The 60,468-nt window shown below is 48.2% G+C and overlaps 2 protein-coding genes across 2 annotated transcripts; both read left to right on the forward strand.

Moving 5' to 3' along the window:
• Positions 1 to 3,295: 3,295 nt before the first annotated feature.
• On the forward strand, positions 3,296 to 11,767 carry CA5A (carbonic anhydrase 5A; the record flags this gene model as incomplete). Its single annotated transcript, XM_079541486.1, is given in 9 exon segments — positions 3,296 to 3,318; positions 3,320 to 3,444; positions 3,961 to 3,993; positions 3,996 to 4,157; positions 7,798 to 7,916; positions 9,336 to 9,431; positions 9,586 to 9,648; positions 10,209 to 10,364; positions 11,588 to 11,767. Coding segments are annotated over 9 exon segments (957 nt in total).
• Positions 11,768 to 18,075: 6,308 nt separating this feature from the next.
• SLC7A5 (solute carrier family 7 member 5) lies at positions 18,076 to 48,418 on the forward strand (the record flags this gene model as incomplete). Its single annotated transcript, XM_079541521.1, has 10 exons — positions 18,076 to 18,670; positions 30,273 to 30,398; positions 41,082 to 41,187; positions 41,882 to 41,926; positions 43,216 to 43,339; positions 44,391 to 44,494; positions 45,047 to 45,143; positions 45,597 to 45,746; positions 46,548 to 46,725; positions 48,363 to 48,418. The coding sequence occupies 10 exons, from the start codon at positions 18,076 to 18,078 to the stop codon at positions 48,416 to 48,418; spliced, it is 1,581 nt and encodes a 526-aa protein (XP_079397647.1).
• Between the last annotated feature and the right edge of the window lie 12,050 nt (positions 48,419 to 60,468).

Here is a 60,468-nt window from a genome sequence, read left to right on the forward strand (position 1 = left end):
GTGAAGCTTGTTCAAAAGTCCCTTTGGAAACAAAGGGCTTTATTCAACAGGCCTTTTATTTTAATTTTTGAAGTTTAAAACATGCATCAATAATAAAGTCCACTGAAGCTGACACTTCCTTGCGGTTGGAGATGATGATCTTGAAGGTTTTATCCAACCTGAGCAATTCTATGATTCTGTGATTCCTCATTTTCACTTGACAACCTTCCAAACTAATTTTTGACCTCTTTCTTCTAATTTTCTATCCCTTATACAGCAACTTTTAGCCCCTCTGCTTCCCCCCCCCCCCCCCCCCTCCCTGGAATACTTAATACTTGAACTCTTTGAAAGGGTAGATAACAGCAGGACAAGGGGAAATGGTTTGAAGTTGGAGGAGGGAAGGTTTAGGTTGGACAGCAGGGGGAAATTCTTTGCTATGAGAGTGGTGAGGTGCTGGAACAGCTGCCCAGAGAGGCTGTGATGCCCCGTCCATCCCTGGAGGTGTTCAAGGCCAGGTTGGATGGGGCCCTGGGCAGCCTGGGCTGCTGTGAAATGGGGAGGTTGGTGGCCCTGCATGCAGGGGGGGTTGAAGCTTCGTGATCCTTGAGGTCCCTTCCAGCCCAAGCCATTGTATGATTCCATGATTAAAGGGATTTCAGGTAACTGTAAGCTATTCTACATTTGGTAAACAATGAAAAAAGTTTTGTCTCTTTAAATCAAGCTTACATTAGAGCAAACTGACAGTGAACCCTTTCATTTGACTGAATTGATTCTGGATTATGTTTTACCATACAGCTGTTGCTTTCAAGATGTTTTCTTGGAAACTGTTATAAATAACAAAAATCACATTAGTATAAGCAAGCTGTATTTGAGTTTGGATCTTTACTCACACCTTCAATCTTCTGATGATACATCCGTGCTAATTGAACTTTCTGACAATTAGTCCAAATGGATCTGTTGAAGCATCCATAGCTGCAATGAATGACAGAGAACAACTCGCAGCATGGAGCCGCGGTGCCATTCTATCCACCTCACCTGGGAAAAAAGAGCAGGGCCTCCAAGTGCTATGAAACTAAATGAAGCACTGCTGTGTGTGTCTGGAAGGTTTTAGAGAAAACAAATTGCTTCTAGTAGGTCTTTCTTCATGGGTAACTTGCAAGATGTCATCGCTGTCCTGTTACAGCATTTGACTGTTCTGACAGCACCATGGATCTGCCCATAACAAAGGAAAAAATAAACTAGACCCATCCTCAACGATCATAGATGAGGTCAGTGTGCAGACTGCACGGTAACTTAATTCTCATAGTAGCTCTTAATTGGCCCATTTGAAAACTGATCTGTTAAGTAAGGTTTTTATTTGCTTCCCAGGTCGGTTCTGTATCTCTTTCTGTTACCCCTTAGGCCAGTTGCCAGGTTCCTAGACAAGTTCTTAGTCAGAAAGCACAGTCACTTCAGGATCAACAGAGGATGTAACTGAGATCCTCTATATGGTCCAGAAAGGTCATGATATCAAAAAACATTGGAGCCAAGCTATTGCAGTTCTCATAGCTGTCATTCTCTCCAGCATGAGAGCTGTGCCTGTCTGCAGAAAAGCACCTCTAACTGGGACATGGGCATGGAGAAGTTCTGTTTCTGAAATGGTCCAGAAAGGAGTGATTTGGGCCATTCTTCTGAATGCTGGGAACAAGGTTTAGGGCTTATGTTTCTTTTTGCAGCTAGTTCTTGCGTTTTTCTGCAGTTTCCAAAGCAAAGAAAAGCAGCACCTTGAGAAGGAAAAGGTTTTTTGTAATGAAAGGCTCAAGCTTTACCGAGATGCGTGTTCAGTAAGAAATAGCATGTGCATGTAAGCTGGATGCATGTTCTGTGAATGACTCAGAAGGGAAACAAACGTGTTGTGGGGCAAAGTCATTTCCCTGCAGCTTTGCAGCCAGTTGTTTCCACAAACCTACGCTGTAAGAACTTCTCTCTGGTTGTGGTTCAGCCCACAAGAACTGACTCACTCTATTCAGTTTAGTAGCTCTATAATAGGCTTTTAGAGATCCTTGCAGGATGGAATCGCTAAAAGGCTTTGACAAAGTTTGGTCATCTTCATGCTTCTCAGTGTAAAGATGACTGAGTTGAGTTGGGAGGCTTATTTTTCACTTAGAGAAAAGTGGGCATGCAGGGCCACCAACCTCCCCATTTCACAGCAGCCCAGGCTGCCCAGGGCCCCATCCAACCTGGCCTTGAACACCTCCAGGGATGGACTGGGCATCACAGCCTCTCTGGGCAGCTGTTCCAGCACCTCACCACTCTCATAGCAAAGAATTTCCCCCTGCTGTCCAACCTAAACCTTCCCTCCTTCAACTTCACACCATTTCCCCTTGTCCTGCCGTTATCTACCCTTCCAAGAAGCAAGAATTCAAGGCAAGCATTCATTGCACTCACAGTTGAATCCTAGCACCAGAAGAAATGACTGCACTTAAAGGAAGGCGTATTGAGGGGAGGGGAAGTAAAAGGAGATTCCGGTGTAATGAATCCTGCCATCCATATGAGATCGCATGCTGTCTGCTGACCCATCCCATGGCTGTGCAGTCACTGGAAGCAAACAGCTCTGCAGATTTCAACTCAGGAGCCTTCATGCTTCAGATGGTGAAGGGCCTGGAGCATCTCTCCTATGAGGAAAGGCTGAGTGAACTGGGTCTGTTTAGCCTTGAGAAAAGAAGACTGAGAGGGGACCTGATCCAGGTCTGTAAGAATCTAAGGTGTGGGGGGCAGAATGGCGAGGCCGGACTCTTTTCAGTGGTGAGTGGAGACAGGACAAGGGGAAACGGCTGGAAACTGCAGCATAGGAAGTTCTGCACCAATGTGCACAAGAACTTCTTTACGGTGAGGTGACGGAGCACTGGAACAGGCTGCCAGGGAGGTGGTGGAGTCTCCTTCTCTGGAGATGTTCAAGACCTGCCTGGATGCCGACCTGTGCGACCTGCTGTAGGGAACCTGCTTTGGCAGGGTGTTGGACTCCATGATCTCTGGAGGTCCCTTCCAACCCCTACAGTTCTGTGATTCTGTGAAGCGATGATTGGAGATTCGTGATCCTTGAGGTCCCTTCCGATCCTTGCCGTTCCGTGATCGTGTGTGATTCTGCGATGAGACGCTGTGGGTGCAACGTTGTAAAGCGGAGCTGACCCCAGCTGGGTACGTGAGGTGACAGCAAGCGTGAATCAGCCTGACTGCTTGAAACGGACAAGAAATGCTTGCAGGGAGACGTCCCTTCAAGCAGGGAGGCGGTTGGGAAAGCAGCGCCGCCCTCAGCTCTCCCGCCCCTCGGGGCGCCATGGCGGCGGGCGGGGCCGTGCGGTGAGCGGCGGAGCTGCGCGATGCTCCCGCTGCTGCTCCTACGCCGGGCCGCGGCCGCTGCCTCGTGGCGGGGAAAGCGGCGCTGCAGCCTGGGCGCCTGCTGCTCGTATCGCCTGCGGAACGCCCGTGAGTGCCGCTGCGGGATGCGGGGCGGTGGGTTTGGAGATCTTTGTGGTGAGGGGAGGGACTTCCACGGAGAGCTTCTGCCCGGGGGGCTCAACCTGAGGCTGCTGGTATCGAGCAGAACCGTGCGGAGGAAGCTGCGGGGATGTGGGGAGGTGCTGGCAGAGCTACAAAGCGGAGCTGCCTTAAAATCCATTTAGAAAACAATCTTCTAACGATCAAGAGGGGCAGTTTCTTTGATGGGCGTTTTGCAAGTGCCTCTAGAGGAGCTTCCCCACAGCCGTGAGTCAGACTGCTGTGCTTCCCTGTGTAGCTGACTCACACAAGTGGAATTTTTTGGGTGCAGTCTTGTTTTTGTTTATTGTTGTGATGAACAATTTTACTTTCCTATGCACCTGCTAACTTCAATGATCCTTTGCAGGCAATATTTCAATTTGCCGTTCGTTGCCAGAAAGTGGTTAGTCTGTAATTAGTTCTGTAATTGTACATCAGAGCCAAACTTTCCCCTTTACCATCCAGTGCATCCGCTTTGGCAGAGCCCACTTACAATTCCCGGGGCAGTCGCCAGTCTCCTATCAACATCCAGTGGAGAGACAGCGTCTACGACCCCGTCCTGAAGCCTCTGAAGATCAGCTATGACCCAACAACTTGTCTTCACATCTGGAACAACGGGTATTCGTTCCTGGTGGAGTTTGATGATTCTGCTGATAAATCGAGTAAGCACAGCTGGGAATGTAAACAGCAAAGCTGTTTGTGAGGGTGGATGGTGATAGGACAAGGGAATGGTTTTAAACTGATACATGGGAGGTTTCGGTTGGGTATTAGGAGGAAGTTTTTCAGCCAGAGGGTGGTGAGGCACTGGAACAGGTTGCCCAAGGAGGCTGTGGATGCCCCATCCCTGCAGGCATTCAAGGCCAGGCTGGATGTGGCTCTGGGCAGCCTGGGCTGCTGGTTGGCGACCTGCACACAGCAGGGGGTTGGAACTGGATGAGCACTGTGGTTGTTTTCAACCCAGGCCATTATGTGTTTCTATGAAAGATCTACTTTGCATGCTGTGAAAAGCTCTTGTTGAATCACAGTGTAAATGTTGAAAAGGAGCATGTGGTGAATGCTTCATCTGAACACTGATTTTCAGTGGTGGGAATTGAAGTTACTAAAGTTATATCTGGGACTCACTGTTACCACTTCTGCCATTAACGCGACCATTGTACGCATATTCTCTGTTGTAGGGTGAGACTTCTTTTTGCTGCCAAAGCCTCAATGCCCTGCCTTTTCATTGGGTATCGTAATAGTACAGCTTTGCTTAAGTGGGTCAGTCTTCAGTCATATGTGCATGTATCTAATTACCTTTACATAAGGTTTTATCATTAAACTTTAATAACCTACTGCTTCTCTTTTGCAATGTAAACAGATATATTTAATGCATTTGAAGTAATCAGCGGCAAAGTTGCTTTCAGTTGGAAAGCATGCATACTGTGGTGGCAATGCTAAGTCACAACTTGAAGCAGTGATTGAGCACCTGGTAGGAAGGCAGGGCCAGCCTAGGGGAGCTCAGGTGCATGCAATGAACCTGAGTGATGGAAGGGCTGGAGCCAAGATCCAACCCTTCCCATTCCTCATTTAAGGGTTGGTAGTGGAGGTGAGGGTATCTCTCTAGAGATCTGTGCATGCCTGGGGCCTTCCAAGGCTAAGAAACTTCTTTCCTTTGTTTCTGCGTTTGTGGCTGTTGTGTTTGGGCTTATCCTCACCTGTTGCAGCCTAGGACTTTGCTACCTTGCTATTATTGCTGTGCTTCCCATGGTGTTATAGTGTTACATGTGCTTATCTCAATATGCTTTTAAAGAGTTAAATAATACTGAGCTGCTACTGCATGGAGCAGGTGTTTGTGTTCCTTTTGTTTTAGTCTAAGCAGGAGGCTGCATGCAGAATCCAATTAAGAATTCCAGCAGTTTGTTAGGATTGAGCACTCTGACCTGAGCAGCCAGGTTTTTTTTATGTGCTCAACAGAGTCAAGTGATTTAAAGTGATGAGACTGCTAACCAAATTACAGACTTCCTGTTGGTCATTCCTTCTGAAAATTCAGTTTACCAAAGTATATTGTTATTTGGAAAGGACATTTCATAAGGGTAGGTGAGCTGGTGGTGGTTGGGCAGGGATGTTGAGAAACATCTGATTCATGTCAGTTATTCAGCTTGTTCTGGAGAACACAAGAGGGACCCTGGGCAAATCTGAGCCTGGTGGATTCGAGGCATTAATCTTTGAGATGACTGCTTACTGTGAGAAATGCTGAAACTTCTTAAAGGATTTCACAGCATGCTTAGGGATTAAGCATTTCTGGTTGATATTTGGAAGGAGGCTGATAAACGGTGTGGGTTTTTTGTCTGGTTGTTTTTTACTGTTTACAGCTGTTCACCTAGGAAACGTTCTTGCCCTTGTTCATTTCAGGGCCTGTGGGTTGGTTTGTTTTTATTCTTTAGAGCTGTTCATCCAGGAAACATTTTTTTTCTTGTTCATTTCAGGGCTTTCCTATATGATAAATAAACCACCTGTTTTTACAGTACAGACTGCAATTTCATTAACGAGAAGAGAGCTTATGATGGAAACTCTCTAACAAGCTCATCAGTGATTTTAGCCTACTGATTTTAGCTGTGTTTTGCTTTTAATTTGTCTTTCGTTTACATAAAGGCAAGTATGAGATGGAAATAGTCAATTAAAGGGGTGCTGGCCTTTTTGAGGCTCAGTATTCACAGAGCATCACAGCTCTCAACGATCTCTTCTGTTTCATTTCCAAGACTGAAAGCTCGAGGTAGATCTTTGTGAGCTTTCTCACTGCCTTTCTGTGGATGACTGCCTTTTCGTCTTCATCATCTTGAATTAAAGTCAGTTAAAGGTGATGATGGCTATTGGAGGGTAGTATTTGGTGATGGAAGACCATAATGACCGACAAACAACATTCATGGGGTGTTGCTGTGTATGTGATCTGATTTCCAAGTGTCTGCATCTCTCACTTGACTTTCTATATACTGTTGTTGTTATTCATTTGTTTTCTTTCTGCCAGCTTATGTCTAACAGTAATAGTAGTCCAGAGAAGGAAGGTTTTGAGTAAATCTAGAAAACAACAACAAAAAAATTGAAATGGAACTTGCAGGCGTGCATCCAAGATAAGCAAAAAAAGCCCAACTCCTTGAGATGAGGCAAAAAAAAAAGCTTTGGCAAAAGATGAAGGCAGTGCTGCAGTGGGGTGTTTGCTTTTGAGCAGGGCAGGATGAAGTTTGTTTCCTGCCACTTTCTTCTGTCTGCTGGTTTTCTACACGTGTGCCTATTCCTAACTTGTGAGCAAACATCCAATCAAGAGTGATTATTCACATGAATGTAATTAGTTGTGGGTTTGCATCTTTGCATAGTCAGGAATGAATACAGAAGTGCTGCGTTGGCAGTGCAGGCCTTGCCTTCTTCCTTCTTCCCATCCCATTCCCCAGTTGTACTTCATCATGGTTTTCTTAATGATAGCCAGTTTGGTATTTATCCTAATTGCTCAGCAGCTGTGGATTAAGTTTAATGTCAATATGCATTGCTTGTTTTATCTCTTCTCTGCTTGTAATGAAAGAGCACTTAGTTAGAACTAAAAAACTGCTGATAAGCTTTCAGTCCCTCTCATTTCTTTTCTACTTGGCATTAAACTGATTAACTTCTTTCCTGAAGTAGTGTTGGGTTTTGTAGTTTATGTGGTGGCTTGCTGTGAAATCGAAGCATGCTGTACAGTAGAGAATGGGCAAAGAGGTTTCTACAGCAATGCATTTGTTATTAGCCCCCCTGGAAGTAATTATGAGCTCTAACTTTAAGCTGCCTTGATGTAATAACAAGCAGGAAGGCTTTGCAAGATATTCCTGGTTCAGTTAGTATGAAATGAATGAAAACCAGCGTACGCAGGAAACCAGGCCTCAAGTTTCCATTGATGTATTTACCAAATCAAGGATGGCTTTCTGATCTCAGGGCAGCAGGCTGAATGTTTACTCCTGCTTGAAAGTGCTTTGTGGCTCCCAGAAGCAGAGAGTTTCCCACAGGCAGTCTGCTTTTGCAGTCTGCTTTCGTGTGCTTGTGAAGCAGAAAGGAGTTGCATGAGGACTCTATTCAGCTTATCTTCAATTTGACACAGATTATTTGGACTGCAGGGGAAAAACTGTGATGTGTGAGGACAGTTTTGTCCTAACAGTGTGATTTGTAGAGGTAACCGAGGGATAAGGGGATGTTTCAGCAAGATACTTGATCCAAATGACTTTTCTTTGGGTGATTTTGTGCTGCTTGTCTGGACAATTCCAAACCATGCTTGTTAACGTCTTGCTTTGTTTTTTTCAGTCATTGTTGGAGGTCCCTTGGAAAACCAGTACAGATTGAAGCAGTTCCACTTCCACTGGGGAGCCATCAACGAATGGGGATCAGAACACACAGTTGACAGTAAATTCTACCCAGCAGAGGTATGAGGAAAAACCTGAACAGTGCAGATAACAGAGGCTGCATCTTGGGCTGTCTGTGTGAACTGTCAAGCTTCTGGAAAGAGCTGTATTTGTTTGTTTGTTTTTTTTTTTTTTAAAAAAGCAGCTTGTTTATGGGTAAGTTCATATTGACTGTATTTTCTGAAGGAGGATGTGGGATTGAAGTAAGCATTGGCCCCTGTCTGAAAGTTTTAGAGAGATTTTCTTCTCCCTGAATGCCCACAGAGGAAGCTGCAGACAAGCCAATGGTAGGCAGTGAAGAATCATTGCCATTCCAGCTCCGTCAGGAGGCAGTGGCACAAACCCCTTGCCTGTCCTCCTTTTAAAGGGGAAAAGGGATCATAAATAGGCTCTGTAACAGTCAGAGCAGGTGTCTGTAAAGGTAAAATACACAAACTCACTTCTGTTTGTCTTGAAAAAGTGCTGCACTCTTGAGCTGCAGTGACCTGAGTTCATGTGGGCTGTGGGATCTGTTGAGGGTGCAGTGGGTGCAGTACATCTCAGCTGCTGCTTAGTGCACCTCCAAATCTCCCAATCTTTAATGCTTTTAAAGCACCTTGTTTGTTATTACTACGCACTTAAAAACTGAATGTGTACCAAATATTGCTTTTTTTTCTCAATGTATAAAGAGAAACTGGAAGACTGTTTAGTTCTCTTGCATGTATCTGTGACTTGAGATCTGGCAGCACTCAGCTTGTATGCAGGAACTCACATGTGCGTGTGAGCCTGCAGTCCTGCCTAATGTTGCAAAGTTATTTCCAATTACTAACCTAAAGAAGCTTGTATGTTTCTTATTTCTGTGGAAGTGTAATGGTTATCGTGATTGCTTTATTTTCTGTTTTTAACTCTTATGAAATCACTAAAGTGGCAAAATTCCCCTGATTAGTTAAGTACTGAGGCAGCAAGTGAGTCAATAAGGAGGATGGGGCCAAGGGGGCGAAACAGATGAAGTTGCTCAGGGTGGGTGGTATAACAGCAGTAAACATAATTATATACCAGAAATGGAGTACTTCAAAGGGGATTTTTTTTTTTCCCCTAAGAAAACTTCTCTCCTACTACTGTGTTCATAATGATGTCAGTCAGCTTTGTGAGATGCTTGTTAGCAGCAAGGCTGTGACTGGGTGCTCAGACTGGGTAGGCTGGCTGTTATACACAAAACCCTTCAGGAGGATGCAAGTATTAGGCTGTAAGCAGCACTAAGGCAGCTTGTATTACATGCAGGATTAAGTTCCTTATCAGAATAACATCTTCCAACTGTGCTTTGGTTTTGTGGCCTCTGATTTCCATGGTAGTTCACTGCAGCATTGCAAATTGCAAAGAACCAAACGCAGTGAAGATGAGAAGTGAAGCTTCTTGCTGTCGTTGCTGTGTGTGTTGATGTCTCATTGATTCATGTTTCAGCTGCATTTAGTACATTGGAATGCTGTGGTGTACCCAACTTTTGAAGAAGCTGTGATGGAAGGTGATGGCTTGGCTGTAATTGGAGTCTTTTTAAAGGTACTTTGGTATAACAAGCTCTAATGGTTTAGTTTTATTTTGTAAAGCTCTTTTAGTGCAAAATATCTCTAGGTGGCTTTTTGTTTGTCTGAAAGCTGATAAGGTAGGTAGGTGGGATGTTGGCTTAATGTTTTCTCTTGGTCATCTTTTACAGCTAGGAGCACATCATGAAGGGCTGCAGACGTTGGTGGATGCCTTGCCAGCAATTAAACACAAGGTGAGTGTTTTTACATATCCCACCAGTTATCATTCAGCACAGCCAGCAGTCGTTCAACAGAAATAATGCTTTGGGCATGGGGAAGTTCTAATAAATGTTATGTGTCAGTCTGATGGGCACATAGAGTAAATTATTGACTACTGCAGATAAGATGCTGTATTTCAAGGAGGAGATTGTACACACTTCAAGCTTTCCAAATGATGAGGAAAAAGAAATGATGTTCTGGAGATTGTATCCCCTTGAAAGAGGGTAAAATACCTGTGCAGAAAATGAGTTTTTCATAATGACTGCTGTCTCACTTGCTGCAGTGTGTTGTTCCTTTCCATGCTCTTCTTGTGTCTGCTCAATAGCTGCTTCTGCCTCAAACCCACCTTAACGATCTTGGACAAGTTTGAGGTTTTCAATTACTACTTTATGTAGATTCCTACTAATACAGCACAATTTTACACCTGCAGTGTTTAATCTCATTGTGAAGATCTCTTTAAACATTGTCTTTTTTTTTTTTTTTTTTGCTCTCTCTCAAATTGCAAGCTTTAAAATGAGTTATTTCTGGGTTTTAGGACACTGTTATTGAGTTTGATGTCTTCGACCCCTCCTGCCTGTTACCTCCATGCCCTGATTACTGGACGTATGCAGGCTCTTTGACCACTCCCCCACTTACTGAATCAGTCACGTGGATTATTAAGAAGCAGCCAATAGAGGTTGATGAGAATCAGGTAAGTCTCTTGCTGATATTTAATACCACACGTCTGCCTGCCTGCCTGCTGCTGTGGAGGGAAAGAAGCACAGAAGCAGCTGCTCCACACCCGCTATTTTGTTTTGGGGTACCTGATCTTAACCACAGGTAGTGCTGGCAGGCTGAAGACCTCAACAGTAAGCAGTTCAAGGTGTGTGCCTTGTGGAGGCAGGCTCCCCGTATGGAGTTTCATCCTGATCTCTGGTAACAAAGCCTTGTGCTGGAAACCACACCCTGAAAACTTACAAGGTTGTTTACTAAAACACTGCATCATTTTTCTTTTTGCCATTCTGCTCTCCTTCGCATGACAGGGAGGGAGAAGAAGGGGCGGTTTTTGTGACACTCTGAACTCTGACCATTTGTGCGTATCCCTGATAGTGTGTCCACTTGCACGGAGGTCTTGCAGAAGCTGCAAGGGCTGTTCCTCCCCCTGGGCAGGCTCTGAGGGGGCAGGAGGAGTGGTGGCTCTGAGTCCTGGATTTTCTCCTTTGCCTCTGTAGACGTGTCTGCTCTCTACTTGGCTGTATTGTCCTTGAGGTTTTTTATTTTCAATTTCCTTTTAAAAGGACAGAGGTTTCTGCAGAGGTTGGTTCAGGTGGTTGGCAGTCTGCTGACCCCCAGCCCTGACTTATTTCATGCTCTTTGCTGCTTATTATTGCAGTACTTTGTTGTACAGTGTGATGTTGGTATGAAATAGATACAGGGAGAAGTGAAAAATGGTCAGGAGAGCTGATCAGAATTGGACAACATACTGATTCTTAATAGAACTTCTGCATGCAGCTAGACCATCTGGGAAGTCAAACTTGAGGCAGATATTAATGGTGAAGAATAGGCATGTACACAATATTTTAGTTCTGTAAGGGAGCAGAATGGGGAGAAAGCAAGGAAAAATGAATGCATACTTTTCTTGCAGTTCAAACTTCTATACATTTTGTTGGTTCCTCTCTCATTCTTTCACGGCACAGAAGATCTTAATTGCTTAGCATTGTTGTGCCCTTTGTGAGGACCAAACATCTGATCTGCTGCATGGCTTCAGTCTGCAGTTATAAACCATTGAGGACAAAAGCCATGTAGGTGGTTGCAGGTTGGGATTGCTTTTTTTTTTTCCTTGAGCATCAGTATAGGAATGTCTGTATAAGAAAACCAAACTCCAGGAAGGGGTTTGGAATTCCAGGAGCTAAACTGGCCATTTCTCATTCTCAGCTGGAGGCGTTTCGGATGCTGCTCTTTACTTCAGATGGTGAAGAAGAGAAGAGGATGGTGGACAACTTTCGCCCCCTTCAGCCATTAATGAACAGAACTGTCCGCTCGTCCTTCCAGAGCAGGCATCTCTTAGATATGGAAGCACAATACTTGGACCACGCTCAGCAGATCAGGCCGTAGATGACCTGTGGAATGTCAGTCCAGACTGTAGTAACTGGGTTTACCTTACTCTGTAATGATTCCTCCTTTTCTGCAGGATGTTTATGCCATGCAGTTTCACAGACAGCTAATTTCGGTTCTGAGAGTCAGCTGAGCTTCAGTAGAGAGGCTGTGTGTATTTTAATTTGTTTTTTAATACAAACTCTTAACAAATTGCTCACTTAAAAGCAGGGATCAGTGAGGAATTCTTTTGAAAGTTAAAGGCAAAGTAATGCAGGAGATCTTTTCTCTTTCTGCCTTCTGAATTGTTCTGTGCCTCTTCATAACTCCTCCAGTGATTTGCTTAAATTAATAATTGCAACATGTTAACAAGCAGGAGGTGTGAAGAAGTGAAGTCTGTTAAGGTCCTTTGTGGAACTTTTGGAGGTTTGAGGCTAGAACTGTCTTCTGCAGTCACACATGTAGAGGTGTTTTAACTTTGTCCTTTTTTAAAACAACAACCAATGGTGCATAGGATGATGAGGGGAAAAAAAAAAAGCATTGGCTGAGTGACCCATGTTTATAATGGATGTAATGTAAGTCTGCCTTATCTGTACTGCAAACCAGAAGACTTTGCAAAACCTTACAGGAAATGTCCACAAATCCCATTCTACAAATTCTGGCTTTGGTACTCATGGAATGGTAGATGAGTGTGGACAAAACACAGCAGGCAGATGCTTGATTTTTATTTCTTTTCAGCAGTTTGTAGAGCACCAGTGCAATCTTCCCAATGTTTTGTCTGAAGCTGAACTTCTGTTCTTGGGAGTTACCCACCCTCATGGTTACTGGGACCATGTTGTTCTATATAGCACCTTATGGTAACACAGACCAGTGGTGGTTGGAACTCAGTTGAGGACCAGGCAAAATTGTTTTAAGTTACCAGCTGTGGAGCTGTATACTGAAGTGATGGTCCAATTGCCACAAACAGTGCCTACCTCTGAAGTATGCTACTAGCCACAACTTTCTCTAGTGCACCTTTCTGAATGACTTTTTATGCTTTGCTGTGCTTAGCAGTGTGCTCGTGCACGAACTCACCTACAGAACCTGTGATCTCGTTTGTTCTGATGAGCAGTTCTGGTTGTGTGCTCATGAGACAGTCTTCATACAGTCATAGAATGGCTTGGGTTAGAAGGGACCTCAAGGATCATGAAGCTCTGACCCTCCTGCTGCTTGCAGGGCTGCCAACCTCCATATCTAACACTAGACCAGGCTGCCCAATTCTGATTGATTGTATTTCACGTATATTTTTAGAGGATGCATTTCTTGATCCTCTCCTGCCATTAAGCAGTCAGCAGTTGCTGGTGTCATTCAGGACTCATGATGCCAGGAGACCAGCTTGTCAGTGACGTATTCACATCTTTGGAATCAATACTTTCCCACTCCAAGTGTTCACTTTAGAAGCACTTTAACACTTTTCAGCATGACTCTAATGATTTCAAAGCGTTTGAATATTTTTCCTTAACCAATTAAATCCGTGCCTTTGCTTCCTCAGTATCTCTACCTCACACTTCTGTTGCATTTCAGCAGCTGTGCCTTTCTCCTCTCACGTGGCTGCTTAATATTAGGGTGACTACTCAGTAGATCTAAGAAAGTCTCCACTGGCTTCTGCTCCCTGTGTGTTGTATGTTCATCTTTATAGTATATTCCAAGTGGCAGTATGTATCTTCAGTTTCATTCTCTCCCAAGCCCTTACAGCTCAATTCAGTTATACCGTGTTTCTACTCTGCTGAGCCACTTCAGTAATGGCGTTGCCAGAGAATGGCAGGTTCTGAAAATAATTTTGAAAGGGGCATCTGCAAGTCTGGCAATAGGAAGAGATTCCTTTTACTTTGTACCTGAGTGCACTCAATCTTCATTGCTGAACTTGCTTTTGTTATTAGCAATTAGGAAAAACCCTGTAATACAGTCATTGTAATGCTGTCTTTGCTTTCAACAATGCAGGTGACTCAGTGGAACTAAGCTGGATAGAGGCAGCCTGCATCAACCAAAGTATTTAAAACTGCTGCCTTATAAATGTGGAAGTGGATGTGGCGAGAAGAACTGGAATAGGCTCTGTGAGATCGGGGAGAAGCCAACTGTTTGCTTTACTGATGGAGTAAAGTGTTAGGATAACAGAGGGAACAACTTGGCTTAATTTGGGTCAGTTTGAATTACCAGCTGAGAAGAGCAATGGGAAATTAACCTGCTTACCAGCAGCTTAATGTAGTATCTCTGAATTGTTATATAAGTTACTCTGGTTAGGAAATGTCATCTTGTGGTTATTAAAGTTCTTCAAAGCAACCAAACTCTTGCTGTCATAAGTGAATGGGTCTTTAGAAAAGCTTTATGCGATTGCTCAGATTGTTTTAGTTGCCTGCTTGCCCTCAGGTTTTGTGCACCTCTGATCCACCAAGCTTATTTCACCAACTAATGTCTCTTTCCTGGCATGTGCAAGTACAAGATACACATTTTGTTCTTAGGGGGTTACTGCGGTGTTCGTGTTTTATCTTCTACATCGAGTAGCATCTAAATATCCTGATGTAAAATCTATTTCAGTTTCAGTGCTGGGTTTCATATATGTATGTATGTATAAGGATATACATGTGTGTGTAAACAGGGTCAGAAGAGGAAAAAATGAACTGGAGTGTGCTAAAACAAGTAAGCTTTACAGGGATTTGCTGTTACAGTTGTGCTGCTTCCAGGATGCCTGCTACATTTCCATGTCAGTGTCTTAGCATCTCTGGTTCCAATGGGCAGTATTCCAGTTGCAGGGCAAGCTCTGGTTAAAATTAACAGGCTGGAAATGAAAGTGGGTCTGTTTGTTTGTTTGTTTTTAGGGTTTTTTGTTGTATTTTGCTGGGTTCTCAGCTAATTTAGTTCATGTCTGTAACGACTTTGCACAACTGAGTTAAACTGTATTTGGAAGGTGTCTGCATAGGAATCTTTAGGCTCTTTTGGAGGGTACAGTAGGGAAGGGTCAGAACAGACTTTTGTCCTTGAACCTGATTGCTTCTCAGTGAGCATCATTCAGTGTTAATTAACACTGTTCTGAGAGACATTCCTGTGGCAGTCAGCACTATGATTGAAATGTTGCAGTGGGACTCGTGTTGAGGATGGCTTCATGAAGTGAGGGTGGAAGTTCTCAAGTGCATATGGTAATATATGTTGTGCCTGATGGTAATTTACTGAAACATTGCCTTTGTGGACAACATACATAATGAGAAGTGCCTTTTGTACTCATAGCATACAGATGTGTCTTCTCAGTTTTGGTGTAAAGAAACTTCTAGTCACTGTATTTTTTTTTAGCTGTTAAACTAGTCTGCAACCATGCAATAAAAAAGCACAGCAACCCGTGTCTGTATTTCATTGTGCAGTTAAGCTCTCCACATTAGAAAGGAGATTCTCCGTCAAGAAAATAATTCCTCCTTCAGAATGACCCAGTTCATTATGAGTGGAATATGATCAGATGTCAGCCTTTGATGCTTCAGTGTGTGAAAGGCTCTGCTGGACTGTATTGTAATTGGAATGAAAGCACAATGAACTCTGTGTTGCAGCCGTGCTGATGGATGTCCAGTTATCTGCTCCATTGGGATAGATGCAGCATGCTGCCTGCAAGGAGATTCCAGGCTTGAAGTTCTGAGCTGCCTTGTTTCATATTTAGTGTTAAACTCAACCTAAAAACTGTCAGCTAAGTTCCTTTCTCTGTTTTCACTGTAATTAGTGTTGATAAAACTGAATAATTTGATGTGTGGTGCAGCTCTCGAGGAGTTTCACATGTAGTGATTTTGCAGTGCTTCTACTTCAAGGTGGTATGAATCTTATTGAACAATCAGGAAAAAAAAAGCTTTAATTTATTAAAATAAATTGCTTTTATCAATAACAATTGGCTAATAACTACACACGAATTCATCTAGTTGACCTGTAGTAGCCAGGCTGAGGGCCTGGGTATCACATAGATACGTTGTGCTAAGCTGAGATTATTCCCACTTCTTTTGGTGGGACAGTAGGAGACCATTTCTGGTTAAGGGATTTGAGCCCTATGAGTGGTTGCAGACCATACTGACCATTCTTTGGGGGCTGTCCAGAAAGGTAAGCCATTTCAGTGGGAAGAAAGGTTGAGAATAATACCAGCTCCAGCTCTACTGTTGCAGTTTGAGGATTCCAGAAGCTACCACCCATTCCACTTTGCCCAGCAGAGAAGCTTAGGAGGTCTTACTGTGTTCGTGTGTGTGTGTAGATAGATAGTATATATGTAGTACAGCTGAGCTGTTTGCTGAAGAAATTAATTTTTTTGGTTTATTTGGTTCCAGTGGGCTCTCTTACTTTGATCAAGGCAGCTGCAAGATGTGCATTAATTCCAACAAATGGCCAATTTACTTCTGATATTGGTAATTAATGTCTTGTTTGGTCTTGCTTTTCGATGTGAGAAAATTGAAGTGTCTGAATGTTAACGTGTGGAGAAGTGGCTGTGTAATCAAATTGCCTTCAGAGGTGCTGCAGAACAACTTGGGGGCCTGAAAAGTTGGTGGTCAGAGCTGATAATCACACGATAATCCCACCTGTGAAGTGCTTGGAGGACAGAAGGCACCCTGTGAACACACCTGAACGCTGCAACTGCAGAGCAGGTATTTTCCCAGCCCAAATGGACAAACAGCTGCAAAACAAACTCAGGTTAGTGGGCAATACAGCTGTCTGTGGGTGACTTCAGGTGGGGCAGTGGTGCTCAGCTGCTTCTTGAGCCCAGTGTTTCCAAATGGCAATGGTGTCGAAACTGAGCTTGAGATCTGCAAATTCTTAGTGGTCGTTCTGCTTAGAAGTTGCTTTTTAGACGATTTGGGTGTGGGGAGGGAAAGGTGATCGCATGCCTTTGAAAACTAGTGGGAATTGTTGCTTTCTTAGTACGGATGCTGAACTGAGCAAGGCAGTTTGAGGTCTGCGTGTTGCTGTGGCTCACAACCACTAGGTGTCACGTTCTGATAAGCTCTCCCAAAGCTGCTGGACGGAGCCCTGCGTTCCTCCACTGCCTCAAGGGAGTTCCAATGTCACTGTCCAGTGTGAGAGACCTGAAAATGTCACTCAAATGTTACAGCTTGCCCCCAAAACGCTGACTTGGCTTTTCTCGAAGGTATCTTCCAGAAACGCCCTGACTCACCCCAATGCCTGGAGCTGGTTGGACCTGCCTGGAGGAGCGTGGTTTGGGGAGGAAGGGCACTGAGCCTTGGTTTTGGAGCCTGGATGTGACTTCATGTGCGATGCTTGCTACCCTGCAGCTGGGACACTGCTCCTCCGAGGTACCACTTCCCACTCACAGTGAGGATGCTCACTGCCAGGTGTGGGCTCCTGGGTGCTAAACTGGTCTCCTATCCTGCAAAGACATGAATTTGTTACAGGATTGGCTCCTCTGGCTCTGTTGTGAAGTTGCCAAGAAAGTCTCCTTGGATGCAGATCCTGTGACTTTGCTGAGGCAGTGTGATGGAAACTGCTTGTTCTGCCTGCCTGCTTGCTAGGTTGGCAGGAACTGTTGTGAATTTATCTTTTCAGTGTAAGAAGTGAGGGCAGACTTCAGCAGTGCCTCTGCAGAAATGCAGGCAGCTGTGTTTGAGTCAAACATGGTATGTAGAAAAGCGCAGTGAGCACAGTTACAGAATGGCCAGGGTTGGAAGGGACCTCAGGGATCACGAATCTCCAACCCCCTGCCACATGCAGGGCCACCAACCTTCACATGTAATGCTAGACCAGGCTGCCCAGGGCCCCATCCACCCTGGCCTTGAACACCTCCAGGAACGGGGCATCCACAGCCTCTCTGGGCAGCTGTTCCAGCACCTCACCACTCTCTGTAAAGAACGGCCAGCACCCTGAGATCAGATGAGGCTGCGGGATTTGGGTGATGTGGGCTTTGCAGAATTGGTTCCCCCTCCTCCTCCGCCATGTTCTGCTGTGTAAGAACCCAGCCTGAGTCGGGTAACACGACTCCCCGCCTGGCCGGCGGCCTTGCGGTCTTCCAAGAGCCGGCGGCTGAACGGGGGCACCGCTTCGCCGGCTCGCTTTTCCCCACTGCCCACCTTAGGGGGGAGAGCGCGGAGCTCGGCGCTTTCCCGAGGCGGCACCGTGCGGGGCCGCAACCGATTCTCCTTCCTCCTCCTTCCTCCTCGTCCTCCCCCCGCCAGGAGCCCGGCCCCTCCGCGGGCATCTCCCCGCCTCACCGGGAGGCGCTCCCCGCACGCCGCCCACCGCCGACGGAACAAAAGGGGCGGCTGCATGGTGGCAGCCGAGCGCCCGGCTGCGCCCGCTCCGCTCCGCGCCCCGCCACGATGTCGGGCAGCGGCGGCGGCAGCAGCGCGGTGAAAAAGAGGAGCCCGGCGGGCTCGGCCTCCTCCATGGCGCAGGAGGAGGAGAAGCAGGCGATGGAGAAGATGCTGGAGGCGGCTGGAGGCGCTCAGGAGAACGGCTGCGCCCGCACGCCTTCTCCCACCGCCGCTCCCGCCGACGGTGAGGGGGTGGCCTTGCAGCGCTCCATCACGCTGATCAACGGCGTGGCCATCATCGTGGGGACCATCATCGGCTCCGGCATCTTCGTCACCCCCACCGGGGTGCTGCGGGAGGCCGGCTCGCCGGGGCTGTCGTTGGTGGTGTGGGCCGTCTGCGGGGCCTTCTCCATCGTGGGCGCTCTGTGCTACGCCGAGCTGGGCACCACCATCACCAAGTCCGGCGGGGACTATGCCTACATGCTGGAGGTGTACGGCTCCCTGCCCGCCTTCCTCAAGCTCTGGATAGAGCTGCTCATCATCCGACCCTCCTCGCAGTACATCGTAGCTCTGGTCTTCGCCACCTACCTGCTGAAGCCCATCTTCCCCACCTGCCCGGTGCCTGACGAGGCTGCCAAGCTGGTAGCCTGCCTCTGTGTCCGTAAGTAGCCCCGCGACCCCCGCATTCTCCCCTGTTCCTGCGGGCTCCCGCTGCCCCACGTGGCTCCTGCCTACCATCTTCTGCCTTCCCCAACCCGCCCATGCCGGGGGCTGCTCCCTTTTCTCCTTTGCCGTGCAGTGCGGGTTGATTTTTAATTGATTTTTTGGAACAATATGAGTAGAAGACCCCATCCCCGATAATCCAAGCGAAAAAATAAGTCCCTATCTGGCATTCGGGGCTGGGGAACCATTAGGATTGTCAGAACCGCAGCAGAGCAGCGTGCTGTAAATGCAACGTGTTTGTGCACTGCAGTGGGGTTTCTATGGCCCCACGGCAGGGCTGGGGACTGCCGTTCATGGGGCTCTGCTGGGCAGCCCTCTGTCTGTCACAGCTGATGTCCATCACGGGCAGCACCAGCAGCCGGTGCTGAATGCGGTGCTGCACTGCCCGGCTGTTTTCAGCACTGCTTTTAAGTCGTTTCTCTGCTCTTCTTTCGTGCTTGAGAAGTAGGCTTTGGGTTTGTAGTTTTTGGGTATTGGGGTGTTTGGTTGTTGTTGTTTTTTTGGCCGTGTTTTGGCTAGCAGATGTTATTTCTCATGACATTTGCCTCTCCAAGGAGTTCAGCATGCCATGATGCATTTTGGGCCATCAGTGTCTCTGCTATGGCAGATGCTGCTGTAGTCCTCTGCTTTTTGAGCTCTGGTGCTGTCAGTGCAGCCTCGTTTTTCTTTCCTCTGTGACTGCAAAGTCACCCCATCCAGACTCCCCATTTCATAAATACAGGAGAGTTTTCTGCCTTTCCTAGACCATCAGCATCCTGTTGTATTGACAGCTCCTGTGCCATTGTAAAGATGTGCATTCCCATAAGATACTGCCTTTTGGTGAGGGCTTTATAAAGCATTTATTTGGTGCCTGGAGTTCATGCTTTGTAGCTTTGGGGCTGTGGGGAAGGCTCTGCCACGCGAGGGGAGGCTGTCTTAGATTCTTCCACCTCTGGAGATTGCAGGCATTCACAAGTTGCAATCATTGTGGGGTGATAGGTTATCTGTAAATGTCTTCATACACAAACTGACCAAGTCTTTGATGCATATTTGGCATTCCTTGCTAGCAGATAAAATAAGAAACAGTCAGGGCAGCAGACTGTGCATTTCTGGGGGCAAGACTGAAACTTACTGACTGGATCAATTTTTCATCACATCAAGGCAACTGGGCAGATGTTTGGGCTTTCCTTCCAAGCCATTAACAAAATGGAATGTGTCTATTAACAAAAATATAGCCTCCCATCTAATAAAGATGCAGCAGGCTTAGAAAGCAGCTCTGCTGGTTGGTTCCTTGCACGTTGGGATAAAATCTGCTTTTATGTTTTTCTTGATCATATGCAACATTTTCTTCACTGACACAGAAGAAGGTGTGCATGCACTTGGGGTTCACCTGGTTTATTTGCTGAGAAGCCAACAGCGTTAGGGAGCTGATTGCATTGAGTTTCTTAGTGTTTCATGTCCAAGTTGTGCAGTGCAAGGCCATGCTGAGTTGATAAAATCTTTGTGTCTTTACCAATACCTGACTTTTCATCTGCAGGAGCTTTGCTGGAAGACTTGGGCTCAGGTGTTTCTGTTCCTGTTTTGCTGATCAGAAAATAGATACGGGGGGAAATTGCCCACGGCAAGATGTCTTCATCCATGGGATGGATTGCATCATGAATCTTGAGGCCAGGTCTCCCTCTTGCTTTTGCTTCTCTGATAAGTACTATCAGTGTCTGCAATATCCTTACACTAGCAATTAGTTTTCCTGCAGCAGAGTTTGTTCTTGAACCTTTACACTGAAAGAACAAGGGTAGAGTTGCTAGTCCTATAAATGTGCATCCTTTTCATGCATTTCTTCTTTAAAACTTTCTTCTCGCAACCCCTGGTTAGCATTCTGTTTGGGTTAAATCTCGGTCTCCGTTGCTTTGCAAGGTTAGTTCATTGTGCATCACCTTCAGCAAGTCAGATCTCTGTAACTTTGTTTTCTGGAGCTAGCTTTCCTACTGCCTGGTGCCAAAACCACATCATGAGATGGGAACAACAAACGAAGTAAATCTGGTCCGAGGGCTGAGTTACACAAAGCTTCGATGCACTTTCAAGGCACTTTGTTGTGGGGTTGTTCCAAACACCCACAGCCAGCGACTGTTTGTTTTTCCAGGAGCTCTGGGACAGGAGAGGTGACCCATTTGGGCATGTGCTCTACAGTGTGTGTTAGTGATAGAATGGTTTGGGATATCTCAAAGTGGGAAAGAGTGATTTGGGAAGGTACAAGGGAATTTGAGCCCTGCACAGTAGACTTGCTATGCAGCCAACACTCAATCTCCAGAAGAGCACCAGCTGTATTCTTTGCAAAGCTTGTGTCTGGACATAAAACGCAATTGAGTGTATGGTTTCTGTAAGAGGAGAATTACAAAGTAAATTGTTTTGACTGCACTGATTACTGGTGTTGAAGAGTTGAATGAGTTACAGTGGCAAATCCCCACCAACACCTGAAAAACAAATTGAATTCCTGGGCATTAAGGTGATGTGAATAAATCGCGGTCTTAAAAGAAAGAAAAAACAGTTGGAATAGGGAGCTTGGTTCCTCGTGAAGCACTGAAGAAAACAAAGTGGGTGGTAAGCAGATTTTAACTTCAAACGGATACTTTCTGCAATCAGGGTTGTAATCTGCAGTTGGTATGCAGGAGTTACTGCACAAGATGTTATGAACGCTCATTAAGGTTGCCAAACAAGTGCAAGAATCCACTAGAAGAAAGTCTTCCTGTAGAAAGATGGGTCAAGCTGTTCATCATTAATTTGGGTTGTTTTACATTCGTTGCACAACAGCTCGTGCTCTCTGGCTGTAAGAATCTGTGGGTGATGGGTTTCAGCCAGTAGGTTACTTGAGCAGCTTGTGGCCATATCGACTGCGTGTCATTTAGTGTGTGAGATGGGATGTCTGATGCTCCTAGGGCTGAGAAGTCATCAATGTTACCCCTTTTACAGAGGGTGGAGGAACGGTTACGAAGTCCTGACTTCTCATAGTTCATGGCATCTATGTTATAGTATCACTATCCTGATATTATTATATATATGAAATATATATATAATGTATGTAGGTAATGTATGTACTATTCTGACCAGCTAAGGAGCCTGCTTCATGTACTATCAGGTGTGCATGTAGTTAAATGAGGATCCATCATATTAATTTGGTGGTTCCTCTGGTAATAGTCTGGATATTGGTGTGAAACAGCATCCATCTGAATGCACATCTCTGCTATCTTCGTGGCTCAGATTTGTGTTTACAATTGGCTGCTGCTTGTGAAATTTCACAGATTGGAGCTGATGATTCTTAAGAAAAAAATTAAAATTTACAGGGCACAGCCTGGGATGCAGTCCAAAGATAACATGCATATTTTGTATTTCCAGCTGTTAATTTAAAGGTTTCCTACATCTGATAGGACTTCCAAGTGTCGTGCATTAAATTCTCTGTAGAGGAGGGAGATGGGATGATGGTACTTCCAGGCATGAGCTGGTTTCTGACTGGTGTTTCACATGTCCTAAGCTGTTCTTCCTGCATACATCCTCACACCCTGCCTGCCCTCCCACCCAAGTGCTGCATAACAGGTTATTCTATAATTCCCTTATTTCTTGGCAGTGTCATCTGCTCCCTGAAAGCTTGAGGAAGCAGCCAGTTGCATCTAATTTTACCCTTTGGTATCAAATGGCTGATTTGACTGTTAGCTTCTGAAACCCTCCATTGCTTGTCAATTATATATGCTAATCTGGCGCTAAGAGCCCAATATTGCTACAGCAGTATCTGCTCCTGCCAAGGCTATGATGTTTTAATCTTCTTTCCAAGTTCTTTAGACCTCCTTTGCTGCTTCTAAAGCATTATTTTGGACAGTGCCGCGAGCGTGGGATTCCAGGAACGTCTTCACACATTCATCTCTTCTGTTATGAACAACCTAAGAAGAATTAGGAGCAGTCTGTGCAGAGCTGAGTCGTGCCCATAGCACGTGCTGTGTGGAAGTGCCTGCCACTGCCCTGAGTGTGCTGTGAGTTACAGGAGGGGAATGGCATCAAATCCAGCAGTTGACGGGAGTGCATAAGTGTGTGCCTCGAATGCCTGCCAAATTACAGTCCATATTCAGTGGCTGCACGTGTTGCAGGCAGGATGTCTTTTATCTGGTGCTGATATCTTACTTCAGGTCTGTTTGGCCAGTTGTTTAGAGTGAAGCTGTGGGCAGATTTGGAGCTCATCAGGCAAGCAAAGCAAGCACAAAGTGCATCTTGCACTTGTCTGCTCAAGGTAGGTTCATTCTGCAGCATGGAATTAACCCAGCATGCTGAGCAGGTTGTGAAGCTTTGAAGGCTTCTTTTTTTCCTCTTCCAGAAAGGTGGATTAGGTAACTAAGCTGCGTCTGTAAATACGGACCTGTTTGATCAGGTTGGAAGGAAGGGGTCTTTGCAGAATCCCTGCTGTACGGCTAATGCTGCAAGGCAGAGATTGCTTTCTTAAATCTGCATTTAATTAGAGAGAGTAGCATTAATGAAAACAGCTTCTGACACTCGTAGGGCTCTCCTGAAATGGATGAGGGTTGGAGCACTCTTGTAACACAGCAAGCAGCTCCTGCATTTCTTGGCATCCCCCTCTTGGCTCTTACAGCAAATGTCCCATTAAATTTTATTGTATTTGAATGATTTACATTACCACTGAGATCCTTCCGAGTCTTGCTCTCCTAACATGAACAAATTGGGAAGGCTTTTGCAGAGAAACTCCCTGTGATCAGTCTAATTTGAAACAACGTGGCAGAGTGTTTCAGGCATCCCAGCAGCCTCGCAGTGTGGTGTCAGAGGTGGCCAAGGGAAGGTGCTTCTGTGTGAGCACAGCGTAACCATGGGCCAGGTAAGAATCCACGTTTAGCAGGTCTGGCAGCTCTTGGCAGGGATGATGGTTGGATCTGTTGGACTCCGTGTGCGCATAAAATATTGGTCAGGTGGTGTCTGATGATAGAAGATATGTTGTGTGAAATGATGGGGGCGATGTCCAGCTTGAATATCTGTATCTGCGAACCTGAAATTAATTGTGCAGCCCTCCCTGCCCTGTGCTGCGCTGTGTTGGCACAGCTCTTGGAAGGCAGCACAGCAAGTAAGTGCTTGTTATGTTTTATCTTATAGCATTCTGCAAATTTGCAGGTGTAGCTGCTTCTGGGAGCTGTGATACGTGGTGAAATGCTCACTTCTGTGGGTGCCTGTTCTAAGCCTGATACAGCACCAGGGCTTACTGGAACAGAGAACCAGCTGGGAACTGTGACAGCAGCTTTGCAGTCCCTCTTTTAATTCTTCTGTGCGACAGGAATTGAAGTGAAAGCATTTTTTTTTTAATCCAGGATGGTGATTCTTCTGTTCCTTCCCACCCTGTTTGGAGATGGCACCATCACGCACATCTTGTTGCTAACCCTTTTCTTCCTCCCTCTGGTGTATAGATACCTCTTTCCTTTTCTTTTTTTCCTTCATTCTATGTCCAACCTGTGTTCTGATTACAGCCCCCCTGCCCCATTGTGTGTGCCCTTGGTTGAAGCTGGCAGGAGAGGCCATTTTTTGGAGATGGACAGGGTTTGTGATTGCATCAAGGCAGCAGCTTTGGAGGGATCCCACTTCTCATCTCCAGTGGGAGCAGCAGCCTTTGCCCTCTCTTCCCACCTGTTACTTGCTGATGTGCTCACACCTCATTCCTCTGGGAAGAAAAACGTAAAGGAAGCTGGAAACTCCTGCAAAGATACGTGCAGTATTGCAAGACAGTTTTAATATAGACACATTTTCTCTGGTGCCATCTGCTCCTTAGAATCATAGAATCCTTACGGTTGGAAGGGAGCCCTAAAGGCCATCCAGTCCAACCCTTTCCCTACTATGGACTGATTACAGTGGCTGTTAGGTTTCTCCAAGGGCTTGTCCTTGAAGAAATATCAGCAGAGGTTTTCTTTCTGTCTCTTCTGTTTGCTGCTATGCAGGGCACAGGGCTTCATTCAGTATCTATCAGGTTGAAGTTTCCCTTATCGTTTTCTGTCTATGCCCTTGTATGTATGACCTTTGCTAGCTTGTGCTGCTAGAAATAGATACCTGAGGCTGCTCACTCACTCTGGAGCGAAAGGAGCAGCTTTTGCTGTAGGATGGTGCAAGGAAGGAGCTGGGATCTGTGCTGTAAGTAAGTGCAAGGAGAAAAACAACATCACCCTGTGGCAGATGATAAATGGGAGCATGACGGTACGGCTGTAAGGACTAAGGGAAATGCATGAGACATAAAGAGGAGTGACTGTGATTCATCCTCTGTGTGGCACAGTCTCTGTTTTCCTGGTGAGGAAGCTGAGGTGGAGCATACCCCATCAATTCTTCCTCTTTCACAATGAATTCCCTGCCGTGCTATGCATTTTCATTCTGCTCTTGCAGAATCACAAATAAGAAGCCATGGGTAACTTGCAGTAAGTTGAGTTTATGTATTAAAGCAGGCTGCTTCTGCGCGTTCATCCTCATTATGGAGGTGTATATGGACTTCCATAGGAGGCACTGCAGAGCAAGACCAGGGAAACTGATAGGAAGTGAAACAAAGGACAATGGGGACATTGTGCAGCGCTCCTGATGTAGAACATCACGCACAGAGCGTGGGCAGCAGTGCCAGTGCCTCGAGAACTCCAGCATCCATTTCAGCGCTGTTTCACCTGAAAACCTGCTAAGGATCTTTGATAAGTACTGAGCAAACTCTGTTTTGCTGTCAGAGGGTGACAAAGGCTGCTGGAATCAGATCCTTTGATGCCCCATGGACACAGAGCTCCACGTTGGCTGCTTGTCCATTTGCATTTGTTCAAATGGAGCCGCCCCGAGCGCCGTCTTTTTTCCATTTCCTATCCCTGGCCACCTTCCATTACCCATGAAAGCTGCAGCCCTGCCCTTTTCACAAGGATGACTGCCAAGACTGTTGCATCATAACTGCCAAGCCCTGCTTTACCTGTGTTAGCGCTCCATTCATGCACTGTTTGCTTTGGGTAGAAGCACATGCCCACAGGGGAGATTTCCTCCCTCCTGTATTTATTTTTTGGACACTGATGATGTTACTACAGTGTGTTCATCGCGGGCTTGTCTCTATCCCTTTCTGTATCTGCTTTGTAGGGGTTTATTCCCACTGTTATCCTGTGTTTGGGACTTGAGACCAGGAAAGCTTAAAGGAAGTTCAAATATCCCCATAAAATATGAAAGGGAGTGGATGTTGTACTGGGTTCTATGTTGTGTTTGTCAGTTTATCCTTGGTTCCTACCAGTGTAAGGGGGAAATCACCCAATTGTGCCAGCGAATGCCAGCTGAACAGTGTGAGCGACATGCCTGGGGTAAGCTGACACTACCAGGGCAGAGCAGATAATTGAAGCTGGACCCAGTGTTACCTTTGGGAAGCCTCATTTCTCTTGGAAAGCCCCTGGCTGTCAGCTGGTGTTACCTTCACCTGCTGGCCTGGTTGGAGTGCCCTGGAGGGAAGCTCACCCAAATAGCTGGGCTGTGTCGTAGGAGAGGTCCCTAGTGGAGATAAAGGTGCGTAGTACTTTGTAAGAATACCCTGTGAAATACCAGCGAGCATCTCTTCCACCAAGGAATAAAATAAAAAATAGTACCCTCTTACACTTGAGATCTCCGCAGCATTCTGGCTCCCATTATCCCAATTATGCAAAGCCCTTTTGAGTGGGGCTGCTGGGTCGGGCAGATTGTGGCACTTCAGATGGTGCTAGAATGCATATCCATAGAATAATTCCTCCAATCCCTCCTAAGAGCTGCCCCATGGGGCACGCTGAGCGCAGGGCTGCCCCGTTGCAGAGCTGCTTCCTGGCAGCACCCAGCAGCTGCACCTTCAGGAAGATGCAGTGTGGTTGAATGTTTCCCAGTGCTGTTGTGCTGGTGGACCTCAAAGCTGTGAGAGCACAGCTTCATATGAAGCACTTGGAGGTGCATGGAGGGATGCCAGCAGTCCCTCAGCTCCATGGGGGGCACTTCAGAGCAGAGGAATAAAACCTGGAACTTGGGACAGCTGAGCTCTGCTCTCCTGAGAAATTGAGCAACTGCTGGGATTTGTCTTTTGCTGAGAAAGCACTCGGTCTGTTGTTGTGTGCCAGGGTCTGTGTGGTTCTGGTGGGACAGTCTGTTGTGTCGGTTTGTTTTTGTAACCCATCTCGCATTGGAAAGCATTTAAGCGTAGTAACTTCACTGCACTCGTTTGGGAAAGACAAATATTATTGCATGGTGAGGAAAGCAAAGCAGAGAGACTGTGACTAGAATGGCTCTGAACCACGACTTCTGTGGGAGAAGATCTCAGCCGTGTTCTGTCTCTTGCCCGAAGTGTTTTCTTGTTTTTACAAAGGCACCGCTATGTTCTTAAGGGCTAAATGCAAAAGCTTGTGTTGCTTTTGGGTTTTGAGCTGCGTGGAAGCTTTTGCCTTTTATGTACAGCCCTACAGCCCGACCAGCAGGCTTTGTACACAACCAGAAGGTGAAAAACGATCCCAGGCCGGCAGCCTGCTGGTTCAGCCTCCACGCTATTGTCAAAGAAACAGAATGCCTAAATGGGGAAGAGAATGTCCATGTTGCACCTCCAAGGGCTGTCTTCACTAACGGGAAAATGTGCTTTTAGATGTGTTAGCTCATGCTTTAAATATCCCTCTGTAAACAAGGGGAGGTTTATTTTTAGCTTAATCACCGGTCAAAGTGAGTCCTGGATCTGCAGTTCTCTGCTCATCCTCCCCACTAGGATTCACCAGGGGTGCTTCCAGCAGATGAATTATATCTGCTTGGCGTTGTCTGTTTTCCTTCCCATACAGTAAGTTGACCTTGCTGTCTATTTTAGTCCTTTTTCCTCCCCGTTTATCTGCACGGTGTTCCTCTCAGCAGATGTTGGAGGCAGATGTGCTCCAGCCTCCGCTGCTTGGTGTTGCTGGACCTGGGGACGTGGTGTCTTTGCAATGTGCCCTATCTCCTGAGCAACACGTGGTGAAGGCGTTGTGTGATAGTGGGTTATATTTGGGGGAACGTGCCTGGTGTGTGTGCTGCTTTCCTCATCGCTTGCTTTGTGCCATGTGCAGTGCAGCCAGAATGCACTGTTCTGTCACCTGCAGCCCCGCTGCACTGGGTCAGTTCCAAGGCACCACCTTCCAAGCAGCCGTGCTCCTCTAAGTGCCAAATATGTGATTTCAAAAAGAGCGTATCTAAAAATCTTCATTCTTTTAGTTTGTGTTGGCTCCTTTGCTTTTCTTTGTGAAGATTTCCAGCTCTCTCCTTTTCCACCTTTATGCTCTCTTGTGTTCAGATGACACGAGATCCATAAAGCTTTGCAAGGAGCAAAGTAAAAGCCAACAATCCTGAAAGCAGCTGCAGTGCTCTGGGGCTGGTTGCATCCTTCCCTGCCCAAGGTTCCTCTATCAGCTTTTCCTGCAGCCCTTAGCTGAGCAGTTTGCAGCTCCTAAATCCTCTTATGCTGATGCCTGTCGCCATGGTGCTAGGCTGCAGCAGGCTTTTAGGCCCTTGTGAATGAATGATGCAACTTGCTTCCCTTCTTGCCTATGTGTGCTCTGAGTCACCAGGAAGTCCTGTCGCTCTGTGACATTCATTGGAGCTGTGAGCCTCGTTGTTGCTGACAGATCCATATACTGGAGTCCCTGGGGACTGGGCTCTGCAGCCAGCCCTGGGTGCATCTGAGCACACTCATCAGTTCCAGCATGGCCATTCCCAGCCCTGCTGTGGGCTCCCTGTGCTTCTTTGAGCTCTTCCCAATGTGGTCACTCAGGATAAGGGCGGAGGCTGACTGTAAGCCAATATGACCCTTTAAAATGTCAGTGCTTGTTCCTCCTCCCATCGTTTCATTTCTCAGTATGCAATTCAGTGTGCAAATTCCCCTCGTGCCCTTCCTGGAAGCAGGACGTGAGCTGATGAGCAAGAAAATAATCCTCTGTGCCGTGAGCCAGAGAGCCAAGGCACTGCTGCTCCATCCTACTGCCTCACACTGGGCTGGTGCCCACATCAGTTTGGGCATGGCTGTAATTCAGGGGTCATCTTGCTTCAGAGTGGGGGCATGGTGTGGTTTTCACTATGATGCTGTGTGTGTTGGGGATCTCAGGGCACGGTGCACTCTCACTGGGCAGTGATAGAGCCATCCAGCCACTGTATTTCTCCCTTCTACCCCATCAACCTTCCTCCCCTCTGTCTGTAGCACACATGCAGCTTAGCTTGCCTGGCAGTAGTCTGTCCCAGCAGTCCCCTGTACTGCAGGTAGAGCGCTGTGCTGATGGGCTGCCTCGCATCTCCTCTGATGAAGGCTGAAATACCTCCATCAAATGCTCTGGGCTTTAAAACATGAGCGTAGCCTGTGACCAGGAGAAACAGCTCTTTGGCTCTCTGAAAAGGTGCTGTGAGGAGTGAGAAGAGCCTTGCCACAAGGGCAGAGGCCAGAGCGAAAGGGCAGTGTGTGACAGGCACATGAAGGAGTGCAGTGGCCAGGCTGTATTTAAGCACGTCCCGTAATGGGGCAGCACTTCTGGACTCTCTCCGTCCTGTACCAGCTTTAGAAAAGCTTGCCTGGCTCCCGGGGGGGTAAAAATACAAGCTGCAATCTGAGTGGGAAAGTCTCAGAGCCCTGGGAGGGGGGAGAAGCCTGTGGCTAAAGAAGGCAAGATGACGTCTGTCCTGCTGGCTGTGGAGGCCTGCCATGGGCACTGTGCTGACACTGTGCGGGGAGTGAAGGGTGACATCCAGCACGTGGGGCAGCAGCATTCCCTGCGTGACATTTGCCTGTCTCTGTGACATGCTCTGGCAGTGGCTGTGACAGTCTGTGCGACCTTCCTGGCACTATGGGGGGTGTGGGTCCAGTGCAGGAGAAGAGCTTCCTTGGGTTCATGGGGTTCTCTTCCCATTTGCCCTGCTGACCTGTGGGCTTTGTTTGTTTCACAGCTCGCTGAATGTGTCAGGTCTGCCTTCTTTTCTTTCATGTTTAGGCAGCACAAAGTGGCCCTGATGGCCTCTTAGGTGCTATTGTTAAACTGGGAACAATACATCAGTTCTGGAAGCTGCCCAGCCATCTCTATGATGTTTCCGCACAACTACAACATCAATTGTCTGGGCAGGGATTGCAGAGGACTGCTTTGATGCCATTGGCCCCAGTCACCACTTTTATTTAGATGCCCTCAGAAATGTTCTTTCCGATGCAGAAGGACAATTCCTCGTCCCTAAAAGCGCGTGCTTCATTCGCACTGCTGTAGAAACCCAGCACAGAATGGAGGAGTATGGAGAGCAGTGTGTGACAAGTTGCTATTTCAGGCCCTGGGCGACGCAGCTCAAAACGTGACGTTTGGTACCCAAAATTCAGCCTACGGTTGAGGAAGATGGCAGTGCCCTGAGAACCCCAAAACCAAAGCACACGGCTGCAGCTGTGAGCTCGGTGGAGTGCATCTGTTTATAAGCTGCTCCTCGAGTTTGTTTGGGCTGTAGCAAAAAGCAAATGCTGATCTGTCCTGATTTGTTCTCGGTGCTTTGCTGAGTACTGACGCGTCTGTCCCGTCCGTTTCTTGCAGTGCTCCTCACGGCAGTGAACTGCTACAGTGTGAAAGCTGCTACCCGTGTTCAGGATGCCTTTGCTGCAGCCAAGCTGCTGGCGCTGGCTTTGATCATCATTCTTGGCTTCGTTCAGATTGCAAAGGGTGAGTACGTCTCCTTTTCCTTTTGAAGGTGGTGCGGAGTTGGAGCTTCAAAAAACCAAGTAGATAAAAATGGGAAGATAAGAAAAGAAGCCGAACATTTGCTTGTTTCTTTTTTTCTTTCTTGCTTATTTGCCTCATGCAAGTATAAAACCCCCTTAGACCTGCAGGAACGTTTGGTTTCAAACCCCTTTGATCAGCTAATGAGTACAGATGTGCTTTACTGGCTGCTTTTTTTAATTAGTTTGCTTTTATAAAAGCGACAGGCTGCCTGTTGAGGCTGTGGATGCCCCGTCCATCCCTGGAGGTGTTCATGGCCAGGTTATATGAAGTCCTGAGGTTATATGAAGCCCTGGGCAGCCTGGTCTAGCATTAAATGTGGAGGTTGGTGACGCTGCCTTTGGTGGGGGGGGGTTGGAGCTTTGTGATCCTTGAGGTCCCTTCCAACCTGGGCCATTCTGTGAAAAGCAAAAGGAGTTTTCTCAGTGGCCTGCACAGCCCTGCTTGGTCAAAGTGGACGTATAGAAATCCCTCCCCTCTCTGTGAGGAGGATATGCATGTTGGTATTTTAATTCCTGTTTCAACTATGGGAGCCAGTGCTGTCTTTGCAGAATTTCTTGCTTTATCAGAGGTTTTCTTTTCTTCCAGCCCAGTGCCTGCACTCAACAGGAACATTGTTGAAGGCTTATCACAAAACACACCTCCCTCCTTTTCACATCTCCCTTGTTTTGCCGAATGTTTTTCTCTCTTAGAAGTAAAAACGAGCCTTTGTTCGTTCTTTCATGTTTTACAAGTAAAAAGTCTTTATGATTTTGTTTGTTTGCAGATAATAATCTTAATTTGCATGCTCAGAATCCCCTGCCCTCCCCCTGAGTCTTTGCTCCTTCTGTTGAGGCTGAGCCCTTCCCTGCCCTGGTTCTGTGGATGCAAATACATGTTGAGTCTGCAGGCTCCTATCTGTAAACAAGAAAAGCTTTTGGTCTTGTGTATAACGTCCCATACCCACCTGTCCCACTGGCTCTTTACCTCCTGATAACTTGTCATCTCCAGTTCTTCTCCTCTCCTTATGTTATGCAGTTTTCTGGCTGCCAGCGATGCCTCTGACCTATGAATGGAGCCTTTTGTGCAGCTCTCTCCTGCAGAGCTGTCCTCACTGCTGCTTTCTCGTGCCCTTAGCTGACCTGGCACAGTGCACAGCCAGACAGGATCAGGGGCAGGGCTGAGCACGTGGCTTGCACCTTCTGTGCTGTCTCAGAAAGGCTGCTCTCAGCTGGAGCTGTGCTATGTATGAAGCTATTGCCCTCTGCATGCATCTTTGGGGTGGAAGTAGTATGAAACCTATTACAGCTGCAAGTTTTTTGTAAGGCCTCAAGGTCCTCTGAGCTGTATACATGTTGCCATACAGCTCCTTTCATGTGACATTTGTCTTCCCACTGCACCACGTGGCTGCTTAAAGCGGGGAGAAAACACAAGGAGAAGCAGTAGTCAGACCATAACATCTGAAGGCAAAGACCTCTTTCTGCTGTGTGTGCACAACACTCAGGATAAAGGATCAGAGTGGCAGTCTGGGGATGGAATGAGGCATTCCTTAGAGAGCCTGCATTTGTATGCAGGGACACACTGCTGCTTGTCTGAGCTATTTTACAGCATGCTGCCTGGGTTTCTGCCCATAGTCTAACATGGATTTTATTAACTTCCTAATGGAAGTTGCAAGCTCTCTGGTAAATCATTGAGAATATACCCTTCCCTTTAGTTTCTGCAGCTTTCTCAGCTTTTCTTCAATGATCAGCAGGGCTGGAGCACCTCTCCTATGGAGGAAGGCTGAGGGAGGTGGGTTTGTTCGGCTCAAAGAAGAAAAGGCTCTGGGGAGACCCTTCAGTGCAGCCTTCCAGTACTTGGAGAGCTTGCAAGCAGGAGGAAGACTGACTTTATACGCTGTCTGATAGTGATGGGAGAAGGAGGGGTGGCTTTAAACTAAAAGAGAGGAGATTTAGGTCAGGTTTTAAGAAGAACTGTTTTATTCAGAGGGTGCTGTGAGGCACTGGAACAGGTTGCCCATAAAGGTGGTGGGTGCCCCATCTTTGGAGGCATTCAAGGCTGGGTGGGGTGGGATCCTGGGCAGCCTCATTGAGAGGCTGGCACCCATGGGATGATCTTTAGATCTTTAGGGTCCCCTCCAACCTAAGCCATTCTGTGATGGGATTCTGTGAGATCACACCAGGTGACTCAGCACTTCTGTATCAAGGATACATCGACAGATTTTTCTTCTTCTTATCATCACTTGCAGCATGTTGAAAACGGGGAAGCACTGCACTGCTTTCTGTCTTCATTACGATGAGAAAAAATGAATGCCATCTGTGAGACAAGGGAAATTTTAGATCAGGCTTTAGGAAAACGCTTTCAGCTGTACTGCAGAGCCCAAGTAGATGTCCAGCAATTTACTAGGATAGATTAATAGACATCTCTCAGGTCTTGTTTAATAAGGCAGACCTGCTTCGAAGCAGGGAGACAAGCTGGTGCCTTGAAGCCCTCGCGTCTGCTTGGAGAGGTTGTGCTGCACGCTGCTACTACAATGCAGAGCTGCTGGATCTTCTCCAGCAGAAATACTAGAGGGCTGGTCTTTGGAAGTGCTGACACTTTGAAATGGATAACTTGCCTCTAAGAGGCCATTTAACCTCAGGTAGGTGAGTGATCTGAGCCTTGTAGCCAGCATCCTGCTTTTATTGCTCTCTTATCCCAGCCCGAATGCTCCTTGCACAGAGGGCTCCCAGCACAGCCAGCTCAGTCCCACGCTGGTGGCTGCTGTTGGGTGAAGTGCACACTGAGCCCAAATGAGTTCTGTGCTGTTGGGTCTGGTGCTGAGATTTCAGCTATGGAAGGGCCATGTGTTCCCATGACACCCATGGTGGTGTTGGAGCACTGCTGGTTACTTCAGTGCTTACTTTCCCATTGCTGTTTTGTTTTTACGTATCCATAAACAGAAGAGGATCAATCCCACGTTTTCTTGCTCAAATGTGGAAACTTCTGAGGCTTCACAGAAGTGTGTCCTCCTCTGCACTGACCTCCCGCCTTCAGCTTTTGGGCTTTTCTTGTTATCCTTCCATTGAACATGCTCATTATTTCCCAAAAAGCAGCAACGTCTCAAGACAAATAAGTGTGTGGCAATATTACCACACAGAACACAGGCTTTCCTTGTGATCTTTCTGCAGACAGCTGTTTTATATCTTCTTTCATGCCAACTTCAAAAGGAGGGGAGAAATTGGTTTCCTACTTAACACAGCCTTTCAACTTCTGGACAGTTGGCTCAGTATAATCCATCCCCTTGGGATGCACTTACTGCACCAACACACGAGTTACACTTTTAAAAGGCTTTGTGTGATTGAAGTTGTGCTGCTTTGTAAGTTCAGTGTCCCACGCTTAGTGTGTAAAACCTTATATTTGCTCCCCCAGCTGTACCACCCTGCAGCCTGTCCCACTTGTAAACAACTTCCTGCATATGCAAGATCAGCATTTTTGCACTTCCTCTTACTAAGAACGAGGCATTGTTGTTCTTTTTTTAATCAGCTCTCAGGTTGTCTTCTGTCCAGTCATCTCCATTGCTTTCTGACCATGGTGTTTGTTGGGTGAGCAGGCAGTAGGACTCAGCTGGAAGGAGCAAAGCAATCAGGGTGTGCATCCTTAGAGATTGGCACTCCTGCTGCTTACATGTGAGGAAATCCAGCAGCCTTCTCAGCGTCAGAAGTCTCGAATCACGTCTCAGAAAGGATTTTCAACCTTTTCTCTTACTGAGGATTTGTCCCTTTCCCATCTCAATGCCTGCTTCTGATCTTAGATCTCTTGTCTGCGCTGTCTCAAGCGCCTGCTATGATGGCAGCAGTCAGCATTATGCTGCCTGGCTCCCTTTGCTGTGCTTGTTGGAAGCAGAGCTGCGCCTGCTGAAGCAGCACAGGGTGAGCTAAGGACAAAGTGGGCACGTCCAGCTCCAGACATTTCCCATGCAGAATTTTGACGAGGCTGGGAATCTTGTTTGTGTCAGCCAGCGCTGGCGCTCCCTACACCAGTATTGCCCTTTGCAGATAGGGATTTAAAGGTGGCAAATTTTAAACTCAATGCGAGAGGGCTTCTGAAAGTGCAGAAATTAAGACCCAGCCAGGTTATTTTGCTAGTTCTTTCTCTAAATTTCTTAAGCTTTCCTTCCCTCAGGTCTTTCTGGGGCCGTGGGCAGCCTGGTCTACTGTTAGATATGGAGGTTGGCGGCCCTGCATGCAGCAGGGAGGTTGGAGCATCATGATCTTTGAGGTCCCTCCCAACCCAAGCTCTATTCTATGATTCCTTTGAGATTTTCTTTTCCTCTGCCAGTAGTAATAGCAGCTGAGTACCTAAGGAAAGCCCCTTAAAGCCAAATCCACACCAAGAGCTGGGGCTGCACTCGGCAAACAGCGGAGGAGGGAGAGCAGCTCTGAGCACAGAGGGCAGGGCTGCCCTAGGTTTCCTTCTGACCAGTTCTCATCACCTCTTGTGTGCAAAACCAAGAGCCAATGTGATGGATATCGAGGACATGTCTTACAAAGAGATGCTTTCTCATTTTCTGCCCCATCCCTTATGACCTGCCTTATTGATAGCTGAGTTTGGATGCAGTGATGCAGGCAGGGTGCCTGTGCTCTAGGACCCAACCTGCGCCATGGGAACCCTCTGGTGATGGAGCCTGCGGGTGTTTGAGATGAGCTTGGAGGACAAAGCCAAGCCAGATGGGTGTTCACTCAGTTGTATGGTGACTAACTCGCACTGTAGATCCATTTTGGTGATGAGACAAAGCCTATAGATAGTAAACATTCCTCCAGCTTTTAATTGTACCTGTGCAAGTTGGGGCTGAGGCTTTTATACAAAAGATTGCAAGAAGAGTGCCCTGCAGCTGCCCGTGCTGTTTCTTGTTACATTGGCAATCAGAAATTCACATTTCATTATTCAGACAAATGTTTTCCTAAGATCAAGCTTTGAAGGAACGCCATTGTGCTTCCCTTACTCACCCTCTTGTTAACGGAGGGCACAGGGAGTGGAAGGCTGCACTGAAGGAGAGCACGAGAGAATGGGCTGGGAAGGCTGCCAGCATTCTGCACCTCTAAATCACGTCAAGCACATGGCGGGGATTAATCAGGCATCTTAACGTTAGCTGGAGGGTTGTTACAACACAATTATGTTTTATGGGCTTCTGGCTCTCTAATCTTTGATTTCACCCTCAGCTAAATGGTGAATGCAGACGCTGAGGCTGGGTGGGCACGGCAGGTTGGTGCTATGCTATGCTGTTCTGCTTTGGTCATGGAATCATAGAATGGCCTGGGTTGAAAAGGAGCACAATGCTCATCCAGTTCCAAGCCCTTACTATGTGCAGGTCACCAGCCAGCAGCCCAGGCTGCCCAGAGCCACATCCAGCCTGGCCTTGAATGCCTGCAGGGATGGGGCATCCACAGCCTCCTTGGGCAACCTGTGCCAGTGCCTCACCACCCTCTGTGTGAAGAACTTCCTCCTAATATCCAACCCAAACCTCCCCTGTCTCAATTTAAAACCATTCCCCCTTGTCCCATCACCATCCACCCTCACAAACATCCATTCCCCCTCCTGTTTATTCTCTCCCTTCAAGTACTGGAAGGTCACCATGAGGTCTCCCTGCAGCCTTCGCTTCTCCAAGCTAAACAAGCCCAGTTCCCTCACCCTTTCCTCATAGGAGAGGTGCTCCAGCCCTCTGACCATCTTAGTGGTCTTGTTCCAAGCTGGTGGGAGCTGGGTGGATGGTGAGGCAGCTGACAGGAGAGGCTCTGTTGGCTTCTCAGTTGTCTGAGTGCAGCTATCCCAGCAATGCAGATGTATTTAACTAGAGAGCAGCTAACACTTCGGCATTTGCTGTTTGCTTCTCTGCATCTCTGTCTGGGTCTCTTTGGTTGCATCAGAAGCATTCATTCGTGCCTGATGTGTATTGATGCATTCAGCAGCTCTGTATGTGCATTGTGTTTTACATTGATCCTCTCCCACAGTTAATGACTTTGTAATTAATGGCCTGGGTGTCTGATGCTAGGGGTCTGAGAGACAGGCAGGTAATTTGTCCACCCTAAGTGCTCTTGGCTGCCTTGCTTATGAAGTCGGTTGGCTGTAGCTAGCCCCTCTTTGCCCTCTATCTGGTCAGGTGGCACATTTTTCTGTTTCACTCCCAATCACAAGTTTCTATGGATGTGGACTGAACCCTTTGTGCATATAAACAAAATAAAGCCAAGCTTATGGGAAGTGGCTGGAAACCCCCTGGGAGGTTTGTTTGGGGTTAGCACCTTGCTGTTCATCTGCTCTGACAGGGGTGGACAAGGGGCATTGAGGAAACACCTTTCCTATTGTACCCAGGATCAAAGTGACCCCATTTGTCCAGGCTCTCTGCACTGCCTCTGCTTCTGGCTCCTGGACAAGGCACAGCATGCTCTGTGCCCACACCTGGCTGCCCCTGATGCTGCTTTTGGATCTGCTTATTTATTTTTCATCAGCAGATGTTAAGCTGGCAGACACGGAGGTTGGGAAAATCAGGAGGTGTTTGCACAGGGGGAGGAGAGTGGGGACATTTTTGATGATATCAGCAGGATGGAGAGGAGGTGGAAAAGGTAACAGAGTCTCATCCAGCCCAGTGCTCAAATGAGCATTGGAGAGAAACTGTGCAGTGTGAGTTCTGGGGCTTCCAAAAACTGCTCAGGAAGATTTCTGTCTGAAGCAAATGGATTTAGGCAAGTTCCCATGCAGATCAGGCTGCAGTCGCAGAGTTTAGGAACACGTGGTGGTGGGTTAGCTTATGAACACAGCTCCAGCAAACTCCTTTGCAGGTTCTGGATGCCCTGAATGCCTCAATGGACCTCATAGTGTGCTGTGTGGGTGCAGATCTGGCAGCGCAGACCCAAAGGAGAAATAACAGCTCTTTGTGAACAGCATTTACAAAGCTTCCTTGCTCTGGGAGAGGCATTTTTCGTAAGATAGAAGGGAGCAATTGAAATAAGGAGTGTCATAACTCGTCCACAGCCAGCAGTGAGAATCAGGAGTGTAACCCCTGAGCTGTGCCTTCTCCTTGGATGCTCTGCTAGTGCTAGATCTGCAATGGTGCCTTTCAGACTGTATGCAGACACCCATGAGCTGGGCCAGAGTGGGATGCAAGTTTGATAGCTGCACAGGCAGAGCAGCGGTGTGAAGGTCGGTGGCTGCCATAAGGGAAGCACGAGTGGGCACGTGCTGGGTGCAGCTGTGGGGATGCTCCTGGCCTTAGCGTGCTCCTTGCTGCCTTATTTTTTGGCCTATCAGCTGCACTTGGCTCAGGAAACGTCTCAAGTGAATACATTTTTTTGTATATGCAGCACGTGCCTCTTTGTCTGTTCTCCCCACGAGGGAGACAGGGTGATACCCTCCCCCCCTTCCTTGCTGAGTTCTCTAGCTGTCTGTGTTCCTTCTCCTCGCCGTTTAGGCAAGTTAAAAATAATTATGGTTAACTGCTTTCTGCAATAGAGGATTACTGCACTATTAAAACTGGAGCGGACGCGACTGGGGTGCCAATGAACGTTCTCACAGGAAGGGTCTGAACATGCAGCGCATGGACCGAAATAGGGCCCTCCTGCTGGGAGGCCCCAGGTGACCCATTGCTCACTGGCGCAATTACCAGAGTCTTGGCAGCTGGCAAGATCAGCAAATGGGGTTTCTGTCAGAGCTTGTTACCTTAATTTGGTTAATTGTAGAGCAGAGTGCGGTTGAGCAGCCAGTTCAAACCAGGTTTCAGAGCACCAGGGTGCCAGGCACGGGCAGGGCACTGCCTGCTCCCAGCAGCTGGCGGTGGGATGGAATGGATGCAGGAGCTGAGGGGATGAGCAGAGCACACCCCTGCCTGCAGCCTGGGATGGGTTTGCTCACAAAGCCCTTGCACAGCCGTTGCCATGCTTGGCAGTCTCAGCTGCAAATTTGTACCCGTTGATTTGATCCCAGGTCTGCCTAGAGGCTTGAGTTGTGCACATTTGGGCTGGAAAGGGCAAGATGGAGTGTCTGTCTGGAGCAGAAGTTCATCCCTCTGTTTTGAACAGCAGGGTGGGAAAGTGTCTGTGATAGAGGAAGGAGGTAAGAAGGACTGAGCTGCACCACCCAGCCCAGTATCCCCAGTCTCCAGCCATGGCCCAAGAGCAGTCGCCTGTGGGTGAACCTAAGAACATGGAGGCTCTTCCTGGCACCTTTTTCAGCCTCCAGATCTTCTGCAGCAAATGTAGATTGATGGATTTCTCTTCCAAGAGTGAGTCTAACAGCTGCTTGAACCTCTGACTAATTGGTGATGGGGTGGCTCTGTTAGCAAAGTCAGCTCCAGGTGGGTGCAGTCGGAGCTCACCCGCTGTCTCTTAAAGCTTAGCCCACCTAGAAAGGCAGCTGGCATCCCTTTCTGGCAGTCTATGGTCGGTTGGTTTGTTTCACCACAAGATGTGGTGCTGGCTGTGTCTGTGACCACACTGCTATGAGGCACAAGTCATTTACTGTCCCTGGCAGGGCAGGATGGAGCTTTGAAAGGACAGCTCTGAGCTGAGATGTCATCTTCAGAGTGGGCTTGTTCAGAAGCCCAGGAATAAACCTGCCATTCCCTGCTGCTTCGTGATGCTGCATTCAGCTGTGCTCTTCTCCCCTTCTGGGCAGCTGTGCCAGCTCAGCCCTTCCCTGATGGCACCATACACAGCCTGGGGAGGCTGGGGAGACACAGAGTGAAACCTGCAGGTGTGACAGAAGAGCAAATGTGAGAACAGAAGGTCAGCAGGTCTTTGGGAGCAGACATCCCGAGGGCTGTTTGAAATGCCCACAGAGCTCTCCTACACCATCAGCATGTGATTCCAGCAACTAATTAAAATCCCTGTTAACGAAAACTGTAGCTTATTCCCATAACAAAAGACCTGGAAAGAACTAGGCTGGTAATTATTCAGGAGGTGCTGAAAATAAACTAAGGAGAGCTGAGGCTGTGGGATGGAAGGAGCAGAATGTGATGCCATGCACACCCACCTCAGCTCCATTGTTCAGAGCCAGGCCAGAGCATTAATGCTGCATTAAGATGATGTGACTGAACTCTATAAGCCAAGAATTAAGGTTAAACTTTGCAGCATTGCATCAGTCTGCGTTTCCACACAGCTCTCCTGTTTCAGTTCCTCGTTTCATTCAGGAACAGGCAGCTGGGCCCTGCTTTGTAGCCTCCGTCAGCTTGGTTAATTGTAATTGTTGTTGGCTGATGCTAGACAAGTCACAGCACTGCCTGATCTCTTTGCTTCCCTCTTTTCCTCTGCCCCCCTGCCCTGCTTTTGTACTTGTTTTTGTAATGCTGCTCCCAGCAGCAGATGTGTAGCAAAAGAGGGTGCTGAGCTCTGGGTGGGACTCAGCGGGAGGGAGAAATGGGCAATGGCTGGGATGGAAAGGATGGAGCAAGGGATGCAATGCTCCCACATGTAGGACAGCTCTGTGTCACAGTTTCACATCACTGGCATGGGTTTGGAGCAGTCTCTAGCAACATGCCACAAAGGGAAGCACCCCCAGCAGACCAGAGCCTGGCCCTTTCTCTCTGCTGGGAACGTAGTGCTGTATGTTTAAAGGTCCCTGAAGGCATCCTTGTTTTATCTGCCCTCACAAACGGAGCTATTGGTGGCACTTCCAGTGTGAAACTTCCCAGTGTAAGGGGGAAAGAAAATACTGCAAGAATTCAAAAAAACTCCTCTTGTTGTTTGTACCCTGTTTTTTCCCCACCTGCAGGGCTGGGCACCCCATGCTAAGAGCAGAAGAGATAAGCTGCAGGCGCTGCTGACTGCCACATGATGCAGTGGCTTGGGCGATTAGCAAAGATCTGTGCCCTAAGAGGAATCACATGGGCTGATGGGGGCTCCCTGCGTGCAGCCAGGGCTCTGTGGCTGCAGTCTGGATGCAGTTTATGGTGCTGAGCCCTGCTTGCTCCCCTTCCTTCCTCACTGAGGGCACCAAAGGGAGCGTGACTTCGCCAACGGGGCAAGCACGGAGCCTCCACATCAAAAGGCAGGGAACAAAACAGCTGCAGAGTGTTGTGAAGCAAAATAAATAAACCCTTGGCTGCACTGGGGGAGTTGTGACCAAGTATACAATCGAGTCCTCTATTAATGGCTTCTTGTTTCAAAAGCCAGCTCCATAACAGGAACTTTGGATCCTCGAGCCCTAAAGGAGCTAACTTCTGATATTCAAGCCCTAAAAAAGCTAACTTCCCACAATCAAAGCCATTGCCACAACCCTCTGCTTTATCAGGTGGAACTGGAGGAAATCCTGGGGTTTTTATCGAACGAAAGCAGCCTTCAGTTGAGAGAACAATGCAACCATGTCTGTTTGCTTAGCATCTTCCAGCAGGAAGGCCCCCAGAGTGTTTTCTTCATGGGGAGATAGCTGGGAGATTACCTTGGTGATAGCACGTTGCTGTGTGAGAAAGTCTGACTGCTTGCTAATGGCCTGCTGCTCAACAGGGCAGATCTGGGCCCGATTATTTGGTGCATTACCCCAACTGAATCAAGCACTGTAAAACTGGAGGAGTCAGCGCAATCTGAGTGGGTGCAGGTGCTCTCCAACACAGCACCAGAGTGCAGCAGTGTGATCATCGGGTGTCTGGCATCAATCCTTTCGTCTTGTTTTCCTCCGTAGGTGATGTGACGAGCCTGACTCCTGAGCACTCCTTTGAAAACACAAAAGTGGGCGTGGGGAACATCGTGCTGGCCTTGTACAGTGGTCTTTTTGCCTATGGAGGATGGTAAGACGCAGCCCTCTTCCTTTTCTTAGTGTTAAATACTCCAGTTTGTTCCACTTGTCCCTAGGCTGTGTTTGCAGGAGCATCATCCAGGACCTTCCCACTCTCTGTTGTTACCAGGGCAGTGAGGCAGATGGATGCTCTGGGTTCCCCTAGTAATGTTAGTAGTTGTTCTTCACGTGCAATTTCCAGCCACTTTACTGCAGCAGAAAGGCAGCAGATGACGGATTGTTTGAGTTCTTTCCTGAGAAGAAAGCAGGAGGGTGGAATCCCTTAGCAGACGCTGACTGTATGCTAACAGATGAGTTTAGGTATGGCAAAGCGGGGAGACTGCCGTATCCATCCGTGGCAGCACCAAACTCCTGGGGGACATCACTGTCAGCCCCCTTGAGCACCGAGCAGCCCAAGGAGCTGCTCAAATTGCAGTGAAAGCCATCACACTGCCCAGAGGCTGACCCTGCCACCAGCCCTGAGCCTGCAGCCAGCTCTCCTTTCCTCTGGCAGGGCAGCTGGCAGCGTGGTGCAAATTACAGCAGCCAGGGCTTGCATTTCTGCAGGTTTGCAACTAGGCATCACCCACTGCCAGTTTTACAGCAAGATCTGGATTCTATCCCACCTAAAACTCCCTTGTAGACAGATAGGGGTGAAGGGCTTTATTTACTAACCTGAGTTCATTGCTGTTCTTTTCACGTTACAGGAATTACTTGAATTTTGTTACAGAAGAGATGATAAATCCCTACAGGTGGGTGACTTCCCTGGGAGGGAAACTTCGTGCCTGTCCCTGTTATGTGTTATTAAGGGTTGTTCATCAGCCCAGAAGCTTAAGTCCCTCTTTCTAGGGAAACAGGCTAATGACATTGTTCTGCCTTGGATTAAGGGAAGGGGAATTATAATCTCTGTCTGAGAAGGGCTGTTGCTTACACTGGATTCCCGTGCTGCTGATATTATCTGCGTTGTTGGAGAGTCCTATTTCCTTGGCATGGCACCCCTCAGAATTATAGGCAAGGAAGAGGCACTTACAGCTTTATTGCTTTATTGTGTAAACTCCCACAACAATGTGCAGGCATGCATTTGTCATGTGCTCTTCCTGTTCTGTCGAGAGCAACGGGCTGCTTTCTGCACTGCTCGTGCCATTCAGGGCAGTGCCAAGGGAGCTGGAGAGGTGAGGATGGGCTGCACCAAAGCAGAGCATCGCTGATAGATCCATTCTGCCTGTAGGGAAGGTGCAGCCCTCCCATCAGCACAGGCTTTGGGATCAGAGCCCGCTCCTGGCTGGCCCCAGTGGAGATTAGTGCCTGCTGGGAGCTAAGATTGGTGTGCTCTTTTCTTGACTAATGCAGTTAAAGGAAGTTTTTGCAGTCTGCAGTACTTTTCTTGTCTTCTGGATGCAGCCATGGCATTTGAGTCTCACCACCTGTGACTTTGGACCAATTATGTGGGGAAATCAAGCAGGGTTTCCTCTTTCAGTTTCTGCTCACAGATGAGGTTAGGCTGCTGGGAAAGGCACGGTTGTACCAACGCAGCCTCAATCTTGCAACTCCACTCAACCTGTCGCTGAAGTCATTTTCTCTGAGTTCAACCAGCTGCATAGAATTAGAGCTTAAAAACAGCCAACTCAACCCCTGCTCTTTCCATCCCCCACAAAAAAGCCACCAGCACAAATGCACATCCGTTGTCCAAAGAGGATGACTGTGCTGATGCTACAGCTACCAAGAGCTGTGAGGTTTTAGTTTTACTTGATTGCTGTGACGGTGACCGTGGATTACTGCCTGCCCAGACAGCCAGAGTCTCCCTCTGTAAGAAAACCCCCTTCTGCCATCATCCTTCACTGTCAGCACCAGGCTGTTCCCATTTTCTGGAGGAAAGCAGTGTGACTGAGATACTGTGTATGCTGGAGAGCCATGGAGGAGCAGAACGGCTCCTGCCAGCTCGAAGTGAGTGCAGGAGGGCTGCAGTGTGAGCCTTCAGCTCTCCCTGTCAGCAGCTGTCTCCTGAGCTCGAGCTGCCTTACAATTGATGTTTTCTTCCTAGAAACCTGCCTCTGGCTATCATCATCTCACTACCTGTAGTCACTTTGGTTTATGTGCTGACAAACTTGGCTTACTTCACAACCCTGTCCACGGAGCAGATGCTGACGTCCGAAGCTGTGGCTGTGGTAGGTGCATTTCTGATGTGACTCATCTGGCTTCCAGGGCTGGTTAAATTGAACTTACAATCTCTGCATACATCTCCTACTTTGTCCCTCGTTGACGGTGGCTGCATATAAAATAAATAAATAAGCTGTTGTTTGACGGGAAATAAAGAGCAACTGTGACAGAGCAGGGAAGAATAGCATGATACCAGGGGGATTAATCACAGATGGGGGAAGGAGGGTCAGTTAACACTGCTCTTCGTTCAGAAATAGCCCAGGTTGCTGCTGCTGGCCCCATGACTTATCATCAGTTACCGGAACGTGATATTTATGGGAAAAGGTCATTCAGACAATAGTGGACTGAACTGTTCTCTCCCTCTGTATCTTCCTTGTTACAATTAAGAAAGCAAAAAGAATACCTCCATTAATTAAAATGTCACGGAGGTCAGAAATCTGATTGCTTCAGAAATGAGTGGTGTAGCATGACTTTGCAAAACTGTGTGTGACCAGGATTGTTTGGTGCTTTAGGGGGAATCTCCTGACCCAGGATGGTCTGTATGGGCCATCAGGTGACAGCTCCATCCTTTGGTCAGCACAGAGCTCCAGCCTGCAAGCCACCGTGTGGCAGCAGGGTTGAAACTAGGTGACCATTATGGTCCTTTTCAATCCAGGCCATCCTATGATCCTATGACTATATGAAACAGCAGCCTGCATTGCGTTACTCTAATTGTGTTCCTTTGCATGTCTGTCAAAGTCGACATGACTTGGTGGCGTGGGACTGCAGTGTGAGTGAGTTTGTAATTCAAAGCTACGACTCCATGTCACTGTGTTTATAAGGGGCTGTGTTTCAGTGTCCTCACTCAGCTCCATGCCTGCAATTAGCAACATCTGAATGGCTGAACCTACTTCCATTTGGCTCCGAGCTTTTGGGTAACCGTTCCAATCAATCTGGCCTCTCAGTTCTCAGGGAAAGAGTTAGCTGCTCAGATTACTGCAAGCGTTACAGCTTTGTAGGCAGCCATGAGTTCTCTTGGGCATTTGGGTGTGATGTACTGTTCTTGTTGACCCCATTTAGGACTTTGGGAATTATCACCTTGGTGTCATGTCCTGGATCATACCTGTCTTTGTGGGCTTATCGTGCTTTGGATCCGTTAATGGATCCCTCTTCACCTCTTCCCGGTACGTTTCTTGCTGAGTTTTGGGCTTTGTTTCTTGCTTTGTTTACAAGCAGTGCTTGATGCCTGTGGGTTTGGAACAGTTGTCCTTCCCAGAGCAGCTGTGGGTGGACACAAAATCTGAAGGGTCTGGAGGCCATGTGGGGAATGATAGAAACAAAAATAAAACCATATCTGATTTAAAAAGAGAGCCTGCAGTCATCCGAGTCTTCTGTTCCTCAAGCAAAGTCCTGTTGAAGTTAATTAAAACATAAACAAACAGAGGCTTGGAGCTCATTGGCATTGCCTGAGAAAGTGGGTGTAATGAAAACCAGAAACTTACGAAACTTCAAGGCTGAGAACTCCTCCAGAGCGAGCAGAAAGGATGGGGGCAGGACACGGGCTGAGGGGGCTCAGGTCTGATGCATCTCCCCCAGGTTATCTTAGGAAAGTCACTTAACTGTTTGCTCTGGAAGGGAGGACATAAATACATCTTTCTGGGCCATCCCTACCCAGAAGACAAACCCCAGCCCAGAGCTGAAGGTTGCGGTGCTGATAGCTGCTCTGTGTCCCTCAGGCTGTTCTTCGTTGGATCCCGAGAAGGACACCTACCTTCCATTCTCTCCATGATTCACCCGAGGCTTCTCACTCCTGTACCATCCCTCGTCTTTACGGTGAGCCCTGGGGTGTGATGGGGAGCGTCAGCCTGGTATTGAGAAAAGGATCGGGGATGGGATCCCAATGAATCATTTGGAGAAGGACTCCAAGTGCAGCCATTTCTGCTTGCTGCTGTGAGAGGGGATAGGTCCTTCTTCTCTTCATATCTTATACTCAGTGGTTTAGCATTAAACGTGGAGGTTGGTGGCCCTGCATGTGGCAGGGAGTTGGAGATTCATGATCCTTGAGGTCCCTTCCAACCCTGGCCATTCTGTGATTCTGCATGATTCTGCGATTCCACTTCTGTTTAGTAATCATTCCAAGCACCATTTGAAAATAGCTTAAATGAGTCAAAAAAATGATCAACCTGATTCTCTTCTTGGCAGACAACTCTCGCGTTTGTTGCTTTCATACATGAGGTTTTGCCTACCTTTCCCTTTGCTAACGGCTTTATTTTTTTCTGGATGCAGTGTGTCATGACCCTGCTCTACGCCTTCTCCAATGACATTTTCTCAGTCATCAACTTCTTCAGCTTCTTCAACTGGCTGTGTGTGGCCTTGGCCATCATAGGCATGATGTGGCTGCGTTACAAGAAGCCTGAGCTGGAAAGGCCCATCAAGGTATGAGCAGTGCAGGAACTGTTTCAGGTCTTCCCAGTGCTGGGCTTTTTCATTTATGCTCAGAGAAAACATGGGAAATAGCTCCTTCAAACCTGTCAGAGGCTTCACCTGCTTTTCCTGTACGGAAAAGGGAGTGGAATTGGAAATGTATTGCCACCAGGAGAAAAGCTATGGAAGCATGAGCTGTGTAGTTAACGCTGGTGTCCCAGATACATCAAAATCTGCCAAAAGAGAATGGGTGCACTCGCTATTCAGGAGGTGAGGAGCTGTTGTGACTGTGAGAGCCTGGGGATGAAGGATGCTCTGGGTGGCAGAGATGTGGGGTGGCCCAGCACAGAGCTCTCAGTGACCAGCATGCTCCCCAGGCTGTGGCTCTCAGTGAAACGCTCTGTACCATCGTGGAATTCACTTGAAATGATTTAATAAAGTAGACAAACCCACGCCTGCAGAGATGAGAACTCTGTTCTATTTGTCCTTGGCCAGCTTGGCAGCGCAGCATCCCAGCTGGGAGGAGGCCAAGACCATGTCAGCCACAAGCATGTCTGCCTTCCTTATGGGCATGTTTCTCACTCATCCCCCAGAGCACACTCAGGTCTCTGCCAGGCAACAGGGGGCCAGAGAGAAACAAACTCCCCGACCTGTACTGACGCCTTCCCAGAGTAACTCTTTCTATGGCTCGTGCTGCGTCTGCTGCTGCATTTGATGCTGTCAGTTCAGATGTTTTTTACAAGGAATCATTCGAGAATGGTTTTCTCTCTTCCCCTGCTATAAGTTCTTACCCGTTCTTTGGTCTGTGTTTAGGTGAACATCTGCCTGCCCATTTTCTTCATCCTGGCTTGCTTGTTTCTCATTGCTGTTTCCTTCTGGATGACACCAAAGGAATGCGGGATCGGCTTTGCCATCATCTTCAGCGGGATTCCTTTTTATTTGTTTGGGGTCTGGTGGCAAAACAAGCCCAAGTGGATTCTCCAGGGTATCTGTAAGTATTGCCAGGGCAGAGCAGGGGTGCAGCAGTGCCTCTGGTGAGCATGCTGCAGCTAGCAGTGCCGGCTCTTGTTTGTGCAGTGAGGACTCCCAAAGCCTTGGCTCTGATCGATGCTTTGAGCGCCAACAAGTTTTAGCTTGACGATTACCTTATCTATCAAGTACCTAAAGTGCACCTTGCCTTGTGATAATTGCAAAATTTGGGCCAATTATCTGCGGTGGAGCGTAACTCAATGAGCACGTTACTGCATTCTGCCCCTTGTAAGAGCACAGGGTCAAGCCTTTGCCAGCAGAGAATACCTCTGGAGTGGTGTTGGGAGGGAAAAGTAATAACAGCTCAGCAGTCTGAGCACAGTTGGCCTAAATTTGACTGCTGTCAGATCAAAATTAGTCCCACTTCATCGCTCAGCCAGCGCTAGCATCTATTCCAGTCAGAGCTCCCTTTGACATCCAAATGTGACAGCAGAGCAAGGGGAGGAGAAAACCCTTTGTCCACTGGATGTTTTCTCTTACGAGGCTTATTTTTAAGGCATCTTTGGGTAAGGTTTTCCAACACGGTGTATTTTGAAGGGCTGGAAAGGCTGTGCTTGGCACAGGCAACTGCTGTCTGAACAACTGCATCAAGAAAGTCAGTCCGTGTTGCCCGAGCACTGAGGTCTCCCATCTGTCTCCCAGCCCTCGTGCAGCAGGCTGACCCAGAAAAGCAGACGTGTAGAAATGCCCAGCCTCAGCTGGGTGCTTTTTATGAAGAAGAAAAAGATGTTTGACGGTGCTCAGCACTCGTAATTCTTTATTTTTAGCTTTTTTTCCCTCACTTTTTTTATTATTCTGAGTATTAGGCTCAGTTCCTGGAAGAGCCGTTATTGCTGTGCCCAGGTGGTAAATGACTGTATTAATTAATTTCCCCTCACCAACAGCTTTTAAGGATAAGACAGAAAATCTCTAGGAACACACAGTGATAATCCTGCAGACGCCCCATTAGAAACTTAGTGAACTTTAAAAGTGTGTATATGAATATACATTGTGAATAATTTGATCACCTCCAACGAATCTGAGTTTGACTCTGCTTGCGTGCTTGTAGAACTGCTGCTGGTTTTCCTTGGCAAGACTGCTTTGTGGGCATCCAAACAGGGAAGCAGCAGAAAGGTGTGCTTGGATAGCAGCCACCATAATGAATGCTGGGAAAATAACGAGGTCTAAAGAAGGTGCACGCATGTACTGCTAAGGTTTTCCAAATTGGAAGGAAGCGCTTTGGCCTGTGCCCCTTCCTGCTATTGTGCTTGACTCTGTTTGGACTGCTTACAGCTCTGGCATTCAAATGCAGTTACTGTGTCATCATGCAAGTAGAAACTGGTGCCGAGTGGTTCCAGGGCAGTGCAGCATCCATCTGCAGGAGCAAAGCTCCCACTCTTACGTGCTCGAGTTCTAGGCAGGAGTGGAGAGCAGCCTGTGGTTTGTTTGCTCTCAGCTTTACACTGTACTTGGACTAACCCTGCTCAGAACGGCAGTGGGTTGGCTAGGAGCGTGCTCTGCTTCTTCTGAGACAAAGAGTTGTGAACTGAGACCAAGATAAATATGCCAGGCCCTCTGTATGCAATCTCTTTGACCCGTACTTTGCTTTTTCTCCCGTAGTCCACGCAACAGCCATGTGCCAGAAACTGATGGAGGTGGTTCCGCAAGAATCGTAAGCAGGAAAAGCAGAGACGTTCAGCCTGAGGAAACGCACAATATTGTTTTAAGACGACACAAGGAGAAAAAACACTTCTGACCCTTCATCAACAAAACCTAAGCACTGGAGCACCCCGTCAGAACTTCGTGTCTGACACGGTGCCACCTGCTCTGCCTTGCCTCCTCCAGCCCTCCTGCTGCCGCCTGAGAAGTTCTTGGTACCAACGTGGGCCAGGAAGAGAAATTCCTGCTGGCGACTTCTTGTGCATCCAGTCAGCCTCTGTGCGTGTGAGACTGAGGGCCGTACCTCAGTTCTGTGTGGGTTTAGTAAGAAGAGCGATGAGCCTAACCAACCTGCCCTGCCTGGTCAGGGGGTGGATGAGGAGGAAGGGTTGTCTGAGGGCTTGGGCTGGTGCTGGCTCTCACGCACGTGCAAGCTCACGTCTAAATCTGTGCTACTGGTGCTTTGTGTTCTGTGCAGGGAGTGCCACTGGTGGTGATGGATAGAGGTGAGACAAGGCAGAGCAGAACTAGTGTCAGAGAAATGAGAATGAGGACTTGGCTGTCTGGTCTCCGGCTGTTGTGTGGTTGTAGCTCTCGGCTCCAAACCGTCTCCTGCTGTTGAGCCAGATTGCTGGGATGCCCTTCTCAAAAATGCCCACCTTGAGCCCCGTTGTGATAGCGCTGGGATAGAGCAGGCCCTGTTGCTCCCAGTGAGCCCAGGGAACTGCAGGAGGTCGGTTCCTTGGCTTGCTCACCCTTGTTTTCATGTAGATGTCATCCAACGTGGGGTGAGCCCTGCTTTGCCCTGTCCTTGCCCTCAGGGTGATCAGTGCATGCCCCTAAGCCAACTACAAAGATAAAATATGGGTGGGATTCTCCTGGTTTGTTCCCTGGGTTCTGCATGGGAGGTAGGACCAACTGGGCCTGGGGAGTAGGAGAGGGCACAGACCCCAAATGGCTGGGGCCTGCTTTAATCCTGGTCTGCTGTTTTGCTCAAGGAAGCCAGGACTGGAGGCTTCTTGAAGAAGTGGCTCATATTGCCTCTGCACTCCAGGTGATAGTCAATTAGAAATCAAATGCATCTTTTCCCCACCAGTAAGCTGCACTTGTCTCTGTTACAATCTTCTTTGTGCTTGTGCTTCAGAAAATGGTTGTTGATTCTTTTTTTCTCTACCATACTTTTGTAAAGTAAGCTGTTTGGAAGCTGGTATCCTCCAAGAGCAATTGCTGTCTACTGGATTCTCTCCTCTTAGCATAGAGTCATTTTGGAGAAGAGGCATTAAGGACACCAATGGTACTACTAGCTCATGCTTTGTCCTTTTAAGAAGCTCTTCAGCAAAAAAAGCATTTAAGCTTCTGTCCCAGCGTGTGTGGCAGTGACCACAGCTATGTCCCACATGTGTCTACGTGCAGCTCCTTGCTACTGCTTTGCCAGGCATGCATCTTTGCTTTAAGGCAGGAGTAGGTGAGACAATCATCACGCTGAAACCTTTGTGGCCACGTGCTTATTCCGTGGCAATACAGTGCAGAGATACCCAGCCCAGCTCTGCTATGCTTCACATTTGTCAACACAGAGCTCTGCTCGAGCTGACCTATGGAGAATTGCAGCTGGTTGGGGTATGTCTGCAGTGCAGAAGTACCCAAAGTTCTGGCCAGTGCATGGCTGTTCAGGGACCTACGTGCAATGAACTGGAGCATCTCAGAGCCAGCACCCATGGAGAGACATTTGCATAGATAAGGTCATGAGCTATACAAATCCTGAATTCAGTTTCCCCTCTTTGCGAGGAGTCCTCTTCCAGCTGAAGGCTGATGTTTTTGCAGGGTAGCGATGGGAGGTCGCTCCTTATGGCCTGCTTCAAGGGGAAAAACCTGTCTCTCCCCTTCCCCTTTGGTCTTGGCAGGTTTTGGCTGCAGCGGTCTCAGGACTGGTTTCCTGCAGGGTCTGGATTGAACTTAGGGACTCTCAGTGCTAATAATATAAACCAGCAGAATTAAGTCGAGTACTGATTTACAGCAGATTTAACTTGCATCACAAGACCAATCCACAGAGAGCTCAGAAATGGGTCCAAGTCTCCCAGACGTGTGGGGATTGCTTGGTTTGGGCATATCTCTTAATGAGTTTCATCAGTGATGAAGACCATCAACAAACGATATCCTCTTGGTGACCCTTTCACACTGGTTTTACAGAGGAGATGTCACACTGAGATTTATTTTTTTATTAACTGATCTTAATTAAAACCTTAACTCGCTCGCTTGCTTTTTAAGAACGTTGATTATTTTCTACTTGCTGCTAAGGATCTTTCTGTTGTGCTACTAAACCTGCTGCCTCTGGCATTGACATTGCACGTTGTGCGGTGACCTTGTTTCCACAGCAATAGAGGTATAGGGAGAAACCCAACCAGGCACCAGCACAAATTCACACCACTTTTGTATTGGACCAGCTCACATCTCAGCCCTCCCAAAGCCTGATTTCTTATATCCCTGGTTCATAGAGGCTGCTCATTCCCCACTGGTAGAGCTTGGTGGCATGGCTGGTAGAGAAGGCTTTTACACTAGAGATCTGGGAGGTGATAAATAAGGAGATAAGACCAAATTTCATTTCAACAAGAAAATGTGACTAAAGCCATTTCTTCAAGGGGTGAAAGCTGTAAGTGGCCGTGGCTCTGTAGTCGTGTCCCTGTGAGCATTACTGTGCAGTGACTGTTGTACAAAGCTGAGCCCTGAGCCCTGCTGCTCTTCATGAAGCTTGGCTGTGAGTCTTTGGAGTCCCAGCACTGTGGGTGTTATGGAACAACATCCCATGGGATTCAGAGGAGGCCACAGCCCATGGCTTTGCTTCAGGTTCCTCTTCCTGAGCACGAACCTGCTCTGGTAAACAAACCATTGTGTTCCAGCAGTCCCATCTGTGCACAGCTGAGTTCAAAGGGGCTCCAGTGCTTGCACAAACTTTCAAGACCCGTTGGGTGGAAGCTGGTGCAGAATGGCTTTGTTCTGTGTGCTGAGCACCATGGGAAGAGCTGTGCGGTGCTGCTGGCCCTGCAGGAAGGTTTCCTCTGTCTGCTGCTGCCTGTGCCTTTAGCCATGGCCACAGCGCTCTCAGGCTTTAATAACAATCCAAAAGGAAGCAAACAGCTGTGTGCTGTCCTTACACAACACGTTGGCTGTCTGGGTGGGACAGCAGCTTGTGCACAGCCTGGTTCCCAAAGACATCCAAAGGGAAGGCACAGAACGGCCAGACCCTGCTGGGATTTTGCCTTTGGAAGCTGCTGAAGCCACACTGCAGCTGGGGAAGGGCAGCCTGAGAGCTGTGCAGAGAGTCAGCAGGTCCCCAGAGCCCTGCATTACAGTCCCATGTCTATCCGTGGTGTGGATGGGAGGTGGTCCTGTGATGGTTGAGCCCTCAGCTTGGAGCTGCCACAGGGCTGTCCTTTGCTGCTTGCTTCAGAAGCAGCTGCAGCCTCATGGCTGGCTTTGCCCATGAGTGGGAAGTTTCTTCCCAGTTTACACAATCCAAACTGGAACTGGCAACGGGGTGGGGGCTGCACGCTGCTCAGGGTCTGCTGTAGCCCCTGGCATGGCACAGCCCTCCTCCCAGCCGTGGCGGTTGGCGATGTCCCTTAGGTTAGGTCATCCCTAAGGAATCCATGTCCAGAGGATTTTTCTTTGCTTTGAGCTCCTTGCATTACAAGGGGTGATGCTTCCCCCAGCTGCTGAGCGTCAACGAGAAAAGGAAAAAAAAAAATAAATAAATATTTTTTTAAAATACTGAATTAATTCTGAAGTAGCCTAAAAGAGACTTTATATCTACATCGTAACTATTTCCATCGGTGACACCCGTCTCAGTGCAGGCTTCTGGCTGCCACGTGCCATGCGGTCCTGCACAGGGATGGCTTTCACACCCCAAGAGATGTCCCCATTTGTTCAGGGGACAGAGCGGGGCCCGTGCCCCCCCCCAGAGCCCTGCAGAGAGGGACTGTGGTGGGACGTGGACCCGGTGCTGACCTGTGGAACAATGGTGAGAGTCACTGCTGGAGAATGAGCTGCCTTTTCCGAGCAACCTGTCTTCTGAAGTTCATATTTTTGTCCTTTATTTTTAAGCAGGAAAGAGTTATCTCGACCTCCAGAAAATCTACACACCTGTTTTACCTTTTTTGTTGCATTTGGTTGCTTTGCAAAAGAAAAGAAAAGAAAAAAATTACTAATTTAAATGTTGCTGTAGATGACGTTCTATTTATTTTTAAGGGGTAAATATCTTTTAAGTCTTAATACTTCTACAGTCGATGCTATTTACAGTGTCTGTGTCCCATTGGCACAGCAGTTCAGTGGCTGGCCGAGCTGCTCCACCAATGGGAACGCCATCAAACTGCCTTGTAAAACAAAATGTCTCCCACCATGTATTTTTTCTAGTATTTCTTGATTCTTTTATGTCGGTGGTTAACAAACCTGTTCCGTGTTCGGGTTGTTTTATGTTTTGGGTTGTCTGTTGGTTTTTTTGTTTGTTTTGTTTTGTCGGTTGTTTTTTAACAAAGAAAGCTGAATTACAACTCTCCCGTTGCTGGTCTTTGCCTCCAACTCTTTTCCTTTCGCATAAGGTTGTGTTGTTGGTCCTGAGGTCCCTCTGCCCTTCCTGCTCTCACGCGCACATCCCTGTGTCTGGTTGGGCCTAACGCAGATGAAGGTGATGGGGAATGGGTGATGGGAGGCACACGGAAAGGTGGAGGTGTGAGGAGTGCCACTGTGGGCACCAACTATAGAATCATAGAATCACCAAGGTTGGAAAAGACCTAAAAGATCATCCAGTCCAACCGTCCACCTATTAGCAACAGCTCCCAGTAAACCACGTCCCTCAACACAGCATCCAGCCTTTCCTTGAACACCCCCAGGGTCAGTGACTCCACCACCTCCCTGTGCATCCATTCCAGTGCCTGACCACCCTTTCTGAAAAGTAATACTTCCTCATGTCCAGCCTGAATCTCCCCTGCCATAGTTTGAAAGCATTCCCTGGTCCTATCACTAACGACACGAGAGAAGAGGCCGACCCCCAGCTCACTACAACCTCCCTTCAGGAAGTTATAGAGAGCAATGAGGTCTCCCCTGAGCCTCCTCTTCTCCAGGCTGAACATTCCCAGCTCCTTCAGCCTCTCCTCATATGGCCTGTGCTCCAGACCCCTCACCACCTTTGTTGCCCTATAGGAGAAGATGGGGCTGAGGTTTCTCATTCGATGCTCTTGCAGACACCAACAGGGAGAGGTGGGCACAGAATGAAGCTCCAAGCCCAGCAGTGCTGCTGCACACATTGATATGGGATTTACGCACTGCGGCCAACTGGGTGGGGGTGGTTAGTGAGCTCCCAAGAGGCAGCCCCAGCTTCAGGAGTGAGTATTGCATCTGCTGCAGAAAGTAATGCTTGGAGAGAGTGGTGGCAGTGCTGCATGGAGCCCTGCAGCCACCTCAGAGCAACCCCAGCTGCTGCAGCAACATTCTGCTTTATATGAAGTGAAGGAGGAAGTCAGGGTGCAGAAATGAGGGCATTTCAGGGCTGTTGTATGCAACCAGGGGCACTTGCTGCGTTAGAGGTGCTCAGTGGAGGTATTAATCTAAGGAAAACATCTCTAAAAGCCAGCGTGGGCAGGGAGCGGAATAGCGTGTGCCACCAGATTTATAAGAGATCACTCACAGAGTGACAGCTGTGGCCAAAGAAGGAAAACAGAAGAGAGAATAAACCCTGATAAGACTCAGCAAACATTGCATTCACAGTGCTGCCACCAGCATGAGAACGGGATGGGGCTGGAGCCTGCGGGAAGCTGGCTCTGAACAGGGCTGTGCAGGCAGGGAAGGTGGCAGTGGAGAAATGACATGAGTTATTTGTGTTGTGTTCATTACAGCCTTGCTTAGAGACGTTCCGAAGCTGGAGCTTTGCAGGGAGCGTGTGCAAAGAGCTGTGCCAGATGAAGCGTGGTGCTTGGAAGCAAAGCTCCAGATCTGAGTTTGGAGACTTGGAAAGATCCTGGTAGGCAGCCCAATGCATGGCCCAGTGGTGACGTCCATGGTGTGGGAGGGGGCACACGGAGTGCTGGGGTGGGCAGAGGGTGCAGGGATGGCCTGGAGCAGTTGCAAGAAGCTGTGATAGGGAATACAGTAAGCAGAGACAGAGAGAAGAGCGTCCCGGGCAGAAAGACAGCCTTGGGATGGGGTAGGAGCTGACAGCTTCTGGTGACCTGTGTGAAATCCAGTGAGGGATCTCACGTGAAACAAAAAGCAGAATTGCAGTGCTGCTCTGTGACGTTACTCTGTGCGTCCATCCCGAGCACAAAGCTGCCTCACTCACCCCAACACAAAGGCAGGAAGAGGTTTCAGCACACTGTGATGTTCATCACACGCTTGTGGGCAGAGGATGTTGGTGAGACCAGAAGTCTGCCTGCACCAGAGTTCAAAAGGAGAGGAGAAAAGGGGCTGTTGTGAAGCACAGCAGTGCTGAGGTCCACGTTCCCAGGGCTGGGAGGGCTGAGTGGGAATGGGGCTGAGCTGTGATGGGAGGAGAAGGCTGGGAATGCAGCCCTGGAGCACATCAGACATGGAGATCAACGTTTTCCCATTTCTCTCCCCAAAACCAAAGTGGTATGGAGATGCTGGGGGGTCTGCCGCCGAGGATGGATGAAGCAGCATAGCAGTACCTCTGTGAGCTGGAGGCAAGCCTGGCAGAAAGCATTAACCCAGTAATTTATTTGAAGGTTTGTGTACAAGATGAAAGGTACCAAATAAATGTGTTTGCAGAGGGGAGGAGGCAGCCTGAGGGCAGGGTGTGATGCGCTGGGAGATGTTTCAAGGGCACAAATGGGAAGGAAAGAAAGGAACTGAGGAGGGGTTGTGGCTAGAGCCTTTGAGGGGGGTAAATTAACGTAGCAAAATGAGATCCAGGTGTGAGGAAAATTAACGGTACTGGCATTGACCAACTGCCTTGCAGCAAAGTAAAGAGGAGAACAAAATTGTCTTCTTAAAATTGAAACAGTGGAAGTTCTGCCTTTTTTTTTTTAACAAAAAGGAGCCACGAGGAGCGGCCTCCATGTCTCCTAATGAAATAGAGGTGTCTCTCAGAAGATTGGCAGCCTGGGCACTCCTCTGACCATCCAGCACTGTGCTGTGCTCCTGCTGCTCTGCTCGCACTGTCATCACTCATTGCTTTGTCATCTTTTGGAGCACAGCACCAGCAGTGCCAGGGACATGCAGGAGGGGTAGAAATGCACTCGCCAGGGCTCTGATAAGAGCAGATGACTGACTTCTAAGGCTGCTGCTGGAAGAGCTGAAGGTCTTTACCCATGCTCTGTCTGTGCGTGGTGCCAGCGCAATGCAAGCTGTGAGCCGGGCATCAGCGAACACCTCCCCAGACTGCTGGAAATGAGGTATTGTCTGTAACAGCACCATGGCAGCACTCACAGCCTCCAGAGCAGCCAGCGGCATCCTCACCAAAATGAGTAATAAAAATAAAATGTGCAGAGCCTCGCACACGCTGTGTGCCATAAGCAAATGGTGCGGACGTGGCAAGGCGCCTGTACAAACCCTGCAAGTGTAACTGCGTGGTGGGAACTCAAACATGTTCTCCACTTGGATTGAGTTCCTGGCGGATCCAGGCAACGACTGCAGGAGCTCCGGAGCTCACAGAGGTTCCTGCTCCACTTGTCTGGAGCAGCAGTGGCCGCTGTGACAAGGAGCTCATCCCTCCTGGCTGGGGGAGCTCATAAATCAGGTCTGGGCATCGCAGGTATTTGGGCTTGTGGTGCAATGAGGTGTGGGGTGAGGTGCTGCTGCACGTCCTGTCTTGAAGTCAGCAGATCAGCTAACACAAAAGGCAATGTCTGGAGGGTGTGCTGTACTTGCAGGCCAGGAGGGACCAAAGCTGCTGTCATAAAGGGCACGCAGAGCTGCTGGGCCTGCAAGGACTCGCAGTGGGGCTGCTGCTGGCCCCTGCTTTCATCAAGCAAAGTCAGCAGACCAACTGCATGTAGGTAATAAACCCAACTGTATGTGCAATCTGAGCTGAGTAAAGCAAGCTGAAGGCATTTGGGGTTGCAACAGCTGCAGCAGGGAGCTATGGGCAGATCAAGAGTGCAAAGCACCGAGGAGCTGGTGTGAGGACCTCAAGGGAACGTGGCAGGGGGACATTGCACCGTGAGACCAGGGACTGGAGGGGATCCCCATCCTTGTTGTGTCCCAGAACTGCAGCGATGTGGCACTGAGGAATGTGGTTGTGGGCACAGTGGGGTGGGCCTGAGGATCCTAGAAGTGATTCCAACCTGCACAATTCTGTAGTTCTAAGATGTGGCTTCACCACATCTCGTGCTTGGTGCACGCTGGGCTGCTGGCTCCCAATGCCACCGTGTCCGTCTGTCTGTCTGCAGCCCCCTCCTGCTGAATGGCATTTCACTGTTTGCCAGCTTTGTGTCTCCTTACGAAAAAAAGCCCAGATGGACAAAGCTGCTTTCAAAGAGGTGCTGCCTTTCCGTGGTGCAAAGGGTTGGAGCTCTCACATGCTGTGCTCTCTTGTGCAGTTGCTGCAAACATCCGTGCTGGCTGCAGGCAGTGTATCACGGGGCAGGAGCAGGAGCTGCGGTGCAGAACAGGGAGGTCTGGGCTGACCAGCTGCTAATTGGAGCCTCCTTCCTCAGGTGGGGAGAATAATTGAATGAGCACAAAGTGCCAATTCCTAGAAGAGGGTTATTTAAAGCCACACTAATCCAAGTGTACAGCAGTACCTGTGCGTAATTGGAAATTATCGTCGCTGGTAACATTTTGGTTTCGGAAGGAATATCTGGGGATGGAAAAATCCTTCTGCTGATTGAACAGTCTGGAACCTGAGCGAACCCAGGCAGATGATAAGACCAAAAATCTTGAGAATCATCTTCTATAGGATTTTCTTCTTGCTGCATGGGTCCAGTGCCACCTGGGTCTCTGCGCTTGCAGGAATGGAGCCCTTCACCCCAAATTTGGAGCTATGGTGGGATCACAAAAGTGGAATTCAGAAGGGGATCTCCTGCAGGAACACAATTTACAAACCTCAGCCACTTCAATGCCTGCTTGCCGTGACCTGTTCCCTGCCCAGACAATGGGGAAATGGGGAAAGGCTTCAGCCCAAGAACACTGCGAGAGCAGAGCTCTGTTGATTCATGCAGGGGGTTAGGTGGGGAAGGATGCTTTCATGTGGTTTTCCTCGCCCTTATTACACAAATTCCAGGCTTTCTGTGGAGCTCGCTCCCTCCACTGCGTGCCACCAGTCCTGGTGTTGATTTGGGGATGCTTGCTCTGAGTATCAGCACGAGGGCTGATCTCCTGTCTCTGTGCTCCAAAAAAGAAACCACAGGCACAGGGCAGGCTTCTCTCTTCCCTCCCTGGGGCAGAGTTAGTTTGGAGACTGCTGAACTCCATCCAGGTGCTTGGGAGGAGATAGGGAATTGGAAACCAAGAAGAAAATTGGCCTGGCACGCAAAATGGAGCTTAATCCCACATTAGATCAAGGAGCGAAGGTGCGTTGGGATCTACATCCATGCCAGGTCGTGGTGCAGTAGGCAGAGGAGCAATGGCAGGAGCTGGCTTGCAGCTAACTCACAGTGGGGGCAGGAGGATCGGGGCTGTGGCCTTTACGTTCGTTCTGCAGCACCTGGGAACACATGAAGAGCTCTGAAGGCCAAGCCAAGCTGCTGGCACCGCCTGGGTTTTGTTTCCTGGGTGTTGAGGCTGATACTCAGGGTTAGAGGATTTTCCCCACTGCGTTTGGTGGGTTGAGCAGTGCCTGTCTCATTGCCTGTCTCATTGCCTCCCCTCAGCAAATAACCACAGGTGCAAAGGCCACTGCCCTGCAGGCACAGGGGAAGAATTGAGGGATCTTGTAGGAATGAGGAACCCAACACCAGCCCGCGCCTGCAGCTCAGCCCTGTGCAGGTGAGCCCGTGCCTGGGGAGAACTGCCAGCATCTCCAGCATCTCAGAGCATCTCCAGGTCCCAGTGCCATGTATTCATCTGATCTGCAGTGACAGAAAGCTGTAATACACACAGCATCCCTCAGCAGCCAGCTCCCTGCCCGTGCAGATGGGCTGCTGCTCATTCCCCACAACATGACAGTTTATCTTGTGGGAGAACACGAAGCTGGCCCAAGTGTCAACAGCCACCATAGAAACGCAGCTCCCCACTGTGATCCTGCCCAGATAGCAGCGCAGAGCAAGCAGCAGATAGCAGAGCAAATATTGGTTTTCCACTGGGACCCAATTCTGCTCTGCTTCATCAGCAAGAATGGATCATCTGTGGTGTGTCAGATTGTTTTTCATGTGGAGTTCTTCATAAGAAAGCCTTGCCTTCCGTTTGAACATCACAGAAAAGAAAAAAAAAAAAAAAAGCCTGATGTAACATATCACCAATGTCTGGTTTTCACCTTCCTGTGTGCCTCTTTTATTCTAGTGTGAGAAATGACATCACGGAGGAAATGATGATGGTTATTTCCGAGAGAGAACACATACATTAACAGAACACCCCTAAGAGATACTAGTCGAGATTGCAGCTGGAGGTTAAAAATAAACCCTTTATTTGAAAAAGTAGGTAGACAGATATGGAACCATTACTTACTGCATCCTGTTGGTGAAAATGCTCTGAAACTCGTTCAGAAGTGGATGTGATGTCATCTTTTACAAACAGGATCATAGTAACTGCTGGAGTTTTCATCTAGCCTGATAGGCCTGTGTCTTTGTGGTAGGGTTTGTACACAAGACACTGCCATGTGCTGGAAGGATCATAGAATCATAGAATGGCCTGGGTTGCAAAGGAGCACAATGCTCATCCAGCTCCAACCCCCTGCTGTGTGCAGGTCACCAACCAGCAGCCCAGGCTGCCCAGAGCCACATCCAGCCTGGCCTTGAATGCCTGCAGGGCTGGGGCATCCACAGCCTCCTTGGGCAACCTGTTTTACCTGCACCTCATGATGCAGACAACCATCCCTGCAGGGAGCTCTGAGTTCTGGGGTTTGCTATTGCTGCACCCATGGAGCGTGCAGCTCGTTTGCTCCATGCATGTTATCTCACAAAGCACAAACCCCATCACAGCAGGCAGCCCCTTCGCTGTGCCCCGGCAGCCCAACACCTTAGGAGAACACTTCTATTCACGAAGGAGTGGTTGATATACCCAGGTTTACCTTTCTAAGCCAGTGAGAATGAATCAATATTTTCTTTTCTTTTGCAAGACCACAAGGAATCTTGTCAGGGTCAGCATTGCCCGAGGGCAAATGTTTAACGTGATAAGGGATGCATGGAGCTATCTTTATTGAGGGGCGAACAAAACCTGACTGAACTGGAGTAGGAGAACATACTGAATCCCTCTGCAATGCATTGCTCAGCATGGAAAAGTTGTCAGCTCAAGGAGATGGCAGCAGGAGACAACCTGGCCCAGTCACGGTCAGACTGGGGGCAGTGGCTTTTTGTGAAGACAAAACACGATTAATTTAATCAACAGTAGAATTAAGTCAATCAGCATTGACATTATCAGGACTGAGGTAGGCGAAAATCAAATGGTAAAGGTCAGGCTCTGTCCTTTCACCTCCTCCGCTGTAAAAAACTGCAGACTCTGGGCAGTGCAGAAGGGTGAGGAATGCTCCCATCTGGCCTCTCTGGGGGGCTCCAACCATCTGCAGCAGGCACTGGGTTCACCACGCCTTGGGAATGCCTTTGGCGATGTCACACCACTGCAGGGAGTCTCTGCCTCCCAGGTCTGGTGCTCAGTTTACTGAAAAGTCCAAATTCAAGTCTGCCCCTGTCTGCCGTCATGCAATGAGGGCTATCATCCTCGTGGTGCTGGTGTTCCCTGTTCCATGATGAATGCTCCTCTCCCAAATATATTCAGGGGTTTTGTGATGAAACAGTCTTCAATACAAACTGAGGGTTGGCGAGGTGCTCACCGAGCACTGATTATTCTTAACAAGAGAGCTAGTAAGCTGTCTATGGACGGAAAACAGGGCTGAGAACAACAGGCAGTTGTGATCCTCTGTGTCCACGTGCAGCTTGACAGCCATGGACACAGAGCAACAGCAGTA

The sequence above is a fragment of the Tetrao urogallus genome, assembly GCF_951394365.1.
Source record: "Tetrao urogallus genome assembly, chromosome: 12".
NCBI lineage: Eukaryota > Metazoa > Chordata > Aves > Galliformes > Phasianidae > Tetrao > Tetrao urogallus.